The following is a 58,128-nucleotide window of genomic DNA, read 5'->3' as shown; positions in this document are numbered from 1 at the left end:
GAACGACCGGCTTAGGGAGCACGCAAAAGTTATACAAAATAATGAAGGTGAGCGACTTGTGGATCACTGCAGGGCTTGCACCGATTGTTTTCCATGGTTCCGCGATGCGAGGATTCTGGGTAGAGGCAGGCATCAGACAACGCGTGAAACATTGGAAGCATTTACATCATGAAAGCGGGTCCAAACTGTGTTAGTGACACTTCGGTTTTCCTTTACGAGGCTGAGTTGAAGTTTCTATCGCGCTTACTCTGCTAAGACTTTTACTCCATGTTGTCTTGTGCGCGTGCGCGGTGTTTTGGAGGGCTATATATGTCGGGTGCTTTTACCCTCATTAAACAGTTGAAGTAGCGCCCGTGGTGTCGTCGTCTTTCTTGTGTGTGTTGTTTTGGCGCAAAATCTTTTTAGTATGCAAGATCACCAACTAGTCCAGCAGTTAACTCTTCTAAAGTATATTTCTTCTATATCGGGCTCGCCTTTCTATCTTCCTTCTGTTGACCTTTAGGACGTCAACCAGCTCCTGACAAACAACATGTTTGCGACACGCCGTGCAAGGTACCTTGGATTCTGCATCAGGAATTCTGTTACACCGGTAGAAGTGAGGGCTCTGTTTGGTCCTGGGGCACCCTCGTGGGGCCATGTGAAACTTCTCTGCAAGATCTGGTGATCTGAACTGCGGAAGCAAGTTCATTTATATACAGATTGGCTACATGCTGTCTGCTGTGCCCAGTACCCGGAGTGGATTGCTCTAAGGCGTTTCTGTTACCTTAGAAGCGAAGCTGCCCGTATGACCGAGATATAGTGGAATTGGAATTTGAAATTCATCCTTAGAGCTATGGGAAAGCCGAAAGCGCCGGACCGTGTAAATGGAAACCTTAGTTATGGGAAGTGCCTCCATTCCCTCCAACATTTCAAATGTTCTTCAGTAAGGCCCTAAGTTTGGACTTGAGCCATTGGCCCCACACTCCGAAATGATGACCCTAAACAGGGTTATGGAGAAAAAGGCTGCACAAGAAGATCGGGAGCACTGCCTTCTGGACGGATTGAACTGCCTTGCCAAGAGTGCCGCGCGGACTGAACAGAACTGCTCTAAAGACCCTTTTCGTTCCCTAGTGAAATTCTTCAAGGATAATGAAATCAGCCTTTTGCAGGCAGATAAGATAGGCGGCTTCGTAGTTTTGCCTAGAATCATGTATAGAGAGAAGGCAGCACAGGCGGTGAACAAAAACTTCGTGGCTGTGAAAAAAGGTCAAACGAGAATGAAGAGCAAAGCGATTGAGCTTTGTAAGCGCCTAGACCTGCAAGGACTAGCTAAAGATATAACTAAGAGCGAGAGGGGGGCGTTAAATGTTTTCTTTTCCTTTAAAACGCATACAACCGAAGCTCCATTCCGTACCATAGTGGGTGAAGCTGGTACCTGGCAGCATTGCGCGAGTAAGTTCTTTCAGAGAAGTTTGAATTCCTCGTAATAACTGATCCCTGTGCGGGTTTCCCATCTTGGTCGATTGCCTTGACCGTGTATTCGTAGACAACTGAAACAGAGAAAATCTTGTATGTGGTGGGAAAATTTAAAAAAAAATCAGTTAGCGAAATCTCATTTTTATTTGCTCTTCGAGACATCTGCGGATGTTTGAAATAAATAAAGTAACGCGATAGATGCTGTATGATATTGAATTGATTGTTCGGATTTCTAAAATATAGTTCGAGTGCCAATAATTAATAAATGTTGAGTAGATTACTGAGCTGGTGTTGCTCCCCTATGAAGAGTTTGAAAGGTTGAAACGGGAGTTCTCATTTACAGGGTGCGGCAGGTATTTGAGAACACATTCCCTCCTCCCCATCTTTTAGGTACGTAATGGGTGCAAATACTTTTTTGCCGCAGGTAATCATAACAGAACTTCAGCTAACTCAGCAAATGAAGAGGCATGCAGTTATGTCCTTGGCTGCCGGACACCCTGATTCAGAGATCGCAACATTCTTGAAGGTTGCTCAATCATCCGTGTTCAAAGTTCAGAAAGAACTAGAGGCTGCCAAGGATGATGTGGACGCTGTTTCACAAAGGAAACGACACTGTCAGCGTTCTGACACTCTTAGGACACCAGAATTCATTAGTCGCGTCCAATGTATCGTTGATGAAGACCCTCGCAAATCGATAAGAGCCCTCGCCAAAGAGGTGGAGGCTGACGAGGCCACTGTCAGACGTGTGGTCCATGAGGACCTTCGCTAGAAGTTTCATGCTATGCGGAGAGGACAGTTCTTGTCTGAGAAAACCAAGGAGAACCGCCTGACCAGAGCTAAGCGTCTCCTGACTAAACTGAAACGCCCAGAGGAGCCTGGAATGTTGTGGTTTTTCTCCGATGAAAAAAAAAAAACTTTGTCCAGGGCCTAAAGCTGAACCGCAAAAATGATTGGTAGCTGTGCAAAGGCCCCAAGGATATTCCAACTGTCATGCGCACAAAATTTCCAGCATCAGAGATGGTCCTGCCTGTCGTGAGCAGTGAAGGAGCTCAAAGCAGAAAGCTGGGCTAGTTGGTGTATCATCATTATTCAAAAGACTAGCGCAGTATAGCAGGGACAAAGACCGAGAAGACCATAGCGCTCGTCCTGTCGTCTTCTCGGTCTTTGTCCCTGCTATATTGCGCTAGTCTTTTGAATAACAGTGAAGGAGACGTGATGCCTCCCCATTCTTTTTCTTGAAGGAGCCACAGTTAACGCTGTTTCTTACACTGAGGTATTGAACACGGCTGTGAAGCCCTGGATTGCTGCTGGGAGAGGCCGTATGTTTTCCAAAAAGACTCTGCACTATCCCACAGAGCTCATACCACACAAGAATGGCAACCCGCCGTGGTTGCTCAGTGGCTATGGTGTTGGGCTGCTGAGCACGAGATCGCGGGATGGAATCCCGGCCACGGCGGCCGCATTTCGATGGGGGCGAAGTGCGAAAACACCCGAGTACTTAGATTTAGGTGCACCTTAAGGAACCCCGACTTGTCCAAGTTTCCGGAGTCCCCCACTATGGCGTGCCTCATAATCAGAAAGTGGTTTTGACACCTAGAGAAATTTTTTAGAGCATTAATGGATGAACGAAAACGTTACTCCAAATGTGGCCTCCCAGCTGCCCATATCTCAACCCAATGGACTACTACATATGCTGCGTAGTTGAGAGGGAGTTCAATAAGCACCCACACAACACTCTTGAGGCTCTCAATGGAGCTGTTGTTGATGCAATGACAAATGTTCCGAAGACACATCTCATCACAGCCTGCGGTCGGTATCGGCAGCGTGTGGAGTCTGATTGCTGCTCTCAGTGGTTTCATTGAATGGTGACATTCATTGCATGCATGGCCACCTGTAAACAACATTAAATAGTCATACATTGTCTGTATCCAGTAGCTGTGTGCGGGCGTTCCTTTCTTTTCAAGTATCTGCCACACCCGGTATATTACGCTTGAGTAACAGCTAAAGTTGTGCACACCCGCCGTGGTTGCTTAGTGGCTATGGTGTCGGGGTGCTAGTTAAGCACGAGAACGTGGGAATTGAATCCCGGCCACGGCAGCCGCATTTCGATGTTGGAGAAATGCGAAAACAACCGTGCACTTACATTTAGGTGCACGTTAAAGGGACACTAAAGGCAAATACTAAGTCGATGTAGACTGTTTAAATACCATTCCCGAAACCTCGCAACGCTTGTTTCGTGCCAAGAAAAGACTTAGTTTACGAGGAAATTGCATCTGAAGGGTCCGAATGCTTTTATCTAAATTCGTATCTCCCGCCACCCAACCGAGGGAGTGGTCACGTTGCATGTGCCATCACCACCCTTTGCTGACGTGGGTGAGTAAAACGCTGGTAAAAAGGGGCATCGCGAGTTATGCTTATCCAACTCATTATGCAAGCCTTGTCCAGAGCTCATGGCCGATAGCTTCTCTGAACAGTCACTTCGCCACGCATATCCTCGCTAGCATTGCTGAAGGCCTCTTGAAGCGCATGTCACCACAAATAACTAATGCCATTCAGTCTTCCACACTTTACAAAAAGTCCCTGTTATTCCGTATATCCACGGCATATCTCATCGACTGTGCAAAAGTGTTCTGTAATGTGTTTTATAAAGTGCAATGTAAAAGTGTGTTTATCCGCTATCGATAAACTGTAATCTTTGTGAAGATTGACCAGTTCGTGTGCCCCCAAAGAGCTAGCTGGCATGTAAAAAGGGACATCAGTCAAAGTTCGTTGACTGTGCGGAAGGAATAGTTTACAATCTGCCTTTGTACTGTGGGTCCAACTATGTTGGTCAGAGCGGACGATGTCTTAATGGCAGGCTTCGGGAGCATCGCTGCATAGTGATAGAAATGGAAGGGGGGGTTTGATGTACACTGTAGAAATTGCGTGCGTAATCAGGCAAACGCCACAAGAATGGTCACGTTCAAACAGGTATATAGCGCTTGCTCAATTGTCAGCAAAAGTCGTAATCAGTTAATCCGTGAGATTATCGAAGCGGAATTAACAGGTATGGTGACACCTGTGTGTCAAGTCCGTCTATCGCCCTTTCCAGCAAGGAGCTATCCTCCCTGCGTAGAGATAAGAATTTTCTGCGGGTTGCGCACACGTGATATGGCACACAATCTGCCCTATATATACGTGGTCACTTCCTTCGAAATAAAACACTGTTCTAAGTCTGCGCTCGCGTGCCTTAACAACTTCTCTGCCTTCGTCTTGTGCGCGAAAACCTACATTCACTCCACGAAGGTTCGCGCATAACGCCACATGCTTGAGAAAAAAGTATAAAAATTCTCCTGCTACTCATGGACGCATACATTACAAATAAGCACAGAATTGCACAGCACGCACAGGAATTCATTCAACATAATGCAACGGTCAATGTCCTTGTGGTAAAAAACAATACTTCACAAACGTTCACGAGTAACACCACATGCTTGAGAAAAAGTATAAAAATTATCCTGCTACTCAGTGACGGACATCACAAATAAGCACTGAAGGTCACAGCACGCACAGGAATGCATTCAAAGTAATGGAATGGTTAACGTCCGTATGGTAAAAAACAGTACTGCACAAACGTTAACACGTAACACCACATGCTTGAGAAAAAGTACAAAAATTATCCTGCTACTCAGTGACGGACATTACAAATAAGCACTGAAGGGCACAGCACGCACAGGAATGCATTCAAAGTAATAGAACTGCTAACCTCCTTGTGGTAAAAAAACAGTACTGCACAAACGTTGACGCGTAACGCCACATGCTTGAGCAAAAAGTAAAAAAAAATATCCTGCTACTCATTGACGGACATCACAAATAAGCACTGAAGGGCACAGCACGCACAGGAATCCATTCCAATTAATGGAACGGTTAACGCCCTTGTGGTATTGCGCTATTAAACATCAAATATCCATCCAACCTTGTGGTAAAAAACAATACTTCAAAAACGTTCGCGTGTCAGGCCACATGCTTGAGCAAAAAGTACAAAAATTGTCCTGCTACTCAGTGACGGACAGCACAGATAAGCACTGACATGAACAGCACGATCAAATGTGTTGCTGCAGGTATGAAATTTAAACTAAAATAAGAATTTATCTATGGCAGCAGGTCCTAAGGCGCGCGTGGTGGTTCGCATGGAAGTTGACAAAACACACAATAAATTAAGTTACTTTTGCTACATGACATAATTAAGACAGGTACAGAGATATATGCTTTCGTCAATAAGGTTTCAGAAGAGTTGCAGGTTACAAGGCTCATTGAGATATTTCGACATCTTCAACATCAAATTTGCAATAGTGACTAGCCAGTGTAGATGGTGAACTATACAATCCAAACAGGTTTGTCATCTTGGACTGAAGACAATTCGAAAAGTATGAAAGGCCTTTTGCAGTCTCAACCAGCTCTACTTCTTTGTCGGTTACATAATATATTTAGCATAAGTGAATGAAAAATTATCACGACGCTAGCATGCATGGTTTGTGACTTGGCACACTATCTGACTAGAAAAGAATCACTGGGCCGAGAAGGAAGCCAAAAGTAATAGAAAAACATTTCGTTGACATATCGTATTACAGGCACTTTGACTAAAGACACCAACAGATGATGGCAAAATGAGAAATATCACACATTGTCAACTGATCACTTACTGTCACAAAGTAAACGTTGATGATGATGATGATGATGATGATGGTGATGATGATGATTTGGGATTATTATGGCGTAGCAGTCGTGCAGACTATAATGCGCCAAGCACATGTTTTTTGTATTAGATTATTTGTTTAAATGTTGTAAAATGGTGTAAATGGCCAAATAAAAATATAAAACATGAAATGTGCTATATTTCTTGTAGGATTCCTGCGGCACAAAGTAAACGTAAATGTCGCACTTCGACATGGCGCATATCTCGTTAGGTATTAAAAGTGAGCAGTAGATCCTCACTACCTGACTGTGGAAGTAAAATACACGATACAATGTACAAAACAGCGCAGGGCCCATGTATTAACAATCAAAGAGGTAATGACACATCATTTTCAAGTTTTATGTTATATCTTTAAATGAAGGTCTGTTACCTCTAAACCCGAGAAATAAATACTGACAAGTCTGGCTTGTCAGTAAATAATAATATTGATATGATAGTACAATTAATAAAATGTAATTTTATAGCTTTCTACCGGTAGTTTCGATTTCGTTTTTACTTTCTTGTGACGTCATGACACAGTACGTGGTCACGTCAAAACAGGATAATGTGGTGTTTTGACACTCACACCGGCTCAATCTGCAGTTCACTATGCTGCTACATCGGTTCTCAGTATGAGTAGCAGCACACGAGGCGGCCGAGTGATCCAGAGAGAGTGTCAAAACGTTGCAATGTCCGGCTTTGACGTGCGTACAGAGTCATGACGTCGCAACACAGTATCCCACAGGGAAGACACCGAAACTGGCTAGAGAAAGGTTATAATAAATCATCTAGAGCTCGCTGAGGCTTGTCATAATATTTTCTAGAATTTAAAGGTCTAAGTCCCTCTCTTAACGCAAAAATAAAGTATAGTTGGAAATACCGTGTCAGTACCCCTTTAATGCTCATGCGGTAAAAAAATAATACTTGAAGAACACTCAAATAACGACACCTGTTTGAGTTGCACATAAAATCTGCACATAGAATTTGTTCGTCTTGTGTAAGAGGGAAAATTTTAATACAGAGGTCTAAAGGCATTTTAGATTTTGAATATCTATACAGACCTTATGAGGCTTTTTCAAGTTTTGCCTTGAGACGCTAGGGAGCACGCCGCAGCCATGACTTGATATGAGCCTCAACAGTAGTTGTTCCATCCTGCAGCCAATTCACTGCACCTGAAATTTAATCGACTACAAAACATCGCAGTATTCAGGTTGCAGTGCCCGGCAGCTAGATATGTGAACACAGTCAATAAAAATTAATAAATAACAGGTTTAAATACAGTACGCGGTTATTTATCAGTTTTAATTGACTAGCATTAAACAGCGTCTCCCCGAAAGTACTTTTCAGTAGGTTTTTGAATGTGCCTGATATGAGCAGCAATTCATTGACAAAGGTTCGCTTCGATAGATTTTCTTATGCCTCTACTACAAGTTGTACAAGGTCACCAGTCATGAATGACGCACTCAATTGGCCAGAGTTGTGTTTCACAACTTTTGACCAATGGAATCCCATGCACGTTTACTGTGAGCGGCACGGCAAGAGGTAGGTTTTCTACGTCCTTTAGGGTATGCGGCAGGCCAACTGAAAGCTTGTAGCTGCAGGTTTTGTCGGAAGCTTCAGGAGCTCGCTCGCTCGTTTCGTTCGGTGGATCCGAGAAGTCCTGTTGATGTATAAACAATTTTAACTGTTCACTGAGCAGCCTTCTATTAAGACAACTGAATACCCCCAGCGCCGTAAGGAGTCTCTGAAGCTTTCACCTGTCCCTGCACCGTAAGATTCTGGACACCGAGTGCGGGATCGCGTTGCGCTCGGCTTGAAAATCGGTGGGGTGCAATCTGTTGTCAGATCAGCACTGTCACTGCTACTATCACTGACATCATACTGTCTGCTTTCGCACAGTGCTCACAGGTGCGGTGTCTGTAGAATCTTCCCTCTGGAAAGTTCGCGTGTCTTCCGAAGAATGGCATGGTTTTCGAAGAACCGTATTTCCACTGAAATTGTATTTTCGGCTACCAGCATCGTTTTGGGCGCCACCACAAACATTATCGAAATGCTGAATGTTTCGTCGCTCTCCTTTGCCGTTTTCTCCTTAGTCGATCTGAGCACAACTTACACTTTGCTATGTATTAATCATTCGGTCATCACCCCAACATATATGCTACAACATCGTAACACAGTGCCAATCACGAATACATGAGACAAATAAACCAAACATGATTCAGCCCCTCATCTTAAGACACGAACAATACTGTCAGACTTATGATATCCCTCCTGAAGCCCTGCAGGTTGCCGAAAAGCCACCAAGATTGCCCCCGTGGTGCAATTTTACACAACTATATGACTGGACGTTAACACATGCGAAGAAAAAACATTCCACAAGAACACATAATACAAGAGTTCCGAGATATTCAAGAAAAATACAAAAATTACACTGAATTTTACACTGACGGCTCTAAAACCCAAGAACACGTAGGTGTTGGGATCGTGAGGAAAAATTGGGAAAATAGCATTCGGATAAATAATTTTTCTTCAGTGTTTACCGCCGAAGTTTATGCCATATGGATGGCAGTTCAAAAAATTACTTCCGACAAGCACAAGAATGCTATTATTTATACCGACTCGTTAGGTGCTCTAAGAGCCCTAAACATAAACTCCGCGTCTGAACCCCTGCTTGGTGATATCTTAAACATAGTACTTAACAAGAAATACGAAGGAACAATACGATTCGGCTGGGTTCCAAGCCATGTTGGGATACCAGGGAATGAAGCAGCAGATAGAAGCGCGTCCATGGCAGCGCACAAAAGCATAACACACATAACACTTCCATACAAAGACAGTATCCGAGCGGTTCGTAAGGCTCTAGCATCAAAATGGCAACAAGAATGGAACTCGTACGTAAATAACAAGTTACATATGACTAAACCACTGCTTCGCGAGTGGAAATCATGCATTCACCAAGAACGGTTCTATGAGGTAATGTTATGTCGACTTCGAATTGGACACACTCATCTAACACACAATTTTTTACTTCGAAACGAAAACGCACCAACATGCGAGAAATGTCATGAACCGCTTACAGTAACTCACATCATTATATCATGTCCACACACTGAAACTCAGAGGCGGAAACATTTCAAAAATTTGTATCACTTACACATACCTTTGCACCCTGTCTTAATATTGGGGGACGATCCACTAGTGCCATTCACTAGTTCGAGTTTTTAGATGAAATCGGTTGTCTACATCGACTTTAAGATAACACAGCTAATGCTGCAGTAACAAGAGATCTTATACTGTCCTGTGACTGGCGCAGCATGGCCTTAATCGCTTTTGCGCCATTAAACCCGAATTAACTAACTCCTTAGTCGATCTACAGCGAAACCTACGCATGGTCTCGTTGTCGAGACTTGGAAACAAAAACATGAAAAATCAGCCCGAGCATGCCGCTACCGCACAGCTCACCAGTGGCGAACCTTCTTGCCACTGGCATTTTAGTCTCCTTACGTGCATTGAAAGTGAAAGCATTTTGATTTCCGCGTGATACTTTTCACTTGGTCATGTACTCGAATTGGGCGAAGTCAGTTTCGAGGGAGGGCCATCGAAATTTTGGAGGTGGGCCAAGACAATTTTAGGAGTAGGCCAGGTCGGTTTTGAACGTGGTTCAGTTCAATTTTCAAATTGACCAAAGTAAATTTTTTTGGGTGTGGGCCACAGCGTCCGTCCGATGCCGTGGATGTTCACCGTTTGATTTCGCAGTGCCAGCCGCGGCAGGTCCAGCGCCGGAAACATGACGTCATCACTCGGTCAAATGGGTTTTTGATACCATCGGATGTTAGCGCCGGACGGACGCTTGGATTTTCCGCTTCACGGGGCATATAATGATTCTGTATTAAAAAAAATTTACTCGCCATCCCGGCTCTGCGAGAGCGTGTGTCCAGGGAAGCCGTCGAAAACCACCACTGCGACTGCTGAGGGGGGGGGGGGGGGCAGGCAATCCTTTATTGCTTTAGGGTAATGGTAACAATGGTAATTTAGAGTAATGGCAGTAATGTAAATCATGGTAATTTTAGCAGCACGCCACCGCTGCTCGTATTGCCGTTTCTTTTTTTCCTATGCCGCCCCTCGTATTCACGCTGCTCCCCGGAAGTCGTAACTATACGTTGCCCACCCACAGCGGTGCCTCACGAGGGTGCGAGCCACTGCTCCTGTCCTGTACTGCCACCTGGATCGGCCCACATTTTCGCTGACGGACACGGACGTGAAAAATTCCGACCAACTAGAGGCTAACAGCTTCGCTGTAAGACGAACGACGATGGTGAGAAACTGCGGCGATCCTACACACGCACAAATAGCTACACACACAATATGCGCGGGAATGTGAGTATAGGGCGAAGCCGCAGCTGCTCATGAAGCTCATGACCCGTGTCCCATGCACGCGGCGATGCTCCCAACTTTTTTTTAGTTATATAGTGGCATTAGTATATTTTAGTTTTGGCATGGTATGGTACGGTATAACTTTAATGAAGTCCTCGAGATCGTGAGTCTTCACGAAGCGGGCCGCTCCCACGTGGGTACCGGAAGGCCGAGCCTCTCGGCCACATCGTGGGCCTGCTGGACAGCCCAGAGTTGGTCAGCCAGAAGAGGGCTGCGGAGAACCGCCTCCCATCTGGCCGAGCCGTTAGCGATGATAGAGCGTGACCGGGCACCCTGCCAGAGGATGTGGTCTATTGTAAAATTCTTATATATATATATATATATATATAATTACAAAGTGCATTCTTTACTTACTTCCTGAGTTGGATACGTCTTCTTAAACGACACGCGTCGAGTCCATCATCATCATCACCATCATCAACCGCCCAATGGTGTTTTTTTTTTCTTTCAGACCATATTTTCATTATCCTGGATAAAAATGTTTTACCGGTGTCCATCGTTTGCCAACTCAGACCTTTGATAGAGAAACAACTTTTATTGAGCGTTTGAAAGGGTCAAAGGCAGCCAGAGATGCCGGAGACAGCCCCTCCCGCCCTCTCCCGTAGACGGCGGCCGGTCCTTGTATTATAGCAGCGTCTGTGGTCATTCGGACGACTCAGAGCCGAGCCTCCTGGTCAGTGCTCGGTAACACTGCCTGCGTTCATGGGCAGACAGATGCAACTACATCACATATTAATTTCGTTATAAAATCCTAAAATGGGTCAAAATTGCAAATATAGCGGAAATTGGAACATTTTAGAGACGCCTAAAAGAATCATCGCCAATATTTATTCACATTTTATAGAATACCCATGGAGGACTGGTAAATCTAGTGCTACAAAAACATAATGTATTATTTTACGTTAAATGGAAAATTCAGCCCATTTTAAGAACCGTGTCATCCCAACGATGTGTCTCGTTCCAACAATAAGATACTGCTAAATTCTGAACTCATTCCTTTTGTTGTAGTAAGAAACAGTGGCTCAGATTGTGCCTATTTTGTCACTCTTTAGCCACGAAAACAGTTAAGATTGAGTTTTCACGGCTCCTGCATGCGTATTCGTACTACGGTACGTTCATGTAGCACAAGCACATGAGAGCGCGTACAGTAAGTTTTTATTGCGATAGAAATTATACAGAAACTCCAGGCGCATTTCTGCCGTCGGCGTCGACGTTACCGTGATGTTCCGCATAAAGTCAAAGGGCGATATCACCGTGGCCGCGCGCCCTATGCTGCTGGTGTGAGTGAAGGCGTGCGAGGGGAGCCGATGATCGTATGATCGCGGCTCAATCCAATCGCTCAGTCTCGCCCGCGTTAAAGACAGGAGGGTGGGGAGGAAGCGCGCCGTCGTCCGTCGCGCGCGAGGCACCCAAAGTTGCGAGCCACCAGGGAGAGGGAAGGGAGGGAAGGGAGGATTTCTACTTCGGCTGTAGCTACGCATGTGGCAGCTGGGCTCAGTCACGCGGCCGTATCTTGAAGGCGATCTGTGTTCGGTGCAGAGTCTAGGTGCGTCAGCGGCTCGTAGCATTGTGCGTGCTGTGTTCTCGGCACTGACTTTACGTTGAAGCGGTAGACAGAACGGATGTCACTTCGCTCGCTGCTGCTGCAGCGCTTGCTCAAGCCAGCGTGTGTCCGCGGTCATCGATTGTGACATGATCATGTTTGCTGAGCGTGCGCGTGCTGTTAAGAATGGCGAGCTACAAGGCAAAATTGCCACCCAATTATGACAAGGGGGCAAGACGCGCATTCCGCACTCTCCGTCGCTACAGCTAGGAGGCGTTCGAAGAAACGGCCTTTGCGCTGTTAAGAATGGCGAGCTGCAAAGCAAGATTGCCACCCGATTACGACAAGGGGGGGGGGGGGGCAAGACGCGCACTCCGCACCCTCTCCGTCACTGCAGCTAGGAGGCGTTCGATGAAGCGGCCTTTGTGCTGAAAACCGCCGCCTTCCACCAGCCCCATCGACATTGTGACGGGACGAGTTCGGTGTGTGAACAATGGTTTCGGAGTTCCCCAACGTGGACCTGATATGACACGCATGGACAAGTTGCCGTGGGGAAGCCGTATTTTGGTGCTTCTCATGCTCGTCCAGACGCAAGACAACGAGCTACCCTCGATGGGCGCCGATACTTCCCGAGACGGCACCCCTCCAACGCCGGCGTCAGGCATCAGAACGCGGTTGCCTTTGTGTACGTAAACTGATCTGTGGAGCAGCGGCGAGTTGGTGATGAGTAAACGAACAGTCGCCGCCTCGTATGGCCGGCGGACCGAGTGTATAAAAACTGTTGTTGTGCGAATGCTGGGGACACTTCTCTCGAGCAGTCATGTTAGACTGATTCACTTCTCGCATGTAGTCATGTTGGACTGATACTCTTTTTCTCAAGCAGTCATGTTAGACTGATTTAATTTCTGTAAATAAACCCTTTTTCCTCGTTCTCGATGAGAAACAGTTCTTCACTTCATCAACGATCTCAGCGTAAATAAGTTGGACGATGGCATGGGCCAGCTACCTTCGAATTCATGCCGTACTCCAATCTTGGCAAAGGACCACGAGCGATGGGATTGAGCCCCCAATCCTGACAACTGGCTGACAGTGGTGAGATGGACTTTGCGACATGGTGCTGTATCTGCGGTGAGTGCTTGGTTTTTGCTTTGACTCTCTAGGCTTCATTTTGTGGTTGTTCTGTTTAGAACAGTAGGGAAGCTAGATTGTTGTGTGTTAGCTAGGTTGTGTTTTCCTAGCTAGATTTAGAGAGCAGAATCAAGGCAGTAAAGCAGCAGTCATGGAGTTAAGGACACTGCTGAGAGACGAGTTGTTGATTGTTGGTGAGGAACTGGGCCTAGATGTACGCAAGGAAATGCTCAAATCGGAATTATTGGAGCTAATTTCCGAAAAGGCCAGTGAGGAAGAAATTGAAATGGGGTTTGAACTTCTGAAAAAGAGAGAAGAACGAGAGAGAAAAGAACAAGAGAGAGAGGAACGCGACAAAGATCGCGAGTTAAGAAAAATGCAACTGGAACTTGAAAGCAAACGTTTGGAGTTGTCTCAAGGAAGTGAAGGCGCTCTGGGACGATCAAGTGAGGCAGAATCGTACCGCATGGACAGGCTATTAAAGCCATTTGAGGTCGGGACCGACATAGGCTTGTTCCTAAGCAATTTTGAAAGGACTAACGAAAAGATGAACTTCGGCCCGAGTACATGGCCACAGCGGTTGCTGTCTATGTTGCCGTGTGAGGCGGCGGAAGTAATCGCCAGACTGAGTGTGCAGGATGCATATGATTATGCAAAAGTTAAGGCTAGTCTCCTCAAGAAATACCGCCTTTCAGCCGAAGCTTTTCGGCAAAGGTTTAGGAGCACAGGCAAGAAAGATAGCGAGGGCTATCCGGAGTTTGCATATAGCTTAAAGGCCAACCTAGTCGAGTGGCTTAAAAGCGCGGAAGCGTACGACAGCAGAGACATGATCATTGAATGCATGTGTCTAGAGCAGTTTTACAAAACCATCCCCCAAGCTGTGAAACTGTGGGTGCAAGACAGAGGTAATGTAAACACTGTGGAAAGGGCGGCTGAATTAGCCGAAGAGTACGCAACCCGTAGAAAGTTGAACGCCGAGGAGGGAAACTGGGACGGTCGAAATGGACCGCGGAAACCATTTCCGTTCAAAAAGGGGGCGCAAACTAGACGATCCGAGCCTGTAGACATGGCGGAAAAGCCCGCAGAAAAGAGCGAGGAGAAACTTAACGGAGAAACTGCACAAAAAGAACAGAAAAGAAAATTCGAATCTGTTAGACCAATTCGCTGTTACAAATGCCACAAACTGGGACATATAGCTGTAAACTGCGAGAAGTCTAGCGTAGTTCTTTCCTACGTGGAGGAAAAAGATGAGAATATGGAACTTTTAAGTCCATATCTTCACGACCTGCAAGTTAATGGAAAACCATGCCGAGTGCTAAGAGACAGTGCCGCCACGCTGGACATTGTCCATCCGTCTTACGTGATGGTAGATGATTTCACCGGAGAAGTAGCATGGATAAAACAGGTTGTAGAAGAACACAGCGTGTGTCTGCCCATGGCCAAAGTCAAAATCAGTGGACCATTCGGGGAGCTAGAGACTGAGGCTGCAGTTTCCAAATTTTTGTCACTGCAGTATCCCTACATCTTTTCGAATCGTTCGAATCAGTTACTGCGTGACAGAGGGCTCAAACTGGGAGAGGGCATAGTACAGGCATTGACCCGAGGCCAAGCTCGTAAGATCGCGGCGCTTTCGGCTGAAAATGCTCAAGCTCCTCCATCGGAAGCAGAAAAGGGGATAACTTCAATACCCGAATCCGAGCTAGGCCCGAGGGACAAAAGAACAGTTGAGGAGAGCCTGCCAGCTGACCAGCTCAATGAGAGCGTAGCACTAGAGTGTCAGAGTTCTAGCTTGCAGGAAGAGCAAGTAGACGAGCTCACAAGCGAGTCTACTTGCTCACAAGTTGATCACAAGTTGATCATATTTTGGCTTTCATTCTTTGCAAAGTTATTCCTCGGAATTTTGAGAATGGCAGCCCAGAAACAAATGTAATGGAAGAAAACTGCGACACAGCATGTCCTTTATGTTACCTCGTCTCAGACTGAACTATTAATAGTGCGACACAATAACAGGGTAAAGTCCCACGCAAGAGGCCGCGTTTCTTCCAGAAAACTCGTATTCGTGCATAGCGTGCACAGCCAGCGTTTCCCGGTAAACGTTACGGTTACATACGCTGCAGTCGCCAGGAAGCATGAAAAGCAGTAAGGGTTTTTGTAAGCTGTCGCGTTCCACTCTTAAAGGTGAAGCTTAAGCATCCTCTACATTTTTAGAAGTTGATACGGCCGATAAAAGTGATATTCTTACTTCGTATGGCTGTTTGCTAATTTGCTATAGCAATGGATGCTTCGCCTTTCTGGCGAAACTGCGACTTTCTTCTTTTTCAGGCTAGTCGAGGAAACGTGGTTCTGGCATTGATCTCTAAGTAGATCTGCTGTCTCCAGTGCTCCCCGTGCACATGAACGATGCACCAGCCTAGCGGGAAACTGCGGTGACGCAACTGCAGTGGATGAACCAGCTGGGTATGTTCAAAACAGGACAGTCGGAAATTTGAATATTTATATCAGGCATGAAAGTCCTTCCACACCACGGAACGACGACTACTTTTCAAATGCACTTTTTTTCTCACAGATAAGAAATCTTAACTAAGACATGGTGCAGAAATCTCGTCATCGAGTTACAGTGTGTTTAACACTTTAAAGTGCATGGTATAGAGAACATTGTTTTCTGCCCGTGAGGTTTGTCTGTTTGCGTGTCTGTGTCTGTGTTTGGTGAGCCCAGTCACGAGCCAACTCTCGCTGACGCTCACGGTATGCTGCTTCTTCGTCAGGAGTACCCGCCGTGGTTGCTCAGTGGCTATAGTGTTGGGCTGCTGAGCACGAGGTCGCGGGATCGAATCCCGGCCACGGCGGCCGTATTTCGATGGAGGCGAAATGCGAAAACACCCGTGTGCCTAGATTTAGGTGCACGTTAAAGAACCCCAGGTTGTCGGAATTTCCGGAGTCCTCCACTACGGCGTGCCTCATAATCAGAAAGTGGTTTTGGCACGTAAAACCCCATAATTTAATTTTTTTTTTCGTCAGGAGTATACGCACTACTCGTGGTCTTCCCATAGTTGTAGCTGGGATGAAACGGGCGGAACCACTAATTTAAAGCTTTGTATATTGGGCGCGAGGCCCACCACTGGAGTTGCGGACGTTGCAGTCGTTTTGACGATTGACGTGGCTGCCGGCACTTCTTGGGAGCAAGAAGTACTGGCAGCCACGCTCTCCTAGTGTCGCGTTTCAATCGCTGGACACTGCTTGTTGGACGCAAACCGCAGGGTGGAATCAATCTTCGATAAATTCGATGCCAATCTGACTCGATCGTCGAAAACGCACCGTCTGACAACCGTATAAGATTCTCGTGTAAGATAGCATTTCCACAAGGGGAAAGGGCCACTTCAACCCCTTTCCCCCTGTTGAGCTCTTCTTTTCCTCTCCAACTAGGTCACGTGGCCCCTATTTAGCGAAGTCCAACAACGATGGCACAGGGTTCGCGTAAACAGCATCGCTATAAAAAAAAAATGCTCTGAAGAACGCTCGAATGACAAGTATCATTGTTTGCTTCTTGGTCTTCAGCTAAACGACGCATTTTTTGTATTTATTGTCCTGGGATCACCAAAGGCTATGCTCCAGAACATTGCGGTCATCTCCAAAGAAGCCGTATTGTGAGACACATTTCATATATCACGTAAAATACTTAGCGCTGCATATTTTCTCTTAAACTACCATCAAAATTGGTTTGAGGACCCTCAACTTCCGCCCTGCTTTAGAAAAAAGAATATTCGCTGTTTTCTTCCTCCCCGCTGTGAGAATAATTAAATTCAAGTTGCCTTAATTCCGTTTGAAGGGTGGTATAGATGTGAAGTAAAAGGTTTGACGTGTAAAAAACTGTGTTCTGTATAGCACGCGCTTTTAAAGTTTGCAGAGTTTTGCGGCTAAGTAACAAGATTTTTCACACCTTGTCTCAGTTAACCTTTCCTGCGCGTGGAAAAAAATATGCATGTTGGAAAAGTAGTCGCCGTTCGGCGGTGTGGAAGTAGTTTTATGCCTGATATAAAAAATTAAGTGAAAATCAAAAATACCCGAGACACGTTTTGCGACTGTCCTCATCTGAACGTATCCAGCTGGCTCATCTACTGCAATTGTGTCATCGCACTTTTCCACTAGGCTGTGTCTGTACATCGCTCATGTATATTGGGAGCATTCCAGATAGCAGATGTAATTAGAGATCAATGCTAAAATTATATTCCCCCGACTAGTCTGAAAAAAAAAAAAACTCGCGGGTGCGCTGTCACGCACTTGCTACCTCAACGTATGCCATAGTAGGAATACGAATGCAGAGCCCTGAAAACTCAGGCTCAACTAATTCCGTGACGAAAATGTGGCAGAAAATACACAATCTGTGTCACTCTTCTTTGCTACAACAAAAAGAATGCGTTCAGAATTGAACATAGGTGGGATTTTTTTTTTAAATATTGGAACGAGACCCATCGTTGGGATGACCATATATAAGTCCTAAGATAAGCTCAATTTTTCACTTAAAATCAGATAACGAAATATGTTTTTCAGTACTAGATTTACCAGTCCTGAGTGGGCATTCTATAAAACATTCATAAAATTCGGCGTTGATTTTTTAAACGTCTCTAATATGTTCCAATTATCGCTACATTTGCAAATTTGGCTATTTTTGGAGTTTTATAACAAAATAAGTACGAGGTGCAGTTGCACGCTTTCTTGCTTAGTTTGCGAGAAACCTATATTTGAGATTTGTCAGAAATACTTTTCACCTTAATCACCTTAGCTAAAAATGGCTCCCAAAAATCCCCAATTTCGGGATCAGTCAGAGGCACTTGTTAAAGAAACAAAGTTTGGTAAATTTTCAAAAACGTACTGTGGGTCACATAAGTTTACCTTCCCTTGGACCAATAGCACTATAGTCCGATATAACTTTAGAAAAAAGAGGGCGTTTACTCCTCCGAGGCGGATGCACACGTGCATCCACCAATGGGCGCGCACTCTGGACCGACGTCATGGGCCGGACGGCCGGTGACCCCACCGTCGGAGAAGATGGCCGCCCGGGCTTCGAAATGGGCCAAGTCGCGTCAGCTGTGCGCGTCAACCACTCGTGACAGTGAATTCCCAAACTGTTTGTGATTGTCTATCATGCCGTAAATATTACTGCGAGCTTACGATGCCTCACTTGTGCCGCGTGCGTTTATTCTAAGCCGTGATCCGGCGAAGAAACATTCCAGCGAGCTTCGCTGACGCTGCGCTACGCTTTGCCTGAAAACAGCATCCCGCGGCGACCGCTCCAAACACACATCCTGCGTGTTTGTTCCATGTTTTTTTTAATTATTTCGCTCCCGAGTGATGTTAGGACGATAAAAGCTTGCCAAAGTCTGGTGCCTACTGTCAGCGGCGGGCGTGTTCGTGTACTGCGTCGCTGCGTTTCTCGTCGGACGGGGTGAAGTGATGGAGCAAAACCATTCTCAGGAGAAATGAGAAAAGCGTGCGTGCATGAAACAAACCTACGAGCGTCTCAAGAGAAAATATTTGCAAAAGAAGCCTCCTATGCAAAGATTTGTCGCCGTCAACTTAGCGTGAACGATCTTGTCATCAGTGAGATAGCCGAGCATCTAACGGCGGTGTTCGAGCGTTGTGTAGCACCGTCGATTGATTGCTTTCCACCAGTGCTCACCGCGCGCGCAAGCTGTAGAATGCGTGCTGTGGCACAGTCACGCATAAGTTGTGTTGCCAGCGCTCGATATGGCTTTCCACAACACAGCTTCGCGCTGCTTTTCGATCCTCGTGATATGTTGGAATTAAAAATTCCCAAGACAGTGTTAAAGAGACCGGTAAAAAAAGCATACGAGAAGGTAGGCACAGCAGCTTGTGAACCCGCTCCTACAATACCTCTACCCGCGTCTGTTTGTAAATGTGTGTGTTTTCATGCGTTTGTCAAATTTGTTTTATTTCCCACATTTCTTTATATTTGAGATTTTCTTAGTTTTCGCGTTTGTGTGTGAATACGTGCCTGCTTCCATGCGTGTTTGCACTTACGCTTATTTCTGTCCTCTTATTTTATGTTAGCATTTGTTTTTCGCTAGTTTTCTTCCAGCAAAGTGTTTTTACACATTTTCATTAACCAATCCCATTCAAAGCACTAACTCCTGTAGACTGCAGGGAAAACCTTTCTCACTGGTCTACCTCGTCTTCTCAATCTGCCTACTCGCTGTGTTTTCTGCCCTCGCTTCTTCTGTTGTTGCCGCAATGTGATTAACCAACTTGCTCAAAACAAATTTTGATCGCCTATGAAAACAGAAAGGTTGAAAGATACATTCTCTTAAAAGCGTCATGTGGGTTGCACAGTAACTTTGCCTTTTACCTCTGTTCATGTTTATGCATCAGTGCATGTGGCAGCTTGCCAGAAGTGCTCATGAAAGGCTGCATATTGTGAAACAACACCTTGCTATGCTGGTGCGTTTTTCATGCTTTCAGTCTTAGTAAACAGACGGTTTCGCTGCCCATCACATATGATGGTAAAAAATTTCAACATGAATAACATTGTACAGTGGCATGTCATTTCCTTTCTGACGCTTTCATCGTTACAAACACTTTTTTCAGTTTATGGAGCCCAGCAAAGCTGTGCACTGAGAGCTTTTGCAACTTTCACCATTTATTACTTCACCATTGTCATTGTCCGAGCCTGGCCGTCGATTGCTAGGCCGATGGCTCGTGAATTAAATAATTGCCTCAATAAAACACATTCAACTTTTCTCAGCATTTTTTAGTACAAACAATGCTAGCAGAGCTATTCAGGGTGAAAAATTGTGCTTGCATTCGTGTTACTTGCCCGGTCAGATAAAAAAATACGACAATAGCTGTGGCATGACTGTGATTTGATGTGCAAATGGTGCCTTTCAAGCGTGCCCTCGACTACTGCTATGAATAGCCACCCGAATGAGTATTTTGGGCCTCAATAAGCAAATGATGTTTGATAATTGTTCTCTTATGCGCATGACTTGCCTGAGCCATATAACCAAAATAAGGAATGCGACCACATGAATGTTCTTTTGCATTCAAACTGCTTAAAGTGGTGGTTGGTTTCGCGTTGACTACTGCTGTATCACTACAATGTCTACGACATGGCTGCATTCGAAGTGCAGATGCTAAAGGTGCTTTTCAAGCTTGCCCTAGACTACTGCTATGAATGGCAACCCGAATGAGTATTTCGGGCCTCACTAAGCTAATGACGCTTGATAACAGTTGTCTTATCCGCATTACTTGCCTGGGCCTGATAACCAAAATAAACAATGCAAACACATGAGTGTGCTTTGGCGTGCAGGCTGCTAAGAGTGGCTGTCAATTTCACGTTGACTGCTGGTTTTTCGTGTGAAACTGGATAGTGGCTGCCCGAACGAGCATTTTGGGCCCCACATATTTATTCAGGGTTAATAATTGTATTTGCATTCAGATTTTCCAGCATTTATGCACGTTTCCATGCCAATACTTATATTGAGCACGATCTGTGCAGGACGTTGCTTTTTCAGAATTGAGCTTCCATTAAAAGGAATATGTTACCAAATGAACTGCTTATTTATTTGAGAGGTCACGGGAGAATGCTTGGCTGCTGCGAACCCACCGGCAAAATTTGGGTAGCCCTAATAAGGGCTGTTTTTTCGTTAATAAGATGCTGTTATGCTTCATCGAGTGGCTCAATGCCGGAGAGCTCACAGTCGGAGTCGCTTTTTTAACTCTCATCTTCACCCACTTGGCTGACGATGGGTTGGATGTGGTCACTCCCAGACGTATCAAGCCTGAACTTTGCCTCTAGATCCATCACCTGGTGAATGTTCTTCCTCCAGTCTTCCGAGGTTACGTGCTTGATTTTTTCCCTGAACACGTCTTCGACCGTGGACAGCTTGAAATCTCTGTTATCCGCAGCGATGGCATTTTTCACCTTTTCCCACGTGAGCTCAATAGGATTAAATTCGCAGTGGTACGCTGGGAGCCTGAGTACAACGCAATCGGCCCTTTCAGCTGCATTGTCTACGATGTAGTTCAGAAAGCGTGGGTTTACAGATGCTACCAACTCAAGCAGCTGCTTTTTAACCATCCTTTCGCTGTAGGTGATGTTTTTGCTTTTGAGCCACTCCTGTATGTTTTCCTTCGTCCAAGCTGTCGTCGGTAATTTCTCTTCTCGCCCGGAATGGTAAGGTGCATTGTCCAAAGCAATGACGCTACCAGCAGGCAACTTCTGCAGAACGTCATTAAACCATCCCTAGAAGCGATGGCCGTCCATTTCTTCGGGGTAGTCGCCCGTTTTTTATATATCTAAGCACCCGTCGACGAAGCCATCCTCGCTGCCGATGTGCGTCACAATCAGGCGCTGACCTTTTCCAGAAGGTTGTTTCAGACTCGTCGACAGGCCATTTGCTCGAGCATATAGGCGTCCGCGCTTCTGCACCACGGTGTCTGTCCACACGATCGACCGAGTGTGTCCTGCCGTCACCCATGTCTCGCCCAGGCAAAAGATCTTTGGGCCTTCCGCCCGGTAGCGCTCCACGTCACGAAGGTAGCGATTCCGCCATTTAGCAAAGTCATCCCGGTCGATAAGCAGCGAATTGCGGCTCCTCTTCTGTTGCTTGAATCCTATCTCGACAAGCAGACGACGCCCAGTACACCACTTCAGTGGTGGGAGATCCATACGCTTCGAGAACTCTTTAGTTATCTTCTCGACCGTCGGTATCTGGTTGCGGCGAAAGAAATCGTGCACACATGACCTCAGCGCGCACAGCGTGAAGCTGTCATATTTCGTGCTGCATCTTCTTTTCTCCGCATTTCGTGGTGTTAGGATCGGCCTGCAGGGGTAGTGCTCTGCAAAACTATCTCAGCCCGCTGCAGGTGCTTCGATCGATCCGCGGTGGTGGCGCCCTTCCGAGAACCAGCGAGGACGACAGCGCTAACCGATCATGAACTTCCTTCGGAGAACTAAACACTACGGCAGCGTTAATCTACCATGCGCCTCGCTCGGAGAATCGTCGACGGCAGCAGGGCTGGCCACGTTTGGCGCCCGGTCTATTGTTGGGAGATTTTTGCCGGGTCTTCATGGTCTCTCTGCAGCAAGAAGAGCTTCCCTAACAAAAGGGTGCTTTGCGGTACGTGGGCCCCAGGATTCGTCGCAGTCTGCTGACACTCGTGGCGACTACAGGAGAAAGGCCGCTCTGGAATTTAGAGGCGCCGGCTGGGGTCAGGCGTGACCACCCGGCTACGAGGACGCGCTCAACTCGGGTTCTGGGAAATCAGTGCGTACGTGTGTGTGTGAGCCCTCCTCATCCAAAAAGGTGGGTCGGCTACGTTGACATTGGACGCTACGAATCGGCGGTGAACTGCCGTTTTTCCCTCACTTAGGCATTCAGGAAGAACGGAGTGTTTATAAGCGGCTGTTTGTCTGTGTACTCGAGAAGGTGTTCGTCAAGGTGCTCGTCATCGTGATCTGTGGTCGTGCTCGTGAGCTGCATGCTCGACAGTGTGTTTGGAGCTTCGTGCTCGCATGCTGTATGTTTCTCTTGCGGGCTCCATTTGGGAGCCACGCTAGACTGTCGAATGTATCTCTTGTTCAAAATGGAAATACTGTAAATAAACCCTGTACGCCTAGTTCCTCCAAAGTTGTTCTCTACGACCTACAACCCCTACAAATGATGGCAGCGGCGAGATCGTCCTCCAAATCTTACAACTGGTTGACAGCGGTGGGATCATCTTCCAAATCTTACAGTGGGTGCTCTCGCGAGGGCGTCGACAGTTTGCCACCCGAAATATGCGACGCTTTATCCTCCCTCCTCACCTTGAACACTGTGCTTTCGCTGACACCGAGCATCTCGGCGACAAACTTGGCCGTGGCCTCCACGCTGTGCTCAGGCTCCCTGTTACGCCAATACGTGTAGCAGTGGAGGATCATGTTGCGTGAATCGCTGTTCAGGATGTGGCCACTCTTGTTCTTGTCGAGGTTCCTTGGTGGTGCGCACATCGAGGCGACACAAGGCTCGTTCGGTAACAAAGGATAGCATTCCGATGTCACCTCGCTGGGCTCCATGTCGGAAAACTCGCACGGAATGCCTTGCGCCAACTGGCGAGATTGCAGGCTCGCAAAAAAAAAAATGTGAGAAGGAAAAAATTTGTGAAAACACAAAACCAAAAAATATAAATTTTATGCTATATAACACCAAGAGTATTTACTTAAAACGATGAATGAAGCATTTTTGTACTTTTCCTGCCTCGAGTATTCACGCCCCAGGTTTGTAATGGTTGCGATAAATGCATTGTTTTATATAAGTACTTCTTCAATAGCAACTGATTCATTTTAAGCTCGGAAGAGCAGTAGTAAGTGTGCCGTGTACATGTAAACAAGTGCAAAGGCCATGCAGAGCTGCTCTTTCTACTTTTGTCGCTTGCAATGAAGCTAAAGAGCAGACGACGGCAGCGTTGTGGAAGGCACGGGGTTATTTTTTTTTGTCGTTGTCCGGCACGTGCTGTAGCGCATGAGAGCTCTAATAAACCAGTCATCAAAATACAAAAGTCTTCGTTTATTCCGAGAATTGCGCGTTTCAGAAGCACGATTTTTTTAGCGGGATTATTTTAGTCGCGGAGGCAATCGGCTGCCGCACTTTGGTCGTCTGGGCGGGGCCTCCCCTTTTTTCTAAAGTTGTATCCGACTATAGTGGTGTAGATTTAAAAAAAAATAAAATTGGCAGTGCACAACGTGTCAATTTTAGAGTGATAGGCCTTCGAATTTGTAAAATTTGTAAGCTTTTAAAGCACTCTTTTCCACCTTTATTGAGTCAACAATTTTTTTTTTCAAGAAATCCGTTCCAAGTTACGCAAAACGAAGGTTGATTCCTTTCTACAGATACGTTTGCCCACCTCATACAAAAATTCCGCTGAAAACTACAATATTGTCAGGACCCCCCTCAGTATGTCCTTACTTGAATACCCCCTTATGTATTTTGCAGAAGACAAGTACCACTCGATTACAGGTGTTGTAAAGTACAAGCGCGCAGAAGAGAACGAGTCCACGCGCGACCCAGTGAGAGCGTGGTCCCGCACCTCTCCCGTGCGCACGAGAGAGAAATCGGCTTCAGTCCTGTCACTCAATGAAGGCGGCGGCGTGCCCGAGGAGGAGAGAGATGGAGAGAGCGAAAGAGGAGGGACGCGATCGTCAAGCGGAGCGCCGGGCAGGCAGAAGATAATGCGCGCAGACAGCAGCAGCAGAAGAAGCAGCCGCAGGCGCGGCGCAACGCCGGCAAGCCGGCACAGACACCGGCGGCGGAAGGCAGATCGATCGCTTTTCTCGCGCGCTGGAGAAAGCGGGCGGACGGGCGGGCGGGCGAGCGATGCATCGGCGCTACGACGAGGAGTGCCAGCTTCACCTCCTCCTCCTCCACTTTCTTTTCTCTCTCTCTTTCCAGACGCCTCGCACGTGGAGAAGAGGACGGCTGGCGAAGAAGGCTCCGATGGGGAGCGTTGTTCAAGAGGAAGAGGAAGAGGAGGAGGTGGGGGAGCCGTGTTCGGAAGATAGAAGACGAGCGTGCGGTCCGGGATCCGCGGCACACGGCGCCGAGGGGCCCGAGGAAGCGCTTGGGTGCTCGTCGAGATGGCCGACGCAGCAGCGGCAGCAGCGGCGGGAACGGAGACACGCTGGCAGCACGTCACCATGGATGAGAAGCAGCAGGAGGAGCACCTGCTCATCCGGCACATGCGTCCCGACGAGATCAAGCAGGCCATGGACATCTGGAAGGAGCAGGGGCTGGAGGAGAGCGAGAACAACGTGAGCACCTTCTACCAGGTGGACCCCGAGGGCTTCTTCGTCACCGTCGACACGAGGACAGGTGAGCGCTCCGCCGAGGCATTCCTCGGGCGCTTCCGGCGTTGAACTTCGCGGGCAGCGTCGACGACGGAGGAAAACGTAACGGCTGAAACTCGGGTGCAATGCTGGAAGCGCGACGAGGACCCGACGCGCGGGAGCCGGCGGTGGCACGTGTTGGAGCGTCGTCGGGGGGTGTCGTCTCTTGAGAAAGCGCCGCGCGCCGGCACGTCTCAGGCGTCGGTTATAGGAAGTGGCGTTCCGACACTATAATGTCGAGAGCGATGCTGGTATCCGCGATGTGCGAGTCATTGACGTTGTGTGCGAATTGAAAGGAAGCAGACGTCGTCACAGGCAAATGTATTGCTTTTAGCGGCGTGAGATCAGGTCGCTTTTTAAGTCCTCCTGTGCGTCCTCCAATTGGGTTGCGATTTTTGAAATTGTGCGAGAGATGCGGGTAGAACTTTTTATTACAATTTCCCTTTTATTTGGGACACGGTATTAGTCGCTGGAGTTGCGATAAACGTTCGGTGCGATTGCGATCAGTGCCAATAAATGTGCCTCGTGGCGCGCAGTCGTCCTCCAATTCTCGAGTTTATGCACCATGCACTCAACTCGTGGTTTCCTATCTTAAAGTTTTAAGTTTGAAGGCAAATCATGAATGCCACTAAAGGTGCACGCCAATTGTCGGGTGTTAAAAGAAGTTCAAGATAAACGCAAAGTACGCGGCATTATTGAGGTCTTCTGTCTGGCGAGGGTGGGTGGAATTGTTCCGCACACGTGTATTAAGAGCGCTCCGAACTGAATATGTTGCATGTGTTCATGCCATCACTAGTATCGTTAATTAAATTAAGTAAATAAATCATCTAGCTATGTGATCCTGTTTAGTCAGGGTGACGACGCTTACCTTATACAATGTTGTAAATGGGCATTATTTCTAAAAGCGCTTCAACTCGAAGTTCTTCGTCAACTTCGCTATTTCGAAGGCAGGGCAGTCTTTGGAATTAAGCAGTCGCGGTGCTTCAGTGATTCCACCTGGTGATTCCAGGGCTAGAACTGCGAAATCAGGCTCTTCTAGTCTCTTCTCAAAGGCAGTGGCGCGAAGTTTTGTTTCTCAACCTACTCCCTATCGTAAGATTTGCAACAAAACATTATTGAAGCATCCGTCGTGGTTGCTCAGTGGCTATGGTGTTAGGCTGCTTAGCACGAGGTCGCGGGATCGAATCCCGGCCACGGCGGCCGCATTTCGATGGGGGCGAAATGCGAAAACACCCGTGTACTTAGATTTACGTGCACGTTAAAGAACCCCAGGTGGTCGAAATTTCTGTAGTCCTCCACTACGGCGTGCCTCATAATCAGAAAGTGGTTTTGGCACGTTAAACCCCATAATTAAATTAATTAATTAAAATCAAATTCATTATTGAAGCACGCCAACTCTATATTCTTCGGTCGATGTGGCGCTGGCGGCCTTCTGGAATCAGTGATGATGAGAAAGTGTTGAGTCGAAGGCTGTCTGTAAAGGTAGAAGCAAGGATCTCTTTACTTAAGCGTTATGGTGCGAAATAATGAAGCCTAAATTGTGCCATTGCAGGCAAACTGTCTCGGCTCAGCGACGTCCTGCTCTCTGGCAGACTGCGGAAAATTTGTGGAAATTATATATTTTCCACGGATTGCCTGTTTATTACGGAATCTTCTACAGACATCATGCTGGTGAAGCTGCCCGGTTCGCCCTTGATAATGCACGCACAGGCCATCAAGAATTGACGCGTCTAAGAAACTTCGCCCAATTCATCGCGAAATTGCATTGTCTCTTTGGAAGACTACGGAGGACCGTTGTTTGCTCGTGCTTGGTGTGTCAGCGCAGCTGCGTTTATCCGGTGTGGCGGACGCTTCATGCGCTGTTTTGCCGCCTACGACTGGAGGGAGCTTTCACAAATGCATTCTCCTCACTCACTGTCAGAGTTGACTGCCCCGCGCGCGACAACTGTAACTGTGAGAAAACTATCCAGAACCTCCTGTGACACTGCCCCCGCGCTTTGACGTCCACCATCAGTCTCCTCGGAGTGCGCTGAGACAACCAGGCTGTCGACCTTTTTACAGAGGCAAAAGTCCTGGGTGCACGGCCTCATCCATCATCAACACCAAAAACTACCGACGTTCTAACGATTTTCCTAAAATCAATGGACCTGACAAGAGTGAGTGAGTGAATAAACTTTATTGTAGGTCCGGCGAGGACGCGAACTCGTCGCGCACCCGGCAAGTCCCACGTCGGGACCGGCAGGTCTAGCCCACCGGCCCGGTCGCGGGCACGCCGGACGGCCAGGATTTGCTTTTCTAGAGCGGGGCTACGCAAAAGCGAGTCCCGCTCCTCCTTGATGAACTTGGGGTATGTCGACCCGCACTCCCAGAGCATGTGAGGTAGAGTGGAGGTCTGGCCGCAGGACCGGCAGGCGTCGTCGCGATACACGTCGGGGTAAACCTCGTGGAGAGCGGACAGACACGGATATGTGCTGGTCTGTAGGAGCCTAAGCGAAACGGCTTGCGCCCCTATTCAACTTGGGGTGAGGGGGTAGAAAGACCCTTCTGGACATGTAGAAATATTTAATAATCTCGTTGTGAGTAGCGGGAGCGTCCCTGTGACCGTAGAGAGGAGGGGAGTCAGTGCTCCTAATAGGAGGAAGCGCGGTCGGTGAGGTCACGCGCAGCCTCGTGGGCAGACTCATTGAGGTTTGGGGGAGCACCCTCGACCGATCCTACGTGAGCGGGAAACCAATGAATTGAATGGTTTGTGAGAGCATGTGGACTCGAACCGCTAAGAAGACGAACAGCTTCCTTGGCGATGCAACCCTTTTGAAAAGCCCTAACTGCCGTTTTGGAATCACTATAGATTTCGGGCCAATGACCGTCTAGCAGGGCGAGGGCGATGGCGACTTGCTCGCCGGCTCCGCGGTCTGAAGTGCGAATCGAGGCGTTATTGGAAATCTTGCCGCTCGAGTCGACCACAACGACGGCAAAGATCTTCCCGTCACTGTACTCCGCAGCGTCGATGAAGCTTGCGCTAATGTCGCGTTGCTTGATCTGTTTGAGGATGGCTGCTGCTCTGGCTTTGCGTCTGCCCTCGTTGTGGACGAGATGGACGTTTCGGGGCACAGGGGCCACTACGAACTTGTCTCGAATGCACCTAGGGATCGGGGTACTGACCATCGAGAATTCCGCAGGGTGGTAACCCAGCTCTTCGAGGATGCGTTTACCTGCCGCTGTGGTGGCCAGGCGACTGAGTTGCGTGCGTTCTTGGGCTTCGGCAATCTCCTTGGCGGTGTTATGTACCCCCAGCTTCAAGATAACCTCGGTATGGGTCCTGATGGGTAGCCCGAGAGCCCTCTTGACTATTTTGCGGATAAGAACGTTGAGGTTGTCTCGCTCCGCTCTGAGCCAGTTGCGCATAGAAATCGTGTACGTGAGGTGGCAGAGTACGAAGGCATTGATCAGCCTGAGAAGATTGCTTGCCTTCATGCCTCGATGCCGGTTTGCGATTCTGCGAACGAGGCGGAAAGCATTGTCCGTCTTTGCGATAATCTTGCGGAGAGCAGTTTCGTTTCCGCCGTTGAATTCGACAAACAGACATGTGACGGGGGTTGATACCCAGGGTCGACGTTATTCGGGTCCTGGACCTGACAAGACGCCTAATCGTCTGTCTGCTATTTTGGATATGAATTCTCTCTCCTTTTGCATTTCTATTTTCGTCCTTTCCTTCAATCACCCATCTATCGTCTCCCGTACAGGGTAGCTAGCCGAACATCCATCTAGTTAACCTCACTTTTTTTTACACTTCTCTCTCCCTCTCTCTCTCTCACACACACACACACACACACACACACACACACACACACACACACACACACACACACACACACATTTGTGCAAGCCTTTCGTGCACAAAAGTTTCACCAGTGGGATCATTTGACGCCTTCGTATAGTCCAGTCTTTTGGTAGTCCATTTGGTAACAGAAACATACTTAATAGATAAGTTTCTCGGCGACGTTTTGCCACAACATGGGACGGAACTTACACCATCTCCCGAATTCATTTCAACAATTCATGAATGTTTAAACGTATTTATCAAGCGCCCTTTCTCAACTACCTTTTTCTCTGGGACTGTTGTGGAGAAGTTATGCTAACGTTTGCCAAATGTTGGTTCATTGCATATGTTCCTCCTTCACTTCTTCTCGCTTGATAACAGTGCCCTTTGACTTCTTTGTCGCAACGGTGCCTTCATGTCTGGTCGTGTCCTGAACCGCTTCGTTTAGTGTGGAAGCCTTTGATGGGCAAGTCTTTCAGCAGCTTCCTGCCAAGAGATCTGTAGGCCTAATGGAAATTATGTCACTCTGAGTAGGCATACAGTTCGTTATGCTGTTTGTCCTTCTTGCATGCAAGTTTACTTGAAGTGTCCGAAAAATTCTCATCAAGCCAAGATCTGCCGTTCGCCTAAGAGGCTCCTAAAAACAAGGAGCAATGCAGCATCTGTATATATTTATGTATTTTAAACTTCACAGCTGAATAATTATGTCAAGGAGAGGTACTTGGGCGTTGACGCTGACTAGGTGGTGCATGTCGGAGTCTTCTTATCATGTACCGCGCATTTGTGCTGCATTGACTCCAATAGGTTTTCCGCCGCGGACACACAACTTCCAGGAGAGATTGCACAGAAGCACTCCATTCTCGTTGGCGGACACCCGCCGTGGTTGCTCAGTGGCTATGGTGTTGGGCTGCTGAGCACGAGGGCGCGGGATCGAATCCCGGCCGCGGCGGCCGCATTTCGATGGAGGCGAAATGCGAAAACACCCGTGTGCTTAGATTTAGGTGCACGTTAAAGATCCCCAGGTAGTCGAAATTTCCGGAGTCCTCCACTACGGCGTGCCTCATAATCAGGAAATGGTTTTGGCACGTAAAACCCATAACTTTTTCTCGTTGGCTCTCATTTTGGCTGTGCTTACCAAACATGTGACAGAAGGTACGTGCTCAAGCCAGAAAGGGAATATTACAATTTTAAAAAATCAAGTCCGTTAACTCTTCGCCTTTACAAATCCTACCATGTTCTCTGGTATATTGTTCTAGTAACCACGCCCAAAAGGCCGTTTGACCGATGTATTCAATAAATTACTCTTTAAGCACATTCCCGTTTTCCATCACTATGACGAGATCAGCCTCATCCTGCAATTCGTCTCAGAATTGTTTTTTTTTTCAACTTCATATTTCAGCCTATGTTTAGAGGGTTTGACAGGTGACAGTTTGACAGACGAAATGAACGCGTAGAGCATATCGTTCTGTTGTAGCTGCGTGACAGTGAAGCGCCAACTAAATATCATCCAACACAAGTTTTTCCAACATGGCTGCCGCCATTGCTTCCAGTTTTGAAAACATTATTGACGTTTCTTTTTTTACCGAAGCCTGCTCATGGCTGCCGTGCATTGCGTGTTCGCTACAATTTTCGGCTGCTTTCTATTCGCTCAAATTAACTTTCTTTGATGTGCTGCAGCAATCGATCCACACACAATGCAAGTGCCGTTTGTGAAATTAGAAATAGCTGCTGCAGTATCGAATGCGGGGCGTCCTTGCTGGGATCCTTTATTCGTTTTGTTTTAGTTATTAAGGTTAGCACTGTCTTTTAGTTTGCATGTTCCAGGGATGGCCCCGCGTCATATTTCAGCCGACACCAGGCGTCGGTGGTCAGCACGTACGACTTTACATGCCCGATGCCCACGTACAGGGAATGGAAATGGCGAGACGTCTGCTAGAAAAGTTTTGTCTGGGCAAGTTCGACGGTGAAGAAATTTGCGTTCCAAGGAAGAGAACAATTTGCGATCTCAACGAGATGCAGACTTTGGCTACGGCGACAGTTGTTTCCCGTCAGCGGCTGAGTAAACGGAGGTGTGCGTTTGAACCTCTCATCGATTTCGTATACATGGAGGACCCTCGCACCAACGGATAAAGAATCCAAAGTATATATATATAATTCGGCTCATGGCGTGAACAGACGTCAACTAACTCTCCAGTGCGGCCTTGTTTCTTTATCACTTTCATAAGTGCTTTCATAAGTTTCATAATGGGCTTGTGCGACCATTTGGGACTATTAATGCAATTTCTGTAAGGCCACACACGTCATCGAACTCACTGCAATTTCCTTCCCTCCTCTCTCTCCCTGTTATCTTTGTTTTCCCCCTTTCCCATTCCCCCGGTGTATGGTAGCCAACCGGACGTGATTCTGGTTAACCTCCCTGCCTTCTTCTTATCTCTTTCCCTCCCTCCTCCCCTCATTGTTATTTATTTATTTTGTTATCTATTTCAATATTATCACTTAACATTTTATTTTTCACCGTGAAAATGTAGTAGCCGAGGTGCACGTGACCTGGATATCGCCACAACGACCCATGTACGGCGGAACAGAACAGACCGTGGCTTTGTCTCCGAATCGAAGCTCTAAAAATACAAAACACTATCTGTCGTTCTCTTACCCTCAGTAAAGTAAGGTTACGAGACGAAGTATGCACGCTGATCGGCTGTGTCGTCGTTTCCTCAGGACAGCAAGAACGAACCGGCGTCTGCAGAGCAAGCAGACGCCATGAAGATGTCGAGCAAGAGCGCATGCGCACGTCGACAGGCAACGTCATTGTAAAGTACCGCACAGACACGAAATGTGTGCCCAAGGAGGCACGCTAGTTTCTCGTAAAAGAGAGGCTGGAAACGACGTTCGGGAACGAGATCAGCACGAAGCGCAAGCAGGGAAACTTAAGAGGCAGCTTTAGCTCGGGTGCTCCTATCTAAATACGCGTAACGAAGTTCAGTGTTTGACGGAAGCCCGTCTGGTCGGGATGAAACATGGTTAAAAGGACATATGTAAAATACGCGTAAAAGGAGAACTCGTTTTTCTCGGCAACAAGTGCACCAAATTTGACGAGGTTCGTTGCATTTAAAAGAAAAACGTAAAATCTAGTGACTGTTGGTTTCAGATTTTTCATTTAGGTCGTAAATTTTTTATTAAATATTGGCAAAAATTTTCGAAAAACGAAACTGTCAAGTTTAGAACTCTAACTCAGCAGCGAAAAACGATAATACAATTCTGCGAATTTCATCTAATAGTAAATCGAAAGCAGACAAAATTGGTATGGTACACATGAATCTAAAAATATGTAGTACTATAGAATTACAGCTTCTGCAGAACCGTTGTACGCAACGTAACAAATTCACGTAAGATGTAAAATGACATGTGAAATGTGCCCGCTTACAATGATCTAATGGATCCCGTTTACAAAACCGAGATATCGGTTTTTTTATGCAGAGCTATGAATCTGTAAACTTCGTGCTTGTATTTTTTTTTCAACCTTTGGAATTTTCGAAATTTTTTTTAACAACATTCAGGACCTAAATAGAAATTCCGCAACCAACAGTCACTAGAATTTACCTTGCTCTCTCAAATTCAACAAATTTCATTAAAATCGGTTTCATTAAAATCTCAGAAAAACGCGTTTGCGTTTTTACATGTATTTGAATAGGCCGCATTTCGCTCACAACACTGGGCCTGCGCATCAAGCCACCATCCTTCTCGGCTCACCCTCTCATGCTTTTACTCGCACCTGCAGCATACGGCGCCGCAGGGAGCGATATGATCTTATAGCACTTGGACTTTATACGAAATATCATGACGACGGCGGCTGCGAAAGTTCATCGGTGCGACAGATTCTAGCAATACGCATTTGACGGAACCAGGCGGCCGTCAAAGCTTGTTTCTCGCCTGTGTAACTTTATTACGCGCAAGCGCAACTGGCTAGCCTCCGCAATGGGCGAATGTCTGTTCGAAGCCGCGAAGGAAGCGAAGGAGGTAGGCGCCCGGAGGGGAACGTAATCGCGCGCCAGGGGAAGTACGAAGGAGCCCGCTGAGCGCGCGGCAAAGCAACCCCAGCTAGACGAAATTCCAGGTCACCTTGAGCGAAGGGGTGAAGCAGAAACGAGGCGAAGCGTCGTAGAGGACGAAGGTAGTAGGTGGAGGCGTGCTCCACAGGCTGTTGCTACAGGTTTGTTTTTGCGATACGGACGTGCCGAGTTCGTCCAACACCACCTAGATAGCGCAAGGCCTGTTCCCTACGCCATGCTACTGGCGCAGAATTTTCATTGCCGAGGCTGGCGTGACGAAAGCGGTGACGCCGAAATCACTGTTGCCCACTCGGGGGCAGCCCCATTAGATTCTATGGCAATCGAGTCACTAGCATGCCGTCAAGGATCGGAGTGAAAATGCCTTGTGCTATCTAGGTGGTGTTGGTTCGTGCCGTAGAAACATGGTCCTTAACATCGTATGCCGTGTGTGCGAGTGAAAGCGCGCGACTGTGCACCGACGATGACGGTTCAATCTCGCGTACTCGAGGAAGAAAACCGGGGGAAGCGCGCCGTCTTCCCACTGGGGGCGTTCCTACTCCGGCGGCTGCTGCGTACAGCGCGGCCGCGCGAACCCTGTCTTGAATGCTATCTGCGATGCGGGCAGTGTAGGCTTCTAGGCGCACCGAGGGCTGATAGCTTCGTGTGCGTTGTAGCACCCATACGCTTGCGCGTCACTCGCGTTCACGAAGTGAAACGTCACTGTAACTTCTCTCTTGTTCTTTTGCTTTCTTCTTGTTTTTACTTGTGCGAATTAATGTAATGTGCATGTGATACACTAGCCAATATATTGGTCAGCCCAAGGGCCTCATAAATGGATAAATAAGCACAGCAAACGACACAGCACAAGAAGCACAGAAGTAGCAAACGCTGGCCATTGAGTCATCCTTTTCATTAACGTTCATTCTCTCTCCCTCTCTATCTCTCTAGTTTTGTACCTTCTGAAAGGTCAAATATAGTCAATACGGTTAAATACGATCAACTAATTCAGCCAGTAATCAAACTTACTGAACCTCGTAAAAATTGGGGCGCGTCATTTTTTCCCTGTTCTAATCTGCTTCTTTATATACTAACTAGATATTGGCGATAGTCCCTGCGCTAGCGACGTGATTCCGTCTTGATTTGTAATTCTGCATGCGACAACAAATTATGAGTCATATCTGTAGGATATTGGGGTGTACCCTGTAGTAAACTGCTTCCATTTACCAAAAACGCGGTTAGCAGAACAAGCCCCATATCCATTAGCACAATACTGCGACAAATGAGGGATTGATGCCTAACTGCTTCTAACACTTCTATTCGCCTTTTTTTTTTCAGTCTCCTTAATGTACCCATCAGTTTTTGTTTTGTTCTTTTATATTCAGTACCCAAAACGATGAAAAGATCTCGCAGTAACTTGCAAATCATATCTGCAGTAAGACACGTGGCAACAAACTACACATGCACGGCAAGCCCCACAGACAGCGCAAAGCAATCCGCGCGCAACAGCTGAATGATTGGTGCCGTTGTGGTACGGACACAGTGTATTCATTTTTGTTGTCGCTTCCGTTTATTTTTGTCTCCACCTACTTCACTCTGTTTCTTTCTCCACACCGACAATCGATGGCGGGAAAATGTGGCAGGTGAAGAAGCAACTGTTGCCTTCCCGAATCACTTCCTGGCCCGATTTTCTTCCGCTCCCCGCGGGTTCCGTCTTGAATTTATATACGTATCTGTTCACCTCGCCGACTTCGTCGAGCGTCTACTCGAGCGGGAAGACAGCGAGGTTGAAGGCCCGACGGGGGTCGTCGGAGGGTGGAAGGAAATGGATGTTGAGCTTTTCCTGCACAAACGGCAAGGAAGCCATTCTGCCTTTCCTTTCTTTTTTTTTCTTGTTTCCCGCAACCACCGCTCTCCCGCGCTGACAGAAGTAGCAAAAAGAGAAAAAAAGAAAGCGGAGAAGCAGTACAGGACGGGGTCGCTTACTTCGTAGCTATGTAATGTACCGTGCTTCTATCGAGCCGTTTTTTTTTTTTTTCGGCAACGGCACGGTGCGGACAGTCGTGTCTCCTCTGGTGTCCCTGCCTATCGGTCGGCGCGTGTCGTAAGTGCAATTTGGCTCGTCGACGTCTGTCCGTCTTCACGGCAGAGCACGAGGAAAACCTGTCGATGTGCTGTGTCTATTATCACAGTGCGTGCAGGCGCCGTGGTGAGCGCGTTAGACGCGGTCTTTTAAAGAAACGTGGAAACAACTGACAGGCAGCTTTTCTTTTTCTTTCTGTAAGAGTACTTGTAGCTTTATTACTCGTGGCAGGATCGTAATACGTGCTCGTCCACAGTTAAAGGAGGGGACGTCCACTCGCATGTTCTGAACGCTGTACGTGGCATCCGTAAATAACGCGGAGTAAAGTTTCAGCTCCTGAAATTCGGGGGACGACGCTCTGTAGGGGTAGAGACTCACATCCTTGCCTCTGTATACCTCTTTCGAAGAGGAACGAAAGCGTCATAAGCAAGGAATTTATTTATTTATTTATTTATTTATTTATTTATTTATTTATTTATTTATTTATTTATTTATTTATTTATTTATTTATTTATTATACTTTCAAAGCCTAGTAGGCACAACAGAAAAGAGTGGAGAAAGTATACATTTGCATTACAGGACAAGACTATAAAATCAACTTATACTGCAATTTGAACGACGATCTTGAAGTTGGCGGTGTCAGAAATTAAGACTGTGAAGGCGGGAAGGCGGTTCCATTCATTGGCGGTTCTTGGCAAAAAGGAAGAATGGTAAAAATTAGTTCGACAAGATAGCACTTCAATTTTGCCTTGATCATCGATGCAGGACGAGGTGTGCCTGCAGTAAACATAAGCAACTCCTATTAATTATGCTCCTAGCACCTACCATCTGAACAACGTTCTCCAAGATTTCGTCGTGTAATATAAATATCTTGGTATACGCAACACAAAGAACTTAAATTGGACCATTCGTCATTAGCAGTGCTAATCGCATGCTCGGGTACTTAACGCGGAACATTTTAAAAGCACCGACTGCTTCAACGTTAAAACTTTACATGACTCTAGTACGCTCGAAACTCGAATATGCATCTGCAATGTGGGATCCCAGTCACGTTAATCTCATTACGTCGCATGAACCAATACAAAATAACTCTACCCGTTTCATTATTTCTAATTACAAACGTGCCGCGAGTATAACCTCCATGAAAACTAACCTAGCACTTCTTCCACTATCTAACTGCCGCAAAATCACCCGTCTTTCGCTATTTCATAAAATTTTCAATCACATTGCACTTCACCACGTCTTCATCGTGCGGCCTCAAGGCATTTCAAACCGCGTCGATCGTCGCAGTAAAGTAGGAATTTATTCATGTCACACGAATTCTTTCTTTCAGTCTTTCATCACCCGCACATATCAGGAAGGGAACCGCCTTCCCTGAAATGTCGTAGCCATCACCGATAACAAACTTTTCCGCGAAACATTAGCTAACACTGTATAATCAGGAGAATCATTGTATTAACAGAACTGACTGCACTTTTTTGCTTGCTTTACACTACTACTCTGTAACCGCCCCGCTCTTTAATGCCATATGGCCCTGAGGGAATCTTAAATAAATAAATAAATAAATAAATAAATAAATAAATAAATAAATAAATAAATAAATAAATAAATAAATAAATAAATAAATAAATAAATAAATAAAGTCAATATTGCACAAACTTGCCTTATTTGAAGCTCAATTTTTTCGAGCGTTGCTTTTCCTAGAGCATTCATATTAAATTCAATGCCTGTGAGTGCGCACAAATCAACTTTGAGCACTGCTGTTATGCTAACAGTCAACTTGACGTTTCTTTCTCTTTTTCCCTCTCTTTCTTTCCTTTTTTCTTTATGTCTTTCTTTCGTTCTTTCTTTCTTTGTTGGTTGTTTGTTTGTTACTTTTTTCTCTCTAATGTTTCTATACTAAACGAACATTCAAACACAGATGCTGCCTGTTATGACCATTTCATTTGGGCGCCTCGCTTTCAAACAATACATCAGATGCACAAGTTTACAGGAGAAAGCATGCCTTAGGAGAAAAAGTATCCGACGAAATAGGCGCGTAGTAGGCGGCCGCGCGTGCCTATCACGCTGTTTTATTATCTCCGGTTACTGCGCTTCAGGCCATTTCCATGGTAATCGAAATGGCTGTAGTTATTTCTTTTAGTTGCAGCTTAACGGCTAATTTCAGAAAGCGAGCACATATGCGTAATTACTTAAACGAGCTTATTTAAGTCTTTTCGATACACGCAGCGTCAGTAATAGCACAAAGAGCATTCGTCTTTCTCGCTTCCCTGCCATAAGAGTCTTTATGGGGAGAAGCCAACTTCACGTATTTTCACCGCCTCCCCCCCCCTCTCTCTTTTTTAACGCTACTATATTGATGCGAAGGCGTCTAATGGTCCGTTGAGCGAAAAAACCGGCGTCCGTCGCCTGTAACAGCGAAACCACAGGTAACTTCCTATTGGCTGGCACGGCATAGGAAGAGGCTGGCATAGGAAGAGGCTGGCACGAGCGCTCTTCGACGAAGTTGTCATGCCTTCGACGACACGTCACGAGCATGCGTCGACGGAGCAGAGCGGGCGAAAGGGGACACCTGCTCGCCGCGCTAGCGCGCCAGTTGTTGCGTGAGGGGAGAGGGCATCGCTGCGATGCCATCACCCTCGCTTTCACTTTCGGAAGCCTGTGTTACCTGCGCGTTCCTTGTCCGCACAAGCTCTTGCCTGCGTTCTAACTTCGCCTCGGTAAGGTCAAATCAAAACGCGCCAAGCGTCTCAACGCATTCGCTTGCCGTGAGGACTCGAAAGACCGCTCAGTGGCGTTCAATTGGACATTGATGTTTTCGCGTTGACAAATCATAAGAAGTACTTAGGTGTTCAAGTATGCACGTATATAGATGTTTAATCGAACACGTTAACATGGAAGCCGTAAACACCAATTTAAATAAAGTAACTTTTGCGTTGCACTAGTTACCTCATCAGGACATCAGATTGAAAGGACCTGACGCTTCACAAGGCAGCTTGCAATGCACCTGCCGCATGCTGAACGCTGACGTTGACCGCGGTGCAGGTCATAGATTCGGACTCGCCGACAAGCGAATAACGCAAAAAAAATAGGCTCATACAAGTTGCACAGCCTGTCTGAAAAATCCAGTCTAATAAAATTTGGAACCTTTCAACCGTTTCGAGACAATACAAGCCCTATTTTTTTTTAGTGATTCTTCTTATTTCCCATTCTTTTCCTTCCGATTTCACATTCTCGGCCAATCGAGAACTAATTACGATTATTATTTATTTATAAAAACGAGCGGTGACAATAGTATTGGCCTTCTCGTTTTCGATAAGATTTGCATGGTCATAATTAATGCTGCAATCTAGAATGCCTAAAAATTAAAGCACGCGAGATAACTAACAAACGCAATACTGTAAATCAGAGTATAACTTTTCAGGCGTATCCTACACCCTAACACAGTGCTAAAGTTCACTGAGAAGACGAGATATGTATTAGTAAAACAAACAATAATTTTTACAGCGAAGCTGTATACCTCTACCGTGCAAGGAAATTTTCGTGTCGTGGCAAGCAAAAACTCTCCATACGTGGGCCGATCCCGAAGATAGTGCAATGCCGGGCTGACCCACGGCGGAGGTGCAATTCGCCATTAAGGGGCCCACATACACAGCTTCGCTGGTCATCCTTCTTCACAGAATGGAAGGGCACTGAGATTTTTTAATAACGGCAACAGAAAAGTTATAGGTAAAGCAGTGCCTGGCGACATATTCATAACGGGAAGCCTGACACCACTGTTAGCAGTTAATTATGCCCGTAGTATTTAGTAAAATGTTAATTTTAGAACTGTGGGGAAAAAATTAGCTGACTTTGGTGATTGTTTAATTTCCTTTAAATGAAATACTGTGATCAGAAGTTACGTTGTGTTCTCTCGTGGGTCGTCTTCTTCTTGTTCTTTTTCTTTCTTTTTGTTATTTTGAAAGGGGGGGGGGCGGGAAGTGGATCTTTGTACTTTTTGAGCTGCTGCACCATGTCGTTCCTGGCATTTTCCAAGTGCACGCATCCGCCCCTGCAATGATTTTTTTTTTTCTGACTGCTGCCTTTCTTGCCCCGGTCAATATATACGAAGGTCCCGGCTACGGCCCTCATCCTCCGGCTCAATTGGTGGTGTTCTCGCGACCACGCCCCAGCGACGGCTTTCTCTGGATAACGTAACCAGCAGATCTCGAAGGCTATGCTTTTGCAGGTTGCATGCGCCGGAAGCAATTCGGGATTCGGAAATACGTAACAGGCGCCACGTTTTAAGCGTCACTTTTTGGCGAGCGTGTCTTTTCCCCTTGGCGGCACACTGCACTGACAGCGAGAGCAGGCGCACAGCTGTTTTTGCACTCATCTACACCCTCATAACAGCCGTGATGAAACACTTTGTTTTCTGTACTACGTACATCGTTTTGCGAAGCCTGGGAAAGCTACTCAGACAGGGACGGACACGTTCAACCTGTTTCCTAGCTTATAGCAAATGATTGCAGTAGAACCCGCACCTAAAGTTGGAGTGCTCGAGCGCTCTAAACACCGGTTCGTATGCCCACTAAAAGACCACCGACGTATACCGCACGTATCTGTTACGCTGTTAGCATACAAAATAGCCCGTCCGAAACTTGAGTGTGCAAGTGCAGTATATGACTCTTGCTAAATAAATCTGGTTAAACCACTCGAATCAGTCCAGAACTGTGCTACAAGGTTCATCTTAGGCGGTTATTCTTACAACTCTACTATCATGACACTAAAATCACAACTTCATCTACCGACCCTGGCCGATCTACGCACAATGTCTATTGTCGGCTAACTTATATGCCCCGGCTAAAGTTCTTTCTTTTCTTCACTATCGTCTAGCTACAATCTCGTATTATCCGTCCATAGTGCGTACCATACCAAAGAGCGGCTAGTGCCATGATTCCTCATGCATAGCCTGCCGATAAACTTTCTTTCTTTAAATGAAAGAAAACCGTGAACTTTTCACATCCCTCGGGCTTTTCAAGCGCTGAATAAGCTGCGCTACGTCAGCCATATTGCTCCTGCCTAGCGTCAAACAATGCACTCGACTTAGACGCTTTTCTCTGTTTTGTGTAATTATGAGTAGGCTATTGATGTTATAGTTCATAAACCGCAACCAGCCTGCCCTTGCAACTTTGATGCACAGTAGTACATAAATTTTGCTAGCGGATGAAGTTTCCTAGCAAAACGTTATCGTTGACTCAAACTGAACCTCCAGAGTGAAGGGCCGCAAGGGGTGGAGGTGGGGGAGGGGGCTTCGTGCCAAGCAATGACGACGAGCTACTAAAAGAATCGGAAATGAAAAGAATAATTTGAAAAAAAAGGCTTATATTGTCTCGGAAACAGAGAAGCGCATATTGCTTTGCGTAATTTGCATGTATCGATTCGTACTACGAGAGTCGTTGACCTGGATAGCGCAACAAATTTTGAGGCGTAATGGCGCGGCTTCTTCGTTTCGAAATCACAGTGGGCAGGGCTGTCACACGTAAAGCGCATTTAGATATCTCGACACCAGAAATTGGTACTACCGCTTTTTTCAGTGCTTTCGTACGTAATACGGCAATTTGAGGCTTAATGTGCCTAGTAAATATGCCGGTGATTACTTGGAAGTGAAATAGTGGTCCGTGTTAATAAAATCATTTTACGCTAGAACTGTTCGTAAAAGAAAATTATAGCCGATTCTGTTGCTGGACATTTTATTAGCGAAGGTGCACGACTAATGGCAAGCAACACTTACAAACGACAACCTTTGGGAATACGGGCCCTGTTGTTTCTACGCCGATGTGTGTGCTTGCTCAGACCTTACGCTACATATGCCGTATGCCATAGTAAACTGGACCTGGCAACGTCTTACACGCGAACCCTCTCGAATTAGGTTAGCTTAGCAGGGCTTTCTGAGGAGTTATCGGGCATCGCCTGGTATATTGTTGGCCTTAGTTAGGTTAGATGAATTAGTGAGTCTTGTACAGTGCTGACTAACGGCCACGTCCTCTGCTACAGAGGTCTTATGATAAGAAAGAATACGGGATAGGATTTCTTATTCATAACGACATAGCGGGCAACATTGATGAATCCTACAGCATTAATGAGCAGTCGTCGTAGTGAAGCTAAGTAGGAGATATAAAGTAAACGTAGTACAAGCCTACGCTCCAACCTCCAGTCATGATGGTGAAGAAACAGAACAGATTTATGAACATGTTGAATTAGCAAAGACAAAGATGCAAGTTCAGTATACTGTTGTCATGGGCGAATTAAATATAAAGGTAGGGAGAAAGCAGGCTGAGGAACTAGCAATTTACAAAAAAGGCATTGATTATATGAATAGTAGAGGATAGATGTTGGTAGAATTCGCGGAAAGCAACAGACTCCGGATAATGAATACCTTCTTTAGGAAGCACTGTAACAGGAAGTGGACAGAAAAGCTCCAATGGAGAAACGAGAAATGAAATATGTTTCATGCTTTCTGTCGATCCTAACATAGTGCAAGATGTAAAAGTGTTAGGTAGGGTAAAGGGTAGTAACCATAGGATAGTGAGGTCTAGAATTTATCTCATTTTGAAGAGAGAAAGAGTGAAATTAGTCAAGAAGAAACAGGCCAACATGGACGCAGTAGTGGTAAAAGCAGACGAATTCAGGCTGGTGCTAGCGAACAAATACGCAGCTTTAGAACAGGAAGATGAAGATAACATAGATGTAATGAATGAAACCGTGACTAGGCTGACTCCAGAGGTTGCAGTTGTCTGGGAGGTAAGGGCACCAAGGCAACCAGTAGGTAAGCTCTACCAAGTAACAAAGGACCTAATAAAGAAACGGCATATCATGAAAGTTTCTAACTCATGAGATCAGACAGAATTCGTGAAACTGTCAAAGCTGATAAAACAAGAAGACAGTAAGCGACGTTCGAAATTATAATGTCGGAACTATAGAGGAAGCAGTAAAAAAACGTCCGCAACATGAAATCAATCAGGATAAAACTTGGAACAGGGCAAGGCAAGATGTATGCATTGAAAGATAAGCAGGGTAATGTCATCAGCAATTTCGATGATATAGCAAGAGCTGCAGAAGAATTTTACACTGACCTGTACATTACCCAGAGCCGTCACGCAACCTACATTAGAAGTAGCGATGGGCAAGATACAGATGCCCCTTATGTAACTAGCAATGAAGTTAGAATAGCCGTGAAAGAGATGTCCCGGGGAAAAGTGGCCGGAGAAGATGGAATAATAGTCGATGTAACCAAAGATGGAGAAGATATTATGCTTGAAAAGTTTGCGGCTCTTTGCACACAATGTCTCACCACTTTAAGTATGCCTGAGAGCGGGAAGAATGCCAGCATTATACTAATGCATAGGAATGGAGGCGTTAAGGAATGGATGAATTATAGGTTCATTAGCGAGCTTTCAGTGTTGTATAAATATTCACCAAGGTGATTTCTAGTATAATCAGGGCAACACTCGACTTAAATCCAGCAAAAGAACAGGCTGGCTTCAGGAATGGATATTCTACAATGGATCACGTCCATGTCATCAATCAGGAGATTCAGAAATCTGCGGAGTACAATCAACCTCTCTATATGGCTTTCATAGATTATGAAAATTCATTTGATTCTGTAGAGATATTAGCAGTCATGGAATATCTTGAGAAATCTCTACAAATATTTCACAGCTAGCTTGCTTCTTCACAAGAAAAGTAAAAAAAATACCTAGCAAGAAAATAACCTGGCAAGGCGACAAAATTGCTTCAATGCCATTGACTGCATGCTTCGAAGAAGTATCCTAGCTATTATACTGGGAAGGCTTAAGAGTGAGGATCAATGGCGAATATATCAGCAACCTTCGGTTTACAGATGGCATTGTCCTGTTCAACATCACTGGGGATGGACTGCAACAAATTATTGACGATCTCAAACGAGAAAATACCAGAGTAGGGTTGAATATTTATATGCAGAAGACAGAGATAATGTTCAATAGACTTGCAAGGAAACAAGAATTCTTGATCGCCAGGCAGCCTCTAAAGTATGTGCAGGAGTACGTTTACCTAGCTGAATTACTCACAGGAGACTCTGATCATTAGAAGGAAACTGATTGAAAAAAAAAAGAAATGGATTGTAGAACATACGACAGGCATTACCGATTCCTTCCTGGGAGCTTCCACTGTCATTGAAAAGAAAAGTGTACTATCATTGCACTATACCGGTGCTAACATGTGGGGCAGAAACTTGGAGATTAGCAAAGAAGCCCGAGAACAAGCTAAGGCCCATGCATAGAGCGATCGAACGAACAATGTTGACCGTAACGTTAAGAGACAGGAAGACATCGGTACGGATCAGAGAGCAAACGGGAGTAGTCGATATGCTAATTGATATCAAAAGGAAGAAATGGAGCTGGAAAGGCCATGTAATGCGTAGGGTAGATAACCGGCACACCATTAGCGTTATAGAATGGGTGCCAAGTGAAGGTAAACCCAGTTGAGGACGGCAGAAAATTAGATGGGCTGATGAAATTAGAAAACTTCCAGGCGCACGTTAGAATCATCTGGCTGAAGACAGGGGTAATTGCAGATAGCTGCGAGAGGCCTTCGTCCTGCAGTGGACATACAGGTAATGTGATTATTATTATTATTATTATTATTATTATTATTATTATTATTATTATTATTATTATTATTGTTATTATTATTATTATTATTATTATTATTATTATTATTATTATTATTATTATTATTATTATTATTATTATTATTATTATTATTATTATTATTATTATTATTATTATTATTCCCGCATATACCAACACATTCTAGAAACGCGAACACCAGGCTGCGTTTCAAGATTTCAGAAATACATCCATTTTTCTAGGATACCACGGTTCGTAAACCTTTGCAGTTGACTGTACAAAGAAATAAAGAGAGAGAAAATCTTATCCCACTTTTCCTTTTGTTTCTTCACTTGCTTTGGCGTGCACTATTTCAAAGGCGCATGACAGAATACGCAGGTAGTAGAATACAGCGCACTGCCTGAGCTGCCGAGGGAACTCGCTGAAGAAGGAACCATCGGCCGAGGGAAAAGACGCTCCCTTCTGCCCTATACTTCCACCATACCGACAACCAGAAAACCGCATCACCACTCCACCGCGCATGCGCCGGCCTCAGCTGTCAACTGCAATTCGAGTCCTCGCAGGCCGGGCTAAGGCCATGCGGGAGCCGGAGTTAGCTGGCGAGGCCCGCCGCAGTGTAAGACGATGACGACGTCGGTTCCACGGTCAGAGAGCGCGAAGGGCCGGCGGTGGACTCGGGAGGAAACTCCGGGGGAAATTCGAGAAGAAAGCGGCATGAGAAAGAAAAAAAGGGAGAGAGAAGTTGGGGAGGTCTCCCGAAGAAGTTCCTTGCCTCTGGCTCTCTTTTGAGATGTGTTGCTGCGCGGCACGCTGAAGATTGGAACCGAACGGAGGCACACGCAAACAGCGCAATGTACAAAGACGGCACAGGAGGCCAAATTAAACGCCGCCGTGACCCAGAGAGGAAGGAGACTGCGGGAGTGAGAGCGCGAAGGAAATGGGAATGGGTGAACTACAGCTGCGGCTCCGTAGGGATGACATCGTTGGGAATTGTAAGCAAACGGGAGAAGAAAGAAAGAAAGAAAGAAGGAAAGAAAGAAAGAAAGAAAGAAAGAAAGGAAGAAAGAAAGAAAGAAAGAAAGAAAGAAAGAAAGAAAGAAAGAAAGAAAGAAAGAAAGAAAGAAAGAAAGAAAGAAAGAAAGAAAGAAAGAAAGAAAGAAAGAAAACGCGAAACGAGGGTAAATCGAAATCAGGCGCACAAAACTAGCCGTGCGCAACGGCTTCGGAGGAAGGCGTGAGCCAAGAATCGATGGCCTGTACTGTGCACCGTATATATATTACGGCGTGCCCTCGGGAAACTGCGGGAAAGTGATCCGGGTGTCGAGGGGAGGGGAGGGAAGGGTGTGAAGAACGACGAAAGGCATGGGCGCCGCTGGCATTCCTGGGAGGGGCCGCGGTGACGAAACGGAGGCGAGATTCGCGGACAGGTCTGGTCGTAAAGGCTGCCGCCGTGTGAGCTCGCGCACGAGCGCAGGCTGGTCCGAACCTTCCCCCTGGAGTGGCGCATATCCTCATACCCTCGAGTGCTTTCCCCTTCATCTGTGCCAGTGTGCCTACGGAGGTATACGGGAAGACCAGTACACACGCGGGCTTCAACAGTTCGCGCTCGCTTATGCAGCGGCGCTCCTTGCGAGCGCAGCCTCACTGCGGAGTTCTCCTTTGCCCTCTTGTTTATCTGCGTTCTCTTTCCTTTTGTCATTCTTCTACTTAACTTCCCTCGCGTTCACGACTGTTCATAACACCGTTCCATCGCGCGTGCGTGAACTCCAATATAGCCCCCGAACAAAGTTAGCTTCGTCAGTTAGCCCATTTCAATATAGAATTTTTGCCCCGATTTCCTGTTTTTTTATATTTTTTCGTTTACTGCTCCCTCTATCGGCTCGTCGTAAGCTGAAGGCCGTTCGCCCAAGGAATGCGGGACCCTTTCCCAACCCGCTCCCTCGGCCTCCCATTCCTCTTTTCCCAGTCGAAGATTAATTCGCAGAATATGGAACGCGGTATGCCCTGAAGAGAAGCTTCTCCCCAGCTTCTCTCTCTCTCTCTGACTGTCGTCGGCCGACGGTCAGCAGCGGAAATGAGTGCGGAGCCCAGCGAAAGGGTGCTTCGAGCTTCGTTTTATGCCGGTGCTCGGCACCGGAATGAGAATACCTCAGAACGAGAAGAAATTATTATTTCGTGTTTTGTCGATTGTTTATTTCCCGTTTTCTTTCTTTTTGTGCGATGACTGAGCGGCACAGTAATAAAAGAAAGCATAAAAGGAGGTAAAAACCTGGTTATGGCATCAAGGCTCGGAATACCGGAATTCGCGAGCGGAAAGATCAAACTGGGCTTCTAAATGCGCCGGCGCGGACCTCTGCATAATCATATCATTGCTTGGTTCGTTTGACAACAAACAGACGTATAAGCGATCGGTGTCTTGTAGAATCGTATTAGAGAAACAAATGAAGAACAACGAGGAACGAAGGATATGCACGCCGTGACAAGCCAAAGTCGTCAAGGCAGGGTAACTCGAGAGCACATATAGCGAACAGCTATAGCTCCGACCATCGGGTACACTGTTTCCATTTTTTGTTGGACAAATCTGGTCACTTAACTCTAGCCAATCACTGTTTTTGGACGTAATTTGTCCTGTAATAATGTCAAAGCTGTAAAGCGCTTGTTGATGAGATGCTGAACAGCGACAACCGGCAAATAGGAATGGCGTGACAAACGTTTGCAGAATGTACACTCTTTGTTAAAAGTATATGTGCGGGTTACGTTGCCTTCTACCGCAAGGCTGACTACGGGCTGTTCCAAGGGAGTTCCTGCGGTATGCCGTCATTTTCAACGCCTGGGACATGAAAAGCACACTCGTGCTCGCCATTGTAAGGTATCGAGTGCCACGAGCGCCACGGGAACCGCACCAGACAGCCGAACGACATATATCGGCAAGGGATATTTGTGACAACTTTGTGCGTAGCTTTTATGCGCTTCATTTTCATTCTTAGAGGTTTGGGGTTGTCAACATCCTTAGCAGCACCGCCAGCACGTATACCGACGGCATGGAACTGAACGCTCATTGTGTAACAAAGGCGTGTGGTCCTCAGTGCAGGTCGGGTATACACACGGCCCAGCTGGCTTAAATCCTAAAATGAAACACTGCCTCGAAAGAATGAAGCGAAGTGCATGATTCGACGCAACCGTTTAATCCCGACTATGCGTACACCATAATAACCACTAAAGTTGCCGTTGACAGTGGTTGGATTCTACTGCGCAAAGAATGAGCCACAATATCTACTGTGTCCTATTAGCAGAAAGTGTACACGGGTAGTGTGACTAATACGGGGCTCAAAGCCGGCTGCTTCGTTTTGATGCTCTGGACATCTTCCTCTCTCCAAACTTACAAGCGACCATACTATAACTCAATGTCTGACATAGTTAGCCAATTAAGTAGCGCAAATGCGCGATCTTTCACAGCACCATGATTAATGAAAGACCCACAAACTTGCGTTCTTGCGAAGCAACTGTGTGTATGCCATATCACACCACGCTGTTGTGCACCAACTGGTCTGATCGGAATGCTTAGTGAACGTCAAGCTTACTTTATATAATCCTTCCACTAATAATAATAATATTTGGGGTTTTACGTGCCAAAACCACTTTCTGATTATGAGGCACGCCGTAGTGGAGGACTCCGGAAATTTTGACCACCTGGGGTTCTTTAACGTGCACCTAAATCTAAGCACACGGGTGTTTTCGCATTTCGCCCCCATCGAAATGCGGCCGCCGTAGCCGGGATTCGATCCCGCGACCTCGTGCTCAGCAGCCCAACACCATAGCCACTGAGCAACCACGGCGGGTAATCCTTCCACTAGGTACTGACAAACGCCGATGGTTTTCCGTTGTCCTCATCCAAGGATGTTTTTGAGAAGTGATTTTAAATGCGTTTGTGTGCCTACCCATCGATGAAACCCGTCTGTCACGTAAGGCAAATAACTATAAAGAGATGATGTATAAAAACAGAATAAATTCGAAAGGAAAAACGTTGGTGGTGGTGTTGAGTTGTGTAGATGCCGCTTCATACTGGCCACATACCCATGAATACCGTCGTGTAATTAACACGTTCTCCCATTTAACGTGTTAATTACATGGTGATTTATTGTAAAATATTCATTTGGAGGTTATATTGAAGTTCGTGTTCACGACTGGACGAAGCACACGCAGAGCGAGCCCAGGTGGCGCGTGCGGTAAAAATTGCCCCCCGAGGTTTTCGCTCTCATCTCGTGCAGCACCGACGTGTGACGCCCAGTAACGCCGCTGCATGGCGTTCCTCATCGCTCCAGCGTTGTGACATGCCTGGCATCTGCCCTCTGCGCAGCAGCCGTTGTCTTGCCTGCTGCATCACACAGTGTCGCCTCCGCATGCGAAGAGCCCAAGCGCACGCTAAACTTCTCTATCGCCTTCACCACTCTGTTGAGGAAGATACGAAAATTTTTTAGGAGGATACGAAAATTTTTTTATGCAGCCCTAGCCTTCGAACATAAAGTAGAATTGGTAATACCGATGAATGATTGATCGAATAAATGTATCCCGCAAAACGATTAATCTTCATCGATGTCCGCCTTTCACTTAATCGACTTAATCGATTAGACCTGTTCGATTTCGATAGTTTAAAAATTTTGAAATCGTGCTGAAATGGCGGCGCACGAGCAGTGACTGCGCGGCTGTGGTAGAGCGACTGTCGACTGTTTTTCTGCGTCCCGTAGTGATGCCGAGCCGTCATCTGCCCAGAGGTCGATTTATACACCTCTGGCCAACTTGAAGCCCTTGGGCTCAGCGAGAGCAGAAGGAAATGAGCTTGTCTGCACTAGATATTATCAAGTGGCGATTGGAAGATTGGTGGAAGAAAAGCAAGCAAACGACAAACAACGAAGGCGTACAAGAACAAAGTTCCCAATAGAAGTTTCGTGGTAGAAATTTATCACATGTTTCTTTTTTCTTTCTTTTTGTAAATATACGCAGAACATTAGGCAATATAATAACAAGATCTTGGTGGCGCAACCCACCGCCCCGTTCCAAAGGCGACACTCATAGCAATCATCCATCTATCCGCGGCAACGGTAGCCACCGTGGTGGAAAAAAAGGAGAACCAGAAAGCTCGCCTTCGTGCATGACGTTCGTCGCCAGCCTTTCTCTCTCTCTCTCTTCTTCTTCTTTCTTCTTTCTCTCTCACCTATCGCATCCCATTGCCCCTCCCCCAGTACAGGGTAGCCAACCGGAGATAATCTCTGGTTAACCTCCCTGTCTTTCCTTTGCCTTTCTCTCTCTCTCTCTATCTTTACAGGAGAACATTACGGTTACATAAGCTGCAGTTGCCGGAAAGTGTGAGAAGCAGTCAGGGATATTTTAATGCAATCGGCGTCCCACTCTCAAAGGCTAAACTTGAGCATCCTCTAAATTTTTTGACATAGCGATAGAGTTGTGCCGGTTCGAGCAAATCTATAGCATCCGAGCACCTATTCTCGCATGGTCATTCAAAGAAGGCATCGGTTTCATCCAAACATCCCAGCCAATTGACATTCCTTCCTTCTGTAGAAAAGAGCATGTGGTTTAATATCCTGAACCAGTAAATTTCCTTTCCCTTACGTATATTGCAATTTCTTGCATATTTCAGTTGGACTTCACCATTCACTTCTGCCATATTTCTTATTGTTTAACTGTACAGTACAGAGACTCATTGGTGCCGTGTATCATATTTAATTTAGACTGTTTTATTTTATAACATATAGTGTTTGTTTGTCCAAAAGCCACTAGTGCCAACTATATTTAGTCTTTAACAAGTAAAGGTTATACTTTATCAAACGTTTATACACTTGTGGTTCAAACTTGGTTCCACCTCTCAGAATATAAAATAGGGTCCTAGAAAAGTAAGAAACTGTGCTTCTACCTTTTTTAGAAGTGCGGCAACAATTTCGATTAATCAGTAAATCTTTGAAAAACCCTGCATAGAAAGCAATTAGTCAAATAAAGGCTAAAGTGATGAATTATTATACGTTAGTCGAATAAAAAACTTAATCGACCATCCCTAACAGGAACCCTACATTCACGAAAAACCACACGGCGGCGATGGCCGCACATCTGCCCCGTGTAATCGGAGAGGCTTACCGTTACCGTACTATCCCCAAGTCATCAATAACCGCCTGGAGATTGCCCAGCGACCATTCAACGCCGAATGTAAATTTATTGCAGGACGCCTAGAGATCGGCCAAACCTGCAAAGTGCGCACCTCTGCGTATCGAATTAGGAATACTTGGGGAGAGTTTTCGCACAACTTCTCTTCCTTATCTATTGTCCCTGCGAGGGCGTCCATCAGGTACGAATAGAAAAGGTGATGTTCTCATGTAAACAGCGGCGAGAAGAAACTGACGCGTTCGTCTACGGACATACACTTTGTCGGCAGAATACGTTTGTCCTTGTCCCGAAATAGAATACGGCACCACCCGCCTTGTCTCGACAGTCGCGCTCCCTAATGAGCTAACGAGAATGGGTACACGCATTCCGAAGAGTATACGCCTCAGGTTTCGTGTATGAGCGAGAAAAATAGCAGGAACCGAGGGATTGACAGCGTGTTGTTTTAATCGAGAGTTCTACGGAAGCCCGTCTTGTCGGGATGAAACATTACATCGAAAGACGTACACCAAGGAAATAAAGTTTAGCGTGTCTAAAATTCTTTTGGACATGCGAAAACCTACTTAAACAGGCACTTACACCGTTTTTGCCCCCTTGTGAACAAGGCTTCCGTATGGAAGCCGGAACGTCTTGTTTTTTGTAAACGTTTTACTTGGTCGGTGTACGTCTTTATTTGAACTGTGTTAGTTACAAGCGGTAAACAAATAACAGATTGAACACGTTGTTCCCCACTCACTCTCATAATCGTGAGTGGCTTCGGCTAAACAGGGCTGGATCCAAAGTACACAGAGACAATTACACAAGAAAGTCGTCGACTGGACAGCCGCCGCTGTAGCTCGGTAGGTATGCTGCGCAGTGCGCGTAAAGCGGTAGATGTTGATTCGGCTCCCACCTGCAGCAAGTGTGTATTTTGGTCCACTTTGATTTTAAATTTTCTCGCTATTCATTTCAGTTACAGTAACGTTCAATTCCCCCTACAATTTCCTTGGCTTCGTTGTCCACTGGTTTCATAAGGTTTGGTATATGCGAGCTGAATCAGCAACTGGCACTCGCAAGTGAAACTTCAATCTCGGTGCTTGAAAACGTAGCGAATATTAGAGCCACTGGTATTCCTTTTAGCCGTAATTAGCAGCCATTGACCATGCCATTACGAAACTTAACAAACATGCCATTAATAAACCACACCGTACAGGTCATGTTCCGTCTACTCCATGTTCGTTTCGAGGGTCTCTTACGACAATCTAGTGTAAGGCTGACCAGAACGGACTACAAGACGCTTAAGACATGCCCTACCACGACGGACCTTCCGCCGTTATGCTCGCCTCAAAAATCAATACTACGATTCCTAGACCACGGATAATGGCCAAAACGTACAAACTCGTACAGCAGTCGAGCACCTTCCCAGTCAAATTCAGTTTTTTTTTTTTAATGGAACCCAATTGGTTCCAAATGGACATCATTGGAAGTCCAAGTGGTACCACTTGGACAGCACTGGAGCTTTATATGTCAATTGCTCCCAAATGGGCCCAACTGGAAGTCACTGTATGAGTTATCTCGTAAAACAGCAAAATAATTGATAAAGATGACAGCGTAATTATAATGTGAGTCTTCAAATAAAAGATCTTTGTATTTTGGTGTGGCCAATGCAGAGAAATAGTCGGCCTTCTCTGAAGTAAAATCTGCCTTGAAAATTTCCTAATATAATATTAACTACTGGCGCCATTTGGTCAATCAAATTTTGCCTACATATATAGCACCTAGCTTGTGTCTCTTAATGAAGGGGTGAATGGAGGATATTCAATTCAAGAGAATTACCGCAGTGTGTGCGTGCATGAGTAAGCTTTCCTAAAGTAATTTCAAGTATATACGCAGCATACCAAGATTACGACCATCTAGAGTGTTTTTTTTCGTATTAGTTCCAACGAGTAAAATTGAGACACCAATTGGTCCGATTCGAAATCCCAATTGTTCTTCTGGTTTTTCTTTTGCTGGGTGGTACGAGGCTCAAAGCCGACGAACGCTTCGCAATGGATATCCACCTCGTTAGAAGCGACCTTATTGATGACCGATGATTTTGTTGTAGATTATAAGGTGTATTCAATTATGAAGTGGAGAATGTGATGGAATACTGTCTGGTCGGGATGTATCACGGCGAAATCCAGCACGGAGGCCAAGCAAATAAAAAATTATGTAAACACTTGATATTTCGGCACCAACGCCTGCCTTGTTATAAATCAGTATTGTTCTTGTACACCTTGCTTAGGTCAGACGAAGCGGAGCGCACTTGCCGAATTTTTCTTATTCCCTATTTTCGTGAGTCAGCGCTCTCATGGTACTAGGAATGCGTTGAGTACTATCTCCCTCCACCGACCAACCTCCCCAACACCCCTCACACACACACTGTATACTGCCCCACTTGTAAGCCGCACTAAAGCCCTCAGGGCCCATGCAGGGTGTAGCGGCGGCATAAAAAAACAACCATGTGCCCTATTTCGACGTATCTTCCTTCTTCGCAGGTCAGGTGGTGGCCACGTGCGCCTGCGTGCGCCAGCATGAGTCGCTCTTCTTCGTGGGCATGTACGCGGTGCGAAAGCACCTACAGGGGCGAGGCATCGGCATCCACATCTGGCGCGCCATGTCCAAGCGCCTGGGCGACTGCAACGCTGGCCTCAACGCCGTGCCCAAGCACCTCAGCACGTACCGGGACCGCGCGGGCTTCGGCCACCTCGACACGTGGAACACGCTCGTCTACAGCGGCACCACCGTCAACACCGACACGCTGGCGCGGCCCACCAAGGAGTTGCGCGCTGTGCCCGTGAGCGCCAGCCTTTTGCCCCAGGTACATGTCCTATAAGCAACGCTAGCTCATCGTAGCTGCTGCACCTGTCCTTGTTTTTCTCCATTCCTCCAGCACGAAAGCATTATTGTATTATGCGGAAGCTGCCTTTCATTCGTTGTATGGGCGAACAGAGAGAGCCTCTCATCCATCACTGTTTCTTCCTTCGATATATTTTGCTGCGATGCTGTTGCCTATCTCGTCGTACGAGCGCGTATTGAAGGCGCAGAGAAATGGAACGCAGAAATCTATTTTTAACACGAAGCATTCTTTGTCCCATTTTCATGACACATTGCGGTAGGTAGGTGAGTACTTGTCTAGTCTCGCTTTAATAAAAAGAAAGTGTGACGATGTGGGATTCGAACCTCCGCTGTCAAGCACAGTAGCCGGGTGCTCTAACGATTAGACCACGATCGCATATTTTTCCTCTTTCTATATGTAACGAAACATACATTTGCAACTATAACGTAAACAATTCATCCACCAGCCTTTGTAAGGCTAGTTGCGTTTATTTATGAACTTTCAACTGTGTAAGGACATCCAATATATGAAACTCTTCGTCTTCAGCTCCTTGGTGTTGAGCACATGTGTGAGTTTTGTGACATTCTCAACAAAAAGTGCATTAACTGATCGTGCATGGGGTCAGCGTTTTGGATATTCATAAGTCACCTAGAAGAACTTTCTGCGGGCCTAGTTGGTATATACTTGACAAAATTTTCAAGTGACCTCCATATGCTATAATGGTTAGGAAGCATAAACACATCATGACGGGCACTATACTTTGAACACGTACAAATCTTATGCCATGCGCACCTGCTGGAAGATCTTTCTGCAGTGTCTGTTGAAGGACATCCCTATAGAAGACAGCATGCCAACAGTCAAGGAAAACATGTTATATTGTTTCTTGTTTCCTGCATAAAAGGCAATTTACTATATACGCCACAAACATATCTCGTCATTCAAGCCACATTTTTACTGGGAGTGTGTCTGCGCGAAGTTTAAAGAAAAACGTTTTGACCTTTGCAGGCACAAACATGTTTTTGGCACGTTTCAGAACGTCGTTTCCTAATTTTGACTGATAAATCGATCTATATAGAGGGACCGGAAAGACTGGCTCGGCCAGACCCCTTAAGAAGCGCTTCCTGGGCACTTCACTTAAGCACTCAATAGAAAACTTGCGGTTGAGAAACCTATAGGAGGATATAACCTCACATAGGTAATGGGAGAAACTACGCGGGTGGTTTTCTATTGTGAAAACTACAAATTCTAGTATGGCTCCGGTCAGCAATACTTGAATGTATGTACGGATAAAAAGCACCTTGCTGATTTCTTAAGAACAAGGACCTGCTGGTCCTCTGCTTGAGAACAACGGACTTAATCCCAGCCCCTTTACCGCACCTTATGGTAAAGATTAGTCCGCGATACCCTTGCCTAGGATTCCAAGGCCACGATCATTTCTTGTCTTTATTACATTAGGCCACGATCACACGCATGCTTCTCTCATCTCAAAACCAGCCAGCTCTCTGAAACACATATATCATGAAACGCTATGCTTTGAAAAACTCGGTGGGTGCACCCCGTGCCACGTTGTCGCCTTCATTCCTTGTGACAGGTCACACTCTAAGGCGTAGTGTTAGACTGCACTATCTGCGGGACCAGGCCGCCTTACCCCAGTACATTCCTCGTAGCAGCTTACACTACGTACGAACTGCGTGGCGTTGTACAGGCTTCATGATGGCCCAAGTTAATCTTTAACATTTCTTCGCCTAAGCGCAAATTTCATCGTCGTTTTAACCTACACCACACGAAATAGCATTATATATACACGCACGATTGTACAACACCTAGTCGCTCATGGCGTCGCAATCCGTGCTTCTCCCGCTTATACGCTTGCCCGCCACGTATACGTAGAACCCAACAATCGCCATGTCGTAGGTTCGCGTCGCATGGTCGGCGTAGAAATCATGTCGTTGCCGTCATACGGTTGTATAAAACTTGGTTGTCGTCATGCTGCTTTAGTCACACACACCTACTCTCGTGACCCACAAACACAACTATTCAAATTACTGGAACATGTTCGTACATTTGGTGTCGTTTTGCGGAACCCCAAACAATCCTTGATAGCCAGGTATCTGCAAAACGCTTCGCATAGCATAGATTTCCACAGTGCTTAGGATCTGCACACTTTTGTTCTCTTTTGTTTTCTGTGTTTTGTTCACTACGATATCTGCCACCTCGTACGTACGCTTGTTGGAAGCCAATCATTGGTCAGGCATGTGAGTAAATAGTTCCGCTTTAGCAGATGCTAAGATGTGGAATTTGTACAAAGGGCTTCCGTTCGGCTTGATAAAATAGACTTACGATAATTGAAATTTTCTTGGACCCCATGTGTATTCGCATCATACGAAAATTCGAATTCCAGAGAACAGTCATGTGGGTTCCAGTCCAAAAACCCAATATGGTAAAAGATTATTCCCGAGCCCTCCACAACGCGGCGTCCTTCGCAGCATACCTGTTTCCTCAATGCGTTAAAGCACACAAGCGAATCAAATCGAAGACAGAATGCTGAAGAAAAAATAAGCGTGTGACCGTTCATTATTTGTTTCTTAAGCATAAATTTGCCCTTGACTCCAGAATATATTTATCCCCTCCGTACTCTGGACATACATGACATCGTCGAGCCCATTTTCTAAATCAGTGTTTTGCTAAAACTAACGTTTTTCAGTTTCCATTTCTTTCCACGCATAATATCTTAGTGGAACCGTCAAGCTCAGCCTTGTAGATTAGAGTCCTCTTGACTGTGTCATGTACACTGCATTAGCGTAGTGCTTACAATTGCGTTTTGTACTCATTATCTTTACTTTTTATTGCGCGTGCCTGTCCAGCTTGGATGGCAATGCGGTACGCAGTGTGTATTAGATAAATAAATGAAATAAAATCGAATAAATAATCAATGCGAAGAATTGTTTATCACGCATCAACGCATTCTGAGACTTCTAAACACGGTGCAATCGAAGGTCGGATTGAAGGATCCTACCTTCAATCCCGTAATTATTCCAGTTGATCAAGGAATTAGAGTACCGTCTAATTACCGGGAGTCTACTGTACCCATGTAACTCGGCGCGCACTGGCCTCCCGTATGTACGGGCGTCTTCTCCCGCCGTCGCAGGTGATCGCCTACGACGCCCTGGTGCACTGCTACAACCGCGAGAAGGCGGTCACCTACACCGTGTACGACACGGACGGCTTCGCTCGCGCCGTGGTCCGGCGGCGGCCCGACGGCAGCGAGGTCGTGTGCGGCTTCGGCAAGATCGGCACCAACATCCTGGGCGGCGCCATGATGGGGCCCATGTACGCCGAGGACCGCCAGGTGGCCGACGTGCTGCTGCGCGCGCTGGTGGACGGGAACCCGCTGACCCGCGTCAGCCTCACCATGATGGTGGTCGACTGCAACCCGGACGGCGTCGCCTTGGCCGAGGAGCTCGGCCTCGAGTCGGGCATGCGCGTGCCCCGGTGCTACCGCAAGGCCATCGTGCCGGCCCGCTTCGAGCATATATTCGCGCAGCACGACCTCAACTTCTCGGCCTTCTAAGACGGAAGCCGCGCGTTCCGTATGCACGTCGTTCGGCTAGGGCGGCGAGTTACGCAACGACGTTGAGTCCGGTGTATACAACGTCTTCGGGGGCAGATTGCCTCTCGGCGTCCTCGCCGCTCTGTCAGCGCGCGGGAGGTCTGAACATGACTTGGGCACCGTAAAACATGTATGTCGCACCCTCGCGGAGCTGGCGGAGAATGGGCAAAGCGAACACGCATTCGAGGTATTCGACAGGAAGCGATCAAGAGCTAATTCGTGTCGACCCCTGTTCTAAAATTTCGGTGACTGCATGAAAAGTCAGCGCATAGCTCGAGTTTTGCGCAAATGGCTGTCCACTGCAGTTTTGTGTTGGGCGAGTGCGGGCATGAAGCATGTGCAAATAAATCATGCCGCTTCGCTTGAAGACATAACTGCCCCAGCCACGTAAATTATGACAGGTAATGGTATTAGATCACCGCGTTTCCCTTTGTCTCACCGACATTTTTTTTTCTTAAATTCCCGCTGCAGGAGTTGTCTGTTGCCTGCACAGAATAGAGCGATGCATTGAGGTAGGGGAGTACGAAAGTTCTACATTATTATAATTCACAAGTGCGACATTGCCGGGAGCTTTTAATACAGTTGTAGCTGTGTCAAATCAGAATGTGGGCTTGCCGCCACCTGGTACGAGAACGCGAGCCATTGCACGCCGTACCCATTACGTGAAAGTGACTCCTTTTTCGGCAATAACTGTCAGACAAGGCACAGAAAAGTTGGAATTCACCAGTTCATTGTTGATTTCCTCCCGTAATAGACAGCGCTATGTTCGGGTGCTGCTTACAAGCAAGAAGATGCCGTGCTAAGGGACCTGTGTAAGATCTAGTCAGCCGTTCATACGCGGTGTCGTCTAATAGGCGCCAAAATGAAAAGAAACAAAAGTAATTCATACTTACTATGTCCTCCCCCTGCTTCCCCCCTAAAAAAGTTAGATGTTATTCGAGCAGGTTTAATTGTGCAGGTTTAATTCTGCCTTATATGTAAGCGTAAATCTCTAGGAGGATTCAACGCTTAGTGATAACTGCATGCCACTGTTGTTAGCTGACGACATATAACAACATCTGCTGTATATAAGGCAGAAAGCCGGGCTAATTTGCTTGAATAATATGACATACGTTTTAACAGCGTTAAATAATTGGACACACAGCAAGATGAGGACAGAACTTCTTCAGTGCACTTCTAGCTATGTGTCTGTGTTCATAATATGTCAGAAGACGTTTGTGGCATCTTGGAGCAGACTTATGAATTTCTAGAGTCAAGACAGTGATCACGTGGCATGGTGCCCGAGTGGCAAGTCTGTAGAAGCTCTAGATATAGAGCCGGATCCTTCACTTTTCTTTTACCGACATATTCGCATCTTTTTAACTCAACGCTGCTCGCTTGTACGTGCTGTCTTTGTCGCCTCAAAACATGACTCGTAGCAGCGAGGGGGATTGGCCACACTGTATTGATTGAGAAGTAAACCCAAAGAAATGCCGAAAGGGGTAAAGACAAACATTCCACATGAAGCATTAGGCAACTAAATGATCACGAAAACTTTTTGAGGGCCAATGCATAAAGTTAGGAGAAAAAATTAAAATATAATAAAGCGTCCCACGCTCGTTACCCTAGCAGCGTAACCTTCCAGACACTTGAATGAGCTTGTGCAGAGCAGTAATCATCAACCCATGGCGTGTTCATAATTGACAGGCACCAAAGGACAAAATGTATGGTGCTGTGAGTAATCTGGTTTCGTTCCGATAAC

General features: G+C 46.3%; 1 protein-coding gene across 1 annotated transcript; it reads left to right on the top strand.

Annotated features, from left to right (window-relative positions):
• Positions 1-24,749: 24,749 nt before the first annotated feature.
• LOC135900391 (uncharacterized) lies at positions 24,750-57,822 on the top strand. The gene is made up of 3 exons (XM_065429881.2): positions 24,750-25,138; positions 52,437-52,759; positions 55,926-57,822. The coding sequence occupies exons 1-3, from the start codon at positions 24,904-24,906 to the stop codon at positions 56,346-56,348; spliced, it is 981 nt and encodes a 326-aa protein (XP_065285953.1). The 5' UTR covers positions 24,750-24,903; the 3' UTR covers positions 56,349-57,822.
• The last annotated feature ends 306 nt before the right edge of the window (positions 57,823-58,128 follow it).

This window comes from Dermacentor albipictus, chromosome 1, assembly GCF_038994185.2.
Source record: "Dermacentor albipictus isolate Rhodes 1998 colony chromosome 1, USDA_Dalb.pri_finalv2, whole genome shotgun sequence".
Taxonomy (NCBI): Eukaryota; Metazoa; Arthropoda; class Arachnida; order Ixodida; family Ixodidae; genus Dermacentor; species Dermacentor albipictus.
This window is presented reverse-complemented; position numbering and strand designations above follow the sequence as displayed.

What these genes read in the sequence shown, in the direction of transcription:
- LOC135900391 (XM_065429881.2), top strand. Translation starts at nt 24,904, where the DNA reads ATGGCCGACGCAGCAGCGGCAGCAGCGGCGGGAACGGAGACACGCTGG. An exon ending in CACCGTCGACACGAGGACAG is followed by an intron (nt 25,139 to 52,436) that starts GTGAGCGCTCCG and finishes CCTTCTTCGCAG; the next exon opens with GTCAGGTGGTGGCCACGTGC. An exon ending in GCGCCAGCCTTTTGCCCCAG is followed by an intron (nt 52,760 to 55,925) that starts GTACATGTCCTA and finishes CCGCCGTCGCAG; the next exon opens with GTGATCGCCTACGACGCCCT.